General features: G+C 54.6%; 5 long non-coding RNA genes across 5 annotated transcripts; all 5 read right to left on the bottom strand.

Annotated features, from left to right (window-relative positions):
- Nucleotides 1-11,518: 11,518 nt before the first annotated feature.
- On the bottom strand, nt 11,519-12,383 carry LOC121062568. The gene is made up of 3 exons (XR_005815611.1): nt 12,341-12,383; nt 12,051-12,075; nt 11,519-11,745 (listed from the first exon to the last, which is right to left on the bottom strand). It is a non-coding gene; the product is annotated as an uncharacterized LOC121062568 (long non-coding RNA).
- Nucleotides 12,384-12,393: 10 nt separating this feature from the next.
- Nucleotides 12,394-13,158, bottom strand: LOC121062572. Its single transcript, XR_005815615.1, has 3 exons — nt 13,117-13,158; nt 12,547-12,591; nt 12,394-12,448 (listed from the first exon to the last, which is right to left on the bottom strand). It is a non-coding gene; the product is annotated as an uncharacterized LOC121062572 (long non-coding RNA).
- An 11,346-nt stretch (nt 13,159-24,504) lies between these two features.
- Nucleotides 24,505-39,882, bottom strand: LOC121062566. Its single transcript, XR_005815608.1, has 3 exons — nt 39,804-39,882; nt 24,692-24,730; nt 24,505-24,592 (listed from the first exon to the last, which is right to left on the bottom strand). It is a non-coding gene; the product is annotated as an uncharacterized LOC121062566 (long non-coding RNA).
- Nucleotides 39,883-49,341: 9,459 nt separating this feature from the next.
- On the bottom strand, nt 49,342-50,206 carry LOC121062567. The gene is made up of 3 exons (XR_005815609.1): nt 50,164-50,206; nt 49,874-49,898; nt 49,342-49,568 (listed from the first exon to the last, which is right to left on the bottom strand). It is a non-coding gene; the product is annotated as an uncharacterized LOC121062567 (long non-coding RNA).
- Nucleotides 50,207-50,216: 10 nt separating this feature from the next.
- Nucleotides 50,217-50,981, bottom strand: LOC121062573. Its single transcript, XR_005815617.1, has 3 exons — nt 50,940-50,981; nt 50,370-50,414; nt 50,217-50,271 (listed from the first exon to the last, which is right to left on the bottom strand). It is a non-coding gene; the product is annotated as an uncharacterized LOC121062573 (long non-coding RNA).
- Between the last annotated feature and the right edge of the window lie 18,795 nt (nt 50,982-69,776).

The following is a 69,776-nucleotide window of genomic DNA, read 5'->3' as shown; positions in this document are numbered from 1 at the left end:
AGGGCAGACCTTTGAGCATCCCTGGCTCAGCACAGAGTTCGTCAAAATCCCCCCTCCTGTGTTGGATCCACCCTAGAGCCATGCCCTGCCTGCTGCAGCACACAGCTCCAGAGCCAGCAGTGTCTCTGTCCCTTCTGTCCCCACTGCCCTGGGGCTGTGTCTCACCTGGAACAGACAGGGTCCGGGGAGCACTGAGAGCAGAGCTCCTCACCCAGTTTCTCTCATTCCTCTTCTGGTACCCACACGTGTACGTCCCGGCACTTCTCGAGGTGATGTTCAGGACCAGAGCGTAGATGAGCCTGCCATGCTGGGCTTTCAGGCTGAACTCCTCCAGCCCATTCTTGCAGAAGAACACACGTTGAGCAGGAAAGTGCTCATCAATGGTACATTTTATCCAAACAGTTTCCCCCTCTTGGGCACTGGAAGTGTTGAGGAACAGGACTGGAGCCTGGTAGTTACCTGGAGAGAAGGCACAGGGATTCCCCAGGAATTGTTAGTGATTGCCGGGTGGGAAAACCAACTGCATGCCAAGGCTGGAAGAGTCTGCTCTCCTGAGGTTTACTGTGGGAATTGTTAGGGAATAATCTCCTTCTCCCTTCCCATCTCCTTCCCCAGGTCATATACATTTTTTGGGACCCACCTCCATGCTCCTGCAATCCTGGAGAGCTACAGATGTCCTTGGTGGTCACGCCAGCACCTGCAGCATGGGGCAGAGAGCGCTTTGCTTAGAGGGGCAGTGACCTAGCTCACCCTCATGTCCCTGCCCACATCCCCATTGCTCGGTCCTGCCTGAAAAGGGGACTTCCCACCCTGTGTCCAATTGGGATTTGATTCATCTCCACACTTGGCACCATCGCAAGCTTGTTCTGGATGTGTTTTGTGTTCCTGTTGCAGTCCACAGGATCTCTAAGGCATCCAGCATCCTGAAAGTCTAACACTAAGGCTCCAGACAAACTTTTAGTGCTGGAGAAGTGTGTCCCTTGCTGAGATCAGTATCATAGCTGGAGGAAGCAATTGCTGTCTATCCTTCCCCAAACGCAACCGTGTCCTGCAGTGCTGCACGCCTGCCCCGCACACGCTGTCCCCATCATCCCGTGTGCCCAACATGGGCCTGTCCTGCACCCAGCAGCAGACCTCCAGCCCTCAGACCCCACGCCCAGCAATGCCCCAACTCACAGAGCACCAGCAGCAGGACGGCAGGGCCAGAAGGAGACAGCCTTGCCCATGGCGCCAGCCCCAGCATCTTTTGGGGCGCTGCTTTTGGGGAGCACCGTCTGCTTCAGGTGTCTGCTTTGCTCTGAGCTGGGGATGGTGGGACAGAGGCTTGCAGTGCAGCTGGGACCTGTGCTGTGGGCTTTCTGTGGCCGCCTGAGCCTGGCCCACAGCCAGAAGCTCTCATCAGCGGAGCCCTGCCTCAGCCCCTGCTACATCCGTTGCTTGTGTTGAGCCCCCGCTGTTATTTCTGTCCTCTCACACACCGCAGCTCGTGCTGTTTTTACCTGTATCTCAAGGATACTATTCTTCCTACAGAGGCCTCCTGTCCGTTCTCCCCTTGCCAGATTTGGCTCATAGTTTTGCATCTCTCCATCATGCTAGCAAGCATGTACAGCCTCTCCCAAATCCTTTTCTATCCCTTCCACACCCATGTGGGCACAGCACTGCTGCATCCCCTGCCGATGCTCAGCCCCTGTACTCTAGTTGCTTGTGCAAGGCTGTGCAGCCTGAGTCCCTCTGCCTGCCAGCGGCTCCATGGGGAGACCTGGTGCTGCAGCCTGTGTCCTGCTAAGACGGAGAGTCACTTAAGCACCATGTCTTGGGGGTGTCTGGCAAGGAGGCACTGGCTCCTTTCCCCAAATCTCTGCCTTTCCTGCCCTTTTTGAGTGTACCTGGAAACACGCTCCTTGCTGTTGAAAAAAGAGTACTTTGGGCACTACAATAAAAACAGGGAGCCATTCTGCAGGGGATGCCATTGCTGTGCCACTGGATGGTCATGAGCCAGCTAGTGGTGAGCAATTACATTTTGCCTCTCTCCTTTTTGGCCTTTTGTTTTTTTTTTTTTCCTCTTTCCTTACCTGATGGTTTTATTTTGCTGGGCTGCAGAATTCCACCACAACCGCTCTCTCACTTCCCCTCATCAGAAGACGGAGATAAGAAAGTGTGTTGGAAAGAACAAAACAGGCTCTGGCTATCTCAACAGGCTACCCCAACAGGGTTGAGATAAGGATAATTGAATTAAAGGGAACAAGAAGAGGGGAAAAACAGCCAGAGGCCATGCTGAGAATGGAGAGAGAAAAAGAAATCATTCTCTACTTCCCATCAACGAGCAATGTTGGACCATGTGTGGGGAAGCAAGGCCTCGATATGTGTAGCACTTGTTTGGGAGGACAGGCTTATTCATAACGAGAGACCCATATCTATCCGTGAATTTCCTAACTTTTGCCCTCTTCATTTTCTTGACCTGATCCCACTGGTGTTTGGCTGGGCAAGCAGCTTTGTTCTGCTTGCCTGCTCACTGGATTTAAACCTCAATTGCTCTGTTTGGCACACTACTTGGGGCTGCAAGGGTTGAGATAACCACAGATTTGGGCAGGAAATTTACAGAAGACTCCTCTTTGTTCTATTTGTTTAACAAGTACTTTTTGGGATGTTGATGTATTTGCCCTAGATGATCTTTCAAGGTCCCTAGCACACCCTAACATTCTGTGATTCTGTGATTCTGTTGATTCTGTGCTACCAGAGCACTGCCAGAGAAGCAAGGCCCACTCCCCTCCCCTCAGTAGTCTGTACCCAGGGTTCCACTGTGCCTTGGGACCACCAACCAGACAGCTTTGCCCACTCTTTGCCAGTTGGGATCATTTGAGCCTCCAGTGCAGACAACGGTTGGCATCCGCCTGTCCCTCCAGAAATACAGAGGGGTTCTGCCACCGATAACCTGATGGCAGTAGGGTCCTCTGTGTATCACTGCCTACCAGAGCCTCGCACTCCCATGGGTCTCATGTGCAAGGCCTTTGCATCCACACTGTCCAGTCAATGCTGGTGACCGTTTTCTCCACATGGCTGGTGAAAAGGCCCTTCCAGTCTTGCTCAGAGTGGCCATTATTTCGTTCCAACAAAAGCAAACCAGAGGGTGGCCTATCAATGACTTCTGCCAGCTCCCTCAGCACCCTTGGGTGCATCGCAACATGACCCATGAATTTATGGATGATCAGCTTGCTTAACAGTCCTCCACCTTCTCTTTATCTTCTGTCACCAGGGCACCCACCTCATTCATCAGTGTACCTCCATTGCCTCTAGTGTTACTTTTATCCGCAATGTATTTGTAGAAGCCCTTTCTGTTGTCCCTGACCCCTCTTGCAAGGTTTAATTCTAAGGAGGCCTTAGTTTTCCTAGTTGCCTCCCTACATCCTCTGACAACAGTCTTATGTTCCTCCTAAGTGGCCAGACCCTGTTTCCATGATCTGTAGTCTCTCCTCTTCCACTTGAGTTTGCCCAGCAGTTCCCTCTTTAACCGTGCAGGTCTCCTGGCTCTCGTTCCTGACTTCCTTCCTGTTAGGATGCTTGGATCTTGAGCTGGGAAGAAGCACTCCTTGAACACTAACCAACTGTCGTGGTCCCCTTACCTTTAAGTACCTTGTCCAACCAGCCCCTCCTTATTAGTGAGGACAAGATCCAGCAGTGCTCCTCTCCTAGTTGGCACGTCCATCATTTGCATCAGGAAGTTATCATCAGTGCACTGGAGGAACCTCCTGGACTGCAGATGGCTGGCTGAGTAGGCCTTCCAGCAAATGTCAGGGTAGTTGAAATCCCCCACAATAACCAGTGCTTGTGATCATGAGGCTGCTCTCAGCTGCTTGTAGAAGGTCTCCTCAGCTTCCTCATTCTGGTCTGGTGGCCTGTAACAGACACCCACAAAAGCATCCCCCATGCCAGCCTGCCCCTTAATTCTCACCTGCAGACTCTCAACTCGCTCCTCATCTGCACCTGGACAGTACTCAATACAAAGGAGTTGCTCTCTCACGTGAAGAGTAACTCTGCCACCTCGCCTTGCTGGCCTGTCTTCGTGAGCAGGACATAGCCATCCATGACCACATTCCAGCCATGTGAGCTGTCCCACCATGTCTCTGTAATTGCCACCAGATCACAGTCTCCTGACCAAACACGGATTTCTAAGTCCTCCTGTTTATTCCCCATGCTATGTGCAAGCCCAGCTGCAACTCCATCTGCCTTCAGATCTAGTTTAAAGCTCTCCAAATGAGCCCTGCTAATTGCTGCCTCAGCATCCTTTTGCCCCTGTGAGATAAACCTTTCCCAAGTATTACTGTCAGGCCTGGTGTCTTATAAACCCAGCCATTACCAAACAACCCAAAGCCAAGGCTGTAGCACCAGTCATGAAGCCAAGCATTTATGGACCGGATCCTTCTATTCCATCCCACGTCACCACCCCAGATTGGAAGGAGGGAAGACCAAGGTATTTGCGTCCCAGACTCTTTCACCAACAGTCCCAAGGCCTAGAAGTCTTTCTTCATTCCTCTCAGAATGCAGGACGCAGCTTCCTCCCCACCTGTCTGGAAGATCAGCAGCGGGCAGTAGTCTGTGGAGCGCACCAGGCTGAGGAATGTCCTGCTGCTATCCCTTATCCGGGCTCCAGGTTGAATGCAGACTTCTCTTCGATGAGGGTCAGCTCTGCATATCGGGCCCTCTGTTCCTCTCAGAATGGAATGTCCTGCTACAATTACCCTTCCTTCTTTCTTGTCAGAGGCAGTCTTGAGGTGTGGCGTCAACTGCCTCTTCTGACATGACCTCATGGGCGAGCCTTCCCCCACATCCTTGCCTACCTCTTCTTCAAGACCCAGGGCCGCAAACCTATTATGGAGGGGCACCTGGGGAAGCGGGGTAGGTAGGGAGGGGAGTTGCCCATGACACCAAACGGGGACTCACTTCCAACCGTCGTCATCTTGGTCCTTTGGTCCCCTACCTCTGTCTGACAGCGACAGGGCAGGGGCTCTACCACCCTCTGGGAGCATCCCCTGGGCGCCCTTCCCTCCGACACACCAGGGAGTTACTCCACCAGGCAATCTCCTGCTCACATGCCCTGGTACTGCTCAGTCTCTCCCCTTTGTCCTTGAGCTCAGCCACCATGGTGAGCAGACCGTCCACCTTTTTTTAGGCAGAGGGCCTGGGCACAGTCGCCGGTGCCCTGGCAAAGCCCACTGCCCGTCAGCCTCTCTTGTGAGAGCTGGTGGGAGCTGCCTGCTCACGCTGCTCTCCTGGGCCACCCCTGGTGAAGGAAGGGCCCGAAGTTCCCCTGTAACTGGTGATCGGGCGCTGAGGCTGCGCTGGCTCCGAAGGGGCTGGCCTTTACTACATAGAGCAGGAGGGCTTTTCAGGGAGGATGCTGACCCTGAGATACAGGTAAAAACAGCCTCCAAAAAACTGAGTCATACCATGGACTGTTAAAGACAGCATTGGGACCGTTGGGTGCAGGGGCACAGGAGCACTGGGCTGGACATTTTTCAGAAGCCACTTGGCCGCTTAACAGCAGAGCATCTTGCAAGCGGCCTGGTGCTGCCCAAAGAAAGGCCCTACCTCCTGTGGGATGAAAGTCCCTGCAGTGCCCGTTAGTAGTAGGCAATGAACTGCATTAATCTCCCCTATGCTGAGTCTCTTTTGTCTGTGCTGGTAACAGGTGAGTGATCTTCCTGCCCTTATCTCAGTGCACAAATCTTCTTTCCACCAGAGTTTCTCCCCTGTTCCTCCGAGGAAGGGGATTGAGAGAGCAGCGTGGGGGAGCTCAGGTGCCATCAGGGTGAAGCCTCTGCCTTTCCTGGTTGTTGTGTGGTCGCCTGAGGGTCAAAGTTGGGTGCAGATCGCTCCCAGAGTGCTGTACTGGCAGCGGTATGGCCCCAGCTGAGGCTCCTTTAGTGTTCTTCATAAGGTGATTCACCGATAGGATGAAGGAGAAACCTGTCCACAGCCTTGGCAACTGCCCCAGAGCTCTGAAGTCACTTTGGCCTTGGTTCAGGAGTCCCCTGACCCCATCATTTGTGCAGACATTGAAGAGAAGTGAAGTGTTCGGAAGCGGGCAAAGCTGAGTGGGGGGGTAAGGGGCAGGAGGGCTTTGCAGGGGCGATGCTGCCCCTGAGACATAGGTAAAAACAGAGCACGATGCGGTGTGTGAGAGCACAGAAATAATAGCAGGGGCTAACAAAAGCAGCGGATGTAGCAGGGGCTGAGGCAGGGCCCCGCTGATGAGAGCCTCTGGCTGTGGGCCAGGCTCAGGCGGCCACAGAAAGCCCACAGCACAGGTCCCAGCTGCACTGCAAGCCTCTGTCCCACCGTCCCCAGCTCAGAGCAAAGCAGACACCTGAAGCAGACGGTGCTCCCCAAAAGCAGCACCCCAAAAGATGCTGGGGCAGGCGCCATGGGCAAGGCTGTCTCCTTCTGGCCCTGCCGTCCTGCTGCTGGCGCTCTGTGAGTTGGGGCATTGCTGGGTGTGGGGTCTGAGGGCTGGAGGGCTGCTGCTGGGTGCAGGACAGGCCCGAGGTGGGCACAGGGGAGGATGGGGACAGCGTGTGTGGGGCAGGCGTGCAGCATTGTGGGGCAGAGTTGCTTTGGGGAATGCAGGATGGGGATTGCTTCCTCCAGCTATGATACAGATCTGAGCTAGGGGCACACTTCTCCAGTACTAAAAGTTTGTCTGGATCCTTTGTGTGATATTTTCAGGATGCGGAATGCCTTAGAGATTGTGGTGACTGGAATATAAATACATGCAAAAGAGTCTTGAGTGGTACGAGGGGTGGAGATGCAGCAAATCCAAATTGGATATTTGCAGCTGGGAAGTCCCCTGTTCAGGCAGGACTGAGCAATGGGGACGTGGGCAGGGAGATGAAAGTGAACCGAGTCACTGCCCCTCTAAGCAAAGCGCTCTCTGCCCTGTGCTGCAGGTGCTGGCGTGACGACCCAGGACATCTGCAGCTCCCCAGGATTGCAGGAGCATGGAGGTGAGTCCTGAAAATGAACGTGTCCTGGGGAAGGAGATGGGAAGAGAGAAGGGGATTATTCCTTCACAATTCCCCCTGTAAACCCCAGGAGAGCAGACTCTTCCAGCCTTGGCATGCAGTTGGTTTTGCCACCCGGCAATCACTAACGCTTCCTGGGGAATCCCTGTGCCTTCTCTCCAGGTAACGACCAGACTCCAGTCCTGTACCTCAATGCTTCCAGTGCCCAGGAGGGGGAAATTGTTTTCATTCAGTGTGCAATTGATGCTCAGTTTCCTGCTACACGAGTTGCCTTCTGCAAGAATGGGCTGGAGGAGTTCAGCCTGAAAGCCCAACAGGGGAGGGTCATCTACACTCTAGTCCTGAACATCACCTCGAGAAGTGCCGGGACGTACACGTGTGGATACCAGCAGAGGAATGAGAGTAACTGGGTGAGGAACTCTGCTCTCAGTGCTCCCTGGACTCTGTCTGTGCCAGGTGAGACACGGCCCCAGGGCAGTGGGGATCGAAAGGACGGGGACACTGCTGGCTCTGGAGCTGTGTCCTACAGCAGGCAGGGCATGGCTCTGGGGTGGTTCCCCCTTGGGAGTGTTCCCCCTCCTACATGGCAGCCCCTAGAGAGAGAGCTGCTCTCAGGGGGTGTGGGAAAGGAATTCGCAGGTGGCTTTGTGCTCTTTCACACGCCCCTGAATTAGAGATAATGAGGAAACAAGCGGTAGAACCAAAAACTTGAGCAAGGTCGAGATAAAGTGAGTTAGCTACAGTGTTAAAGATGAGCTTTGGGCAGTGGCCAATTGCTGGCTGGCTCGAGGAGCGTGTCTGAGGATCTCTAACCAATTGTATGGCAGATTCGGGCTCCTGCACAGTGCGTGGGGCTATAGGGAAAGTATATGTAGTAGTGAAAAAGGGCAATAAACGTTCAAGAGCCATCAGGAGTCCATGTCCTCCATCCCTTCAAAGGGGTCCCCCTGTCCCTGCAGCACCACCTCTGCAGCAGAGATGGGACTACACAACAAATATACATTGTGAGGCAGACGATGGCATGTGTCCTGAAATGCTTAGGACGCTCAGGAATAGTGTGGTTTTGGCACTTTTACACCTCCCCTGGGGATGGTGCAGGCTGTCGGTGGGGGGATGTGCCCATGGGGCTGAGGCTCATTCTGGGAAGGAGCGGAGTGCGCTGCAGATGCTCAGCCTGTCCCTTTCTCCTGCCAGGCAGTGTGGCCAGCTTCCCAGCAGGACCGTCAGCCCCAGGTGAGTGATTCCCTCCTACACCCCCAGGGACCACACTATGGGGCTCAGGGCTGCCAGGCTGCTGCCCCCAGGGCATGGGGCCATGCAGGAGCTTCACCAGGCAGGAGATGTGCTGACTGCATGAGCACATCCTGCTCCCTGCCTCTCCCCATCACCACCCGCTGCCCTCACACCATCTGTCCCCCAGCTCCCCAGGCCCGGCTCCCACACGCCCTCTCCACAGGCACGGCCCTGGCAGTGGCGGCCGTCATCCTCGTCCTCCTGGCTGCAGGCAGCTGGTTTGCCATCAGGAAAGGTGAGGGAGTGGGGGAAGGTGGGGGGAAAGGCTGAGGCCATGGGGGTCCTGCTGCGGGGCTGGTGCAGTGGGAAAGGCAGTGGGGGGGTCCTGGGGGTGCACAGCTGGGGCAGATGGTGTGTGGGGGTGCTGGCTGTGGGCAGCCCAGCTGGGGAGGCTGCTGAGGGAGCTGGGGAGCTTCAGCCTTCGTCCCCCAGCCCCGAGATGGGAGCCAGGGCTGGGCAGCAACTTGGCCTGCACACCTCAGCCACTGCTCTTCTTGCAGGTGCCTGCAGAGGGAGATGCCCAAGGTGAACACCAAGAGCTCCTGGCTGGGGGGTTTGCAGGAGGGAGTCGGGGGCACTCCAGAGCCCTGGGGTGCTCTCCTTCTCAGCACACACACAGCCCAGAACCAGGGGGTTTGTGGAAGTGTTGCTGAGGACCTTCAGCACCTTTTCTCTCTGCTCTCTCTATGCCTCTCCATGGTGCTGGCAGTGCTGAGGACCCTTCTGCTGACCCCAGCGATTACTGTAAGTGCCAGTCCCTTCTTCACCCTTCTCCTCTAGGCACTGTGTGAAGTGGTGATGCCTTTGCCATGGCAAGCTGTGGCCGTGGGGCAGTTGTGCTGGGGGATGGGGAAGCCCTACCTGCTGCGTGTGGCTGGACACTAACTCAGGTTCTCCCTCCAGATGCCAACGTGGATGAGATGGGCAGAGTGAAGGTGAGTTCAGCCCAAGCCCAGCCTTGCAGGCTGAGCGTGCACATGATGGCTGCAAGAGGGCAGGCTGTTGGAGAGCAAATGCAAGCCAAAAGTGCATCCGATGGCAGGCGCCTGGGAGCTTCCTGTGGCTGTGTACTGGCTGAATCCCCCTCCTTCCATGCTCCCAGCATTTCCGCATGTTTGGGCACCAGGAGAGCAAGGCTGGTTCTGGCTTGTGTTTTGCAGCTCTCTCAAGCCATCTGCTCTCAACACCCACTGGATGCCAAAAGCTGAGCAACTGAGAGGCGATGCAGCTGGTTCTTTGAGAGAGGCAGAGAACACTGCGGAAAGCCCGGCCGACCTGCCAGCTGTCAATAAAGGCACCCCAAACAGAAAGGAGCTGGTGTAGTTCTTCTCAGCAAGGTCTGTCTGCAAGGTGCTTCACATCCCTTCAGATCGACACCACCACCCCTTTGTGTCTCGGTGTCTGTCTGTCTGCTCCGTCCCATTCCCTATGTGGCTGCATGAGACGGAGGTGCCATCAGGAACACAAAGTTAGAGATGTTTATTTGTCATCTGAGCAAAACCACATCTGCAATGCACACACCGATTGGCACACACATGCGAGCACATCCCTGCAGTGCTATCTGTCCCTGTAGGTCCAAATGTGCATCTCTGTGGGTGGATAGAAGAGCACCCCTGTGTCTTTATCGTGTAGTTGAAGTATACACGTCTTCCACTGAGCACAGGGAGATGTTTTCACTCAGTGAAGAAACATCGATACACTCACAGTATCATTTTGTATAGCTGATGTATATTAGAGGTCTTAATGTATCGCAAAGAGAGAAATGAGTCCCACCTCCTCTTGGCTAGACACACACAGCATTTCCCTGTGAAAGCAAACCCCAAAGAAGCCCAAAGTGAACCCCCCAGCCCCACCTTACAGCTACAAGAGCCCTCTGCAAGAGAGCAAAGGGAGCCATGGGCAAGGCTCCTCTGCCCTTGCCCTGTGGCAGCACTATCGGGTCTGGGTGCGGGTCACCGTGGCATATGTCGTGGTGTTGCTCATCTGCTGCACGGGAGAAGGCTTTAGGGGGAAAAGAAAGCCCTGTTACTTCAGCTGCTGACTGTGAGCCCTGCACAACGAGCGGGCACCAGGCTGCAGGAGTGCAGAAAGGAGCTGTGCACAGCTGTGCCATGACTCACCCTGTCCCGTCGAACATGGGCAATGGTGGAGTCTGTGGGGGAAAAAGTACAAACCATGAGCCTTTGCTGCCTGTTGGTGGAGGGCTCAGACCCACCCTGGCTTTGGGCATCAGCTGCCTGGGGTCAGCACTCAATGCCTGGCCCCATTTCCCCTCCCTTCCCCCTGATCTTGGATGTGCATTAAGCAGCATTGGAACAGAGATGTTGAGGTTTTGGTGCATTTCCACCTTTCTGTGGCATCTTACATAAGTGTTACGAGGAGCGGCTGAGGGAGCTGGAATTGTTCAGCCTGGAGAAGAGGAGGCTCAGGGGCGACCTTATCGCTCTCTACAGGTACCTTAAAGGAGGCTGTAGCTAGGTAGGGGTTGGTCTATTCTCCCACATGCCCAAGGATAGGACGAGGGGGAATGGGCTAAAGCTGCGCCAGGGGAGGTTTAGGTTGGATATTAGGAAGAACTTTTTTACTGAAAGGGTTGTTAGGCATTGGAATGGGCTGCCCAGGAAAGTGGTTGAGTCACCATCCCTGGAGGTCTTTAAAAGACATTTAGATGTAGAGCTTAGTGATATGGTTTAGTGGAGGACTTGTTAGTGTTAGGTCAGAGGTTGGACTAGGTGATCTTGGAGGTCTCTTTCCACCTAGACAATTCTGTGATTCTGTGATCTCCTCTCTTTGCACAGTCAGCGCACCTTGCGAGCTGCTCTGTGCAGGTGTGGGAAAGCAAGGTCGTGCTGCAACTCGAGCGAGGTGCATGTAGGGTGGGGATATATCTATAGCCTGTCGCCCAGCCACAATATCCTCCCGTGGCTGCTGCCTGTGGTTTCAGAGCGAGCTATAAGATATTTTGCCCAGCAGTGCAAGTACACAGCCACAGCCTTCACTGCTACACTGTGCTTTGTGCAGCTCTTGAAGCAGAAATGCCTCTGAAGAGAACTGAAGAAAGGAGAAAAGCAGAGGCTGGAGTGGAGGAATTACAGCCTGGGACCGGAACGGGTGGGAAAGGACCACCCCCAAGCAAATGGGCTTTGTCCCTGGGAGCACTGGGATGCTGCCATGTCCCTTGTGCAGCCGCACGCACTCTGCATGCAAGGAAGAAGTGGGACGTGAGGTGCTGGAGAGAAACCTGGCCTTGAAGAACGGGCAGGGATTTTGCATGTCCCAGTGGGAAATGAAGTGGTGGGATTGCATGTAGAGGTGCACGGGATGCCTATGGGCAGAGGCAGCTTGTGGCTTCCCCCGAGGGAGGAGGTAGTACTCACACTGGACTTCTCCGGAGTCGGTGTTTTCCATCTGTGGGCTGTCAATGTGCTGCTGCCTGCAGAGGAATAGGAATGGTTCTGGGGTGTGCAAGTCCAGGAGTTGGACTTGATGATCCTTCTGGGTCCCTTCCAACTCAGGATATTCTATGATTCTATGATATGCGGAGGAGGGTACATGAGGCTTTTGCACTTTGGTGTTGCTTTCCTACATCTGACATTGAAGTGGAGTGCAACCCAGAGTAAGCCCCGTCCTTCGTGCCTTCAGCACAGGGAATGCCCCTGGCCAAGGAGCACCCCAGGGCCCCGCCATGCCCACGACTCCCTCCTGCAAACCCCCCAGCCAGGAGCCCTTGGTGCTCACCTTGGGCATCTCCCTCTGCAGGCACCTGCAAGAAGAACAGTGGCTGAGGTGCGCAGGCCAAGTTGCTGCCCAGCCCTGGCTCCCATCTCGGGGCTGGGGGATGAAGGCTGAAGCTCCCCAGCTCCCTCAGCAGCCTCCCCAGCTGGGCTGCCCACAGCCATCGCCCCCACGCACCGTCTGCCCCAGCTGCGCACCCCCAGGTCCCCCCCACTGCCTTTCCCACTGCACCAGCCCCACAGCAGGACCCCCATGGCCTCAGCCTTTCTCCCCGCCTTCCCCCACTCCCTCACCTTTCCTGATGGCAAACCAGCTGCCTGCAGCCAGGAGGACGAGGATGACAGCTGCCACTGCCAGCGCCGTGCCTGTGGGGAGGGCGTGCGGGAGCCGGGCATGGGGAGCTGTGGGAGAGAGGGTGTGAGGGCAGCGGGGTGTGATGGGGAGAGGCAGGGATCAGGACGTGCCCCTGCAGCCGGCACACCCGCATTCTCGTCCTCACCTGGGGAGCTGTGGATGTCCTGGGTTGTCTCACCAGCACTTGAACCTTGGAGCAAAGTGGGTTTTTGTTAGTGGGGCCAAGACGTGGCGCACCACCACACCCGAGCTCATTTTCTTACTGTTTGTTCTTGCTGAGCAGGCACCTTTCTGCCCCTGTGTCTCAAACCAGCACCACTGTGGTGTCCCTTCTGGAGCCATCCCACACTATCGCTGACGGACAGGCTATAGCCTATCTGATGACAATCACCCCACTTTCCCTGCATTAGGCTCATCAACGTACAGGGCAGACCTTGGAGCATCCCTGGCTCAACCCAGGGTCCATCAACATCGCCAGCTCTTGCTCTGTGTGCATGGGCCCTGCACAGCCCCATGTCTCAGCCGAGGCGCTGCTGCAGGGACAGGGGCAGCCCTTGAGAGCAGCTCTCTCTCTATAGGGGCTCCCTTGGAGGGGAGGGAACCCTCCTGAGGGGGCACCACCCCAGAGCCATGCCCTGCCTGCTGCAGCACACAGCTCCAGCCTCAGCAGTGTTTCTAACCCTTCTGCCCTCACCACCTTGGGGCCGTGTCTCACCTGGCACAGACAGGGTCCAGGGAGCACTGAGAGCAGAGTTCCTCACCCAGTTGCTCTTGTTCTTTTGCTGGTACCCACATGTGTACGTCCCAGCACTTCTCGAGGTGATGTTCAGGACTAGAGCATAGATGAGCCTTCCCTGCTGGGCTTTCAAGCTGAACTCCTCCAATCCATTCTTGCAGAAGACAACTCGCGTAGCAGGAAACTGAACATTAATGACACAATGAACCAAAACTGTTTCCCCCTCCTGGGCACTGGAAGCATTGAGGAACAGGACTGGAGCCTGGTCGTTACCTGGAGAGAAGGCACAGGGATTCCCCAGGGAAGCGTTAGTGATTGTAGGGTGGCAAAGCCAACTGCATGCCAAGGCTGGAAGTGACTGCTCTCCTGGGGTTTACAGGGGGAATTGTGAGGGAATAATCCCCTTCTCTCTTCCCATCTCCTTCCCCAGGACATATTCATTTTTGGGACCCACCTCCATGCTCCCGCAATCCTGTGGAGCTGCAGATGTCCTGGGTGTTCACGCCAGCACCTGCAGCATGGGGCAGAGAGGGCTTTGCTTGGAGGGGCAGTGACCTCCTGCCTTCCCCAAAACAGCGATGCCCCACAGTGTTGCACGCCTGCCCCACACACGCTGTCCCCATCCTCCCCTGTGCCCACCACAGGCCTGTCCTGCACCCAGCAGCAGCCCTCCAGCCCTCAGACCCACGCCCAGCAATGTCCCAACTCACAGAGCGCCAGCAGCAGGACGGCAGGGCCAGAAGGAGACAGCCTTGCCCATGGCGCCTGCCCCAGCATCTTTTGAGGCGCTGCTTTTGGGGAGCACCGTCTGCTTCAGGTGTCTGCTTTGCTCTGAGCTGGGGACGGTGGGACAGAGGCTTGCAGTGCAGCTGGGACCTGTGCTGTGGGCTTTCTGTGGCCGCCTGAGCCTGGCCCACAGGCAGAGACTCTTATGAGTGGGGCCCTGCCTCAGCCCCTGCTACATCCGCTGCTTTTGTTGAGCCCCCACTGTTATTTCTGTCCTCTCACACACCGCAACCCTCTGTTTTTACGTGTATCTCAAGGGCAGTATTCTTCCTACAGAGGCCTCCTGCCCCTTTTTCTCTTGCCAGTTTTGTCTCATAGTTTTGCATCTCTCCATCAGGCTAGCAAACATCTGCAGCGTCTCCCAAATCCTTTTCCATCCCTTCCACACCCATGTGGGCCCAGCACTGCTGCATCCCCTGCCGATGCTCAGCCCCTGTACTCTTGTTGCTTGTGCAAGGTTGTGCAGCCTGAGCCCCTCTGCCTGCCAGCGGCTCCATGGGGAGACCTGGTGCTGCAGCCTTATGCCATGTACAGAACTGAAGTCACTTAAACTCCATGTCTTGGGGGTGTCTGGCAAGGAGGCACTGGGTTCTTTCCCTGAATCTTCACCTTTTCTGCCATTTCTAAGTGTACCTGCAAACCCACTTCATGCTGTACAAAATAATCAGGGGGCCATTCAGCATGGTATGCCATGCTCAGGGACTGGATGGTCATGAGGCAGGTAGTGGTGAGCAATAACATTTTGCCTCTCTCCTTTTTGGCCTATGTTGTTTTTTTGTTGTTGTTCTTTTTTTTCCCTCTTTCCTTACCTGATGGTTTTATTTTGCTGGGCTGCTGAGCTCCGCCACAACCACTCTCCAGATTCCTTCATTGGAAAAAGAAGATAAGGAAGTGTGTTGGAAAGAACAAAACAGGCTCACGGGTCGAGAGAAGGATAATTTAATTAAAGGGAAAATTAAGAGGGGAAAAACAAGCAAAGGCCATGCAGAAGAACGGAGAGAGAAAAAGAAATCATCCTCTACTTCCCATCAACGAGCAATGTTGGACCATGTGTGGGGAAGCAAGGCCTCGATATGCGTAGCAGTTGTTTGGGAGGACAGACTTATTCATAATGACAGACCCCCCCTCTCCTTCCCCTTTCCCACCTACTATTGCTGAGTGTGACATCCTGTGCTATGGAAAACCCCTTTGGTTGGTTTAGGGCAGCTGCCCTGGTGATGTCCCCTTCCCACCTCCTGCCCACCCCCAGACCTACTGGCTCTGGTGGTGAGGTTGGAAATAGTCTTGATGCTGTGTCATGGCTGTTCAGCAATAGACAAATCCTTGGTGTGGTACCAGTGCTGTTCTAGCTACAGGTGCAGCGCACAGCACTGCATGGGCCGCTGCAGGGAAAGTTATCTCCATCCCAGCCAGACCCAGCACCCCTTAATATACCCTAGTTATATCTACCCATGAATTTCCTAACTTTTGTCCTCTTGATTCTCTTGCCCTGATCCCACTGGGGTTTGACTGGGCAAGCAGCTTTGTTCTGCTTGCCTGCCCACTGGATTTAAACCTCAATTGCTCTTTCTGGCACACTACTTGGGGCTGCAAGTGTGGAGATAACGACAGATTTGGGCAGGAAATTTACAGAAGACTCCTCTTTGTTCTATTTGTTTAACAAGTACTTTTTGGGATGTTGATGTATTTGCACTAGATGATCTTTCAGGGTCCCATCCAATCCCTAACATTCTGTGATTCTGGGATTCTGTGCTACCAGAGCACTGCCAGAGAAGCCCTCCTCCCCTCCCCTCAGTAGTCTCTTTTCAGACAGCTTTCCCCACTTATTGCCAATTGGGCTCATTTCAGACTCCAGTGCAGACAACAGTTGACATCCCCCTGTCCCTCCAGAAATACAGAGGGGTTCTGCCACCGATAACCTGATGGCAGTAGGGTCCTTTGTGTGCAAGTGTCTACCAGAGCCTCGCACTCCCATGGGTCTCATGTGTAAGGCCTTTGCATCCACACTGTCCAGTCAATGCTGTTGACCATTTTCTCCACATGGCTGGTGGCAAGGCCCTTCCAGTCCTGCTCAGAGTGGCCATTACTTCATCCTAGCAAATGCAAACAGGAGAGCGGCCTAGCAATGTCTCCCTCCAGCTCCCTCAGCATCCTTGAGTACATTCCGTTATGGGAGCATTGCCATGGGGGTCGACAAGCCGCATGGTTGGTGATAACATCAGGTGATAACGTGATAACGATGAGGCCATGAGGAAGGTGAAGAAGTTAGAAGAAACAAAGAAGGGTGATTCAGGAGACCCAGTGCTGTCTCAAACTACTTGTTCTCCAACCATTAAGACATGGAAGTTGCTAAGTGTTTGCCATTGCCAAGCAAAGATGTTAACCAATGAATAGTTAGTGGAAAAGTACTGCTGTAGAGCTAAAGGTATAAGAAGGGAGCCTGTCCTCAGTAGAGAAGTTGAAGTTATGTCCTCAATAAAGAGATGATGTTATGATCCTTAAAGAACCCTGGCCTCTGTGTGATCATTACGCCACATCCCATCAGGACCCATGAATTTATGGATGTCCAGCTTGTTTAAACAGTCCTTAACCCAGCCCTCATCAACCAAGGAAAACTCCTCCTTTTTCCCAACTTCCTCTGAGGCCTCAGGGGTATGGGACTCCTTCGGACAGCCTCCAGTATCATAGACAGAGACAAAGAAGGCATTCAGTAACTCCGCCTTTTCTTTATCTTCTGTCACCAGGGCACCCACCTCATTCATTAGTGTACCTCCATTGCCTCTAGTGTTACTTTTATCTGCAATGTATTTGTAGAAGCCCTTTCTGTTGTCCCTGACCCCTCTTGCAAAGTTTAATTCTAAGGAGGCCTTAGTTTTCCTAGTTGCCTCCCTACATCCTCTGACAACAGTCTTATATTCCTCCCAAGTAGCCAGACCCCCCTTCCTTGATCTGTAGACTCTCCTCTTCCACTTGAGTTTGCCCAGCAGTTCCCTCCTTAACCATGCAGGTCTTATGGCTCTCGTTCCTGACTTCCTATTTGTTGGGATGCTTGGATTTTGAGCTGGGAAGAAGCACTCCTTGAACACTAACCAACTGTCTTGGGACCCTTTTCCTTCAGGTACCTTGTCCCATGGGATTTCCCGTAGCAATTGCGTGAAAAGGCCAAAGTTGTCCCTACTGAAGTCCAGGGTTGCGATTCTGCTCGGTATTCTGTTCCTGCCCCATGAGATCCTGAACTGCACCACCTCATGGTCGCTGCAACCAAGGCTGCCCTCAACTTTCAGCCTTGAGAAGAGAAGACTGAGAGGAGATCTTATCAATGTATAAAAATACCTTAATTGTGGGAGAGAGTGGGATTTGGCCAACCTCTTTGCATTTGTTTGTGGGGATAGGACAACGGGCAATGGTCAAAAAATGGAGCACAGAAAGTTCCACACCAACATGCGGAAGAACTTCACAGTGAGGGTGACAGAGCACTGGAACAGGCTGCCCAGGGAGGTTGTGGAGTCTCCTTCTCTGGACATATTCAAGTCCCGTCAGGACACGTACCTGGGCAACCTGCTCTAGGGAAACTGCTTTGGCAGGGGGGTTGGACTCGATGATCTCTTGAGGTCCCTTTCAACCCCTACAATTCTGTGATTCTGTGATTCACCTCTTCAACCAGCCCCTCCTTGTTAGTGAGGACAAGATCCAGCAGCACTCCTCTCCTAGTTGGCCCGTCCACCTTTTGCATCAGGAAGTTATCATCAGTGCACTGGAGGAACCTCCTGGACTGCAGATGGCTGGCTGAGTAGGCCTTCCAGCAAATGTCAGGGTAGTTGAAATCCCCCACAACAACCGGTGCGTGTGATCATGAGGCTGCTCTCAGCTGCTTGTAGAAGGCCTCGTCAGCTTCCTCATTCTGGTCTGGTGGCCTGCAACAGACACTGTACTCAATACATAGGAGATGCTCTCTCATGTGAAGAGCAACTGCGCCACCTCACCTTGCTGGCCTGTCTTCCTGAGCAGGACATAGCCATCCATGACCACATTCCAGCCATGTGAGCTGTCCCACCATGTCTCTGTAACTGCCACCAGATCACAGTCTCCTGACCAAACACGGATTTCTAACTCCTCCTGTTTATTCCCCATGTTACATACACTGGTGTCCAGACACTTCAGGGAGCGAGCTGAGCGTGCCGATTTCACCCCATGGGGGTGGGAGGCCTCCTGGTCTTCATCGCTGCGAGGCCACTGCCCCACTTGTGCAAGCCCAGCTGCAACCCCATCTGCCTTCAGATCTAGTTTAAAGCTCTCCAAATGAGCCCTGCCAATTGCTGTCTCAGCATCCTTTTGCCCCTGTGAGATAAACCTTTCCCAAGTATTACTGTCAGGCCTGGTGTCTTATAAACCCAGCCATTACCAAACAACCCAAAGCCAAGGCTGTAGCACCGGTCACGAAGCCAAGCATTTATGGACCGGATCCTTCTATTCCATCCCATGTCATCACCCCAGAATGGAAGGAGGGAAGACAAAGGGACTTGTTCTCCAGACTCTTTCACCAACCATCCCAAGGCCTTGAAGTCTTTCTTCATTCCCTTCAGACTGCAGGATGCAGCTTCCTCCCCACCTGTCTGGAAGATCAGCAGCGGGCAGTAGTCTGTGGAGCGCACCAGGCTGAGGAGTGTTCTGGTGATATCCATTATCCAGGGTCCAGGTAGACCGCAGACTTCCCTTTGATAAAGGTCAGCTCTGCATATCGGGCCCTCTGTTCCTCTCAGAAGGGAGTCTCCTACTCCAATTACCTTTCTTTCTTTCTCTTCCTTCCTTCCTTCCTTCCTTCCTTCCTTCCTTCCTTCCTTCCTTCCTTCCTTCCTTCCTTCCTTCCTTCCTCCCTTCCTCCCTTCCTTCCTTCCTTCCTTCCTTCCTTCCTTCCTTCCATCCCCCAGGCACCCTTCTCTCTGGGACACCAGGGAGTTACACTACACCAGGTAGCATCCTGCTCACACCCCTTGGTGCTCCTTAGTCTCTCCAACTCCTCCTTGAGCTCAGCCACCACGGTGAGCAGACCTTCCACCTTTTTCTAGGCAGCGGGCTTGGGCGCAGTCGCCAGTGCCCTGGCGCAGCCCACATCCCATCAGCCTCTCCCGTGAGAGCTGCTGGGTGCTGCCTGCTCGCACTGCTCTCCTGGGCCACCCCTGGACAAGCAAGGGCTCGAAGTCCCCCTGTAACTGGTGATCGGGCACTGCAGCTGCACCAGCTCTGAAGGGGCTGACCACGACTACATGGAGCAGTAGGACTTTGCAAGGACGATGCTGCCCTTGAGATACAGGTAAAAACAGCGCATGCTGTGGTGTTTGAGAGGACAGAAATAACAGTGGGGGCTCAACAAAAGCAGCGGATGTAGCAGGGGCTGAGGCAGGGCCCTGCTGATGTGAGAGCTGCTTGGTGTGGGCCAGGCTCAGGCGGCCACAGAAAGCCCACAGCACAGGTCCCAGCTGCACTGCAAGCCTCTGTCCCACCGTCCCCAGCTCAGAGCAAAGCAGACACCTGAAGCACACGGTGCTCCCCAAATGCAGTGCCCCAAAAGATGCTGGGGCAGGCGCCATGGGCAAGGCTGTCTCCTTCTGGCCCTGCTGTCCTGCTGCTGGTGCTCTGTGAGTTGGGGCATTGCTGGGCGTGTGGGCTGAGGGCTGGAGGTCTGCTGCTGGGTGCAGGACAGGCCTGTGGTGGGCACAGGGGAGGATGGGGATAGAGCATGTGGGGCAGGTATGCAGCAGTGTGGGGCAGAGTTGCTTTGGGGAAGGCAGGAGGTCACTGCCCCTCTAAGCAAAGCCCTCTCTGCCCCATGCTGCAGGTGCTGGCGTGACCACCCAGGACATCTGCAGCTCCACAGGATTGCAGGAGCATGGAGGTGGGATCTGAAAATGAACGTGTCCTGGAGAAGATGGGAAGAGAGAAGGGGATTATTCCCTCACAATTCCCCCTGTAAACCCCAGGAGAGCAGACTCTTCTAGCGTTGGCATGCAGTTGGTTTTGCCACCCTGCAATCACTAACGCTTGCCTGGGGAATTCCTGTGCCTTCTCTCCAGGTAATGACCAGGCTCCAGTCCTGTTCCTCAATGCTTCCAGTGCCCTGGAGGGGGAAACAGTTTTGGTTCAGTGTGCAACTGATGCTCAGTTTCCTGCTACGCGAGTTGTCTTCTGCAAGAATGGATTGGAGGAGTTCAGCTTGAAAGCCCAGCATGGTAGGGTCATCTACCCTCTGCTCCTGAACATCACCTCGAGAAGTGCTGGGACGTACACGTGTGGGTAGCAGCAGAGGAACGAGAGCAACTGGGTGAGGAACTCTGCTCTCAGTGCTCCCTGGACCCTGTCTGTGCTAGGTGAGACAGGGTGGTGGGGACAGATGGGACGGGGACACCACTGAGGCTGGAGCTGTGTGCTGCAGCAGGCAGGGCATGGCTCTGGGGTGGTTCCCCCATGGGAGTGTTCCCTCTCCTCAGAGGCAGCCCCTAGAGATAAAGCTGCTCTCAAGGGTCCCCCTGTTCCTGGAGCACCACCTCTGCTGAGACATGGGGCTGTGCAGGGCCCACGCACAGGGAGCAAGGGCTAGGGATGTGGATGGATGTTGGGCTGAGCCAGGGATGCTCCAAGGTCTGCCCTGTACATTGATGAGCCTATGGCATGGAAAGTGCGGCGATTGTCATGAGCTGGGCAGTTACCTATGTGTGAAAAGAGGCTATATTTATGGCTCTAAAATGGGGTCTGGAGCCATAATTTGAGGACAGGGAGGTGTTGGAGTGTTTAAGGATCGAGGGCCCTCTAGGTGGAACAGCAATCCAACAAAAAGTGTCTTGGAATGGCCCCAGGGAGTAGACCACAGAGGTACTGGTTTGAAACATGGGGGTGGGAAGGTGCCTAGCCTAGCAAATACCAACAGAGGGGACACGGGCATGGGGGGTTCGCTAGGTCTCAACCCCTCTAAGCAAAACCCTCTGTACCCCAAGGTGCAGGTGGTGCCATTACCACCCAAGACATCCACAGCTCCCCAGGTGAGGACAAGCATGTGGGTGTGCCAGCTGCAGGGGCACGTCCTGCTCCCTGCCTCTCCCCATCACACCCCGCTGCCCTCACACCCTCTCTCCCACAGCTCCCCATGCCCGGCTCTCACACGCCCTCCCCACACGCACAGCACTGGCAGTGGCGGCCATCAGCCTCGTCCTCCTGGCTGCAGGCAGCTGGTTTGCCATCAGGAAAGGTGAGGGAGTGGGGGAAGGTGGGGGGAAAGGCTGAGGCCATGGGGGTCCTGCTGTGGGGCTGGTGCAGTGGGAAAGGTGTTGGGGGGGGCCTGGGGGTGCGCTGCTGGGGCAGACGGTGCGTGGGGGTGATGGCTGTGGGCAGCCCAGCTGGGGAGGCTGCTGAGGGAGCTGGGGAGCTTCAGCCTTCATCCCCCAGCCCCGAGATGGGAGCCAGGGCTGGGCAGCAACTTGGCCTGCGCACCTCAGCCACTGTTCTTCTTGCAGGTGCCTGCAGAGGGAGATGCCCAAGGTGAGCACCAAGGGCTCCTGGCTGGGGGGTTTGCAGGAGGGAGTCGGGGGCACTCCAGAGCCCTGGGGTGCTCTTCTTCTCAGCACACACACACCCCAGAACTAGGGGGGGTTGTGGAAGTGTTGCTGAGGACCTTCAGCACCTTTTCTCTCTGCTCTCCCTATGCCTCTCCATGGTGCTGGCAGTGCTGAGGACCCTTCTGCTGACCCCAGCGATTACTGTAAGTGCCAGTCCCTTCTTCACCCTTCTTCTGTACGCACTGTGTGAAGTGGTGATGCCTTTGCCATGGCAAGCCGTGGCTGTGGGGGCAACTATGGTGCGGGGTAGGGAAGCCCTACCTGCTGCGTGTGGCTGGACACTAACTCAGGTTCTCCCTCCAATGCAGCAGTGAATGATGTGGCTCTGTTTTCTTGCACTGCTGGGGAAAATATAGCTCGCTCTGAAACCACAGGCAGCAGCCAAGGGAGGATGTTGTGGTTGGGCGACCGGCTATAGATATATCCCCACCTGACGTGCACCTCGCTCGAGTTGCAGCACGACCTTGTTTTCCCACGCCTGCACAGAGCAGCTCACAAGGTGTGCTGGCTGTGCAAAGAGAGGAGATGCCACAGAATGGTGGAAATACACCAAAAAGCATCTCTGTTCCAATGCTGCTTGGTGCACATCCCAGATCACGGTGATGGGAGGGGAAATGTGGTCGGGCATTGAGTGCTGACCCCAGGCAGCTGATGCCAAAAGACAGGGTGGGTCTCAGTCCCCCTCTAACAGGCAGCAAGGGCTCATGGTGTGTTTTTTCCCCTACAGACTCCACCATTGCCCACGTTCGATGGGACAGGGTGAGTCGTGGCACAGCTGTGCACAGCTCTGTTCTGCACTCCTGCAGCCTGGTGTCTGCTCGTTGTGCAGGGCTCACAGTCAGCAGCTGAAGTAACAGGGCTTTCTTTTCCCCCTAAAGCCTCCTCCCGTGCAACAGATGAGCGACACCAAGACGTATGCCACGGTGACCCGCACCCAGACCCGATAGTGCTGCCACAGGGCAAGGGCACAGGAGTCTTGCCCATGGCTGCCTTTGCTCTCTTGCAGAGGGCTTGTGCAGCCCTAAGGTGGGGCTGGGGCTGGTGCACTTTAGGCTTCTTTGGGGTTTGCTGTCACAGGGAAGGGCTGTGTGTGTCTACCCAAGAGGAGGTAGGACTCACACCTCTATTTACAATACCTTAAGACCTCTAAAATAAATCAGGTATACCAAATCATACTTGAGTGTATCGATGTTTCTTTACCAAGTGAAAACATCTCCCTGTGCTCTGTGGAAGATGTGTATACCTAAACTGCACTTCGGGCTTCTTCGGGGTTTGCTGTCACAGGGAATGGCTGTGTGTGTCTAGCCAAGAGGAGGTAGGACTCATTTCTCTCTTTGGAATACATTAAGACCTCTAATGTATATCAGGTACATGAAATGATAGTGTGAGTGTATCGATGTTTCTTTACCGAGTGAAAACATCTCCCTGTGCTCAGTGGAAGACGTGTATACTTCAACTACACGATAAAGACACAGGGGTACTCTTCTATCCACCCACAGAGATGCACATTTGGACCTACAGGGACAGATAGCACTGCAGGGATGTGCTCGCATGTGTGTGCCAATCGGTGTGTGCATTGCAGATGTGGTTTTGCTCAGATGACAAATAAACATCTCTGACTTTGTGTTCTTGATGGTACCTCCATCTCATGCAGCCATATCAGGAATGGGACGGAGCAGACAGACAGACACTGAGACACAAAGGGGTGGTGGTGTCGATCTGAAGGGATGTGAAGCACCTTGCAGACAGACCTTGCTGAGAAGAACTACACCAGCTCCTTCCTGTTTGGGGTGCCTTTATTGACTGCTGGCAGCTTGGCCGGGCTTTTCCCAGTGTTCTCTGCCTCTCTCAAAGAACCAGCTGCATCGCCTCTCAGTTGCTCAGCTTTTGGCATCCAGTGGGTGTTGAGAGCAGTTGGATTGAGAAAGCTGCAAAACACAAGCCAGAACAAGGAGTAGCCTTGCTCTTCTGGTGCCCAACCATGGGGAAATGCTGTTAGAATGGAAGGAGGGGGATTCAGTCAGCACACAGCCACGGGAACCTCCCAGGTTCCTGCCATCGGATGCACTTTTGGCTTGCATTTGCTCTCCAACAGCCTGCCCTCTTGCAGCCATCATGTGCACGCTCAGCCTGCAAGGCTGCGCTTGGGCTGAACTCACCTTCACTCTGCCCATCTCATCCACATTGGTATCTGGAGGGAGAACCTGAGTTAGTGTCCAGCCACATGCAGCAGGTAGGGCTTCCCTACCCCGCACCATAGTTGCCCCCACAGCCACGGCTTGCCATGGCAAAGGCATCACCACTTCACACAGTGCGTACAGGAGAAGGGTGAAGAAGGGACTGGCACTTACAGTAATCGCTGGGGTCAGCAGAAGGGTCCTCAGCCCTGCCAGCACCATGGAGAGGCATAGGGAGAGCAGAGAGAAAAGGTGCTGAAGGTCCTCAGCAACACTTCCACAAACCCCCTGGTTCTGGGGTGTGTGTGCGCTGAGAAGAAGAGCACCCCAGGGCCCCGCCATGGCCCCTGACTCCCTCCTGCAAACCCCCCAGCCAGGAGCCCTTGGTGCTCACCTTAGGCATCTCCCTCTGCAGGCACCTGCAAGAAGAACAGTGGCTGAGGTGCGCAGGCCAAGTTGCTGCCCAGCCCTGGCTCCCATCTCGGGGCTGGGGGACGAAGGCTGAAGCTCCCCAGCTCCTTCAGCAGCCTCCCCAGCTGGGCTGCCCACAGCCAGCACCCCCACGCACCATCTGCCCCAGCTGCGCACCCCCAGGTCCCCCCGACCGCCTTTCCCACTGCACCAGCCCTGCAGCAGGACCCCCACGGCCTCAGCCTTTCCCCCCACCTTCCCCCACTCCCTCACCTTTCCTGATGGCATACCAGCTGCCTGCAGCCAGGAGGTCGAGGCCGACGGCCGCCACTGCCAGCGCCGTGCGTGTGGAGAGGGCGTGCAGGATCCGGGCATGGGGAGGTGACACCACACGGAGAAAACACTGGAGCACAGCTGTGGTACCTGGCTGAGCAGAAGTTGTGTTGAGTTGGAGAGCAGGAGCCAGGAGATCCCCTGGAGGAGACACAGCAGTGAAGGTCTGCCACAGGGCAGAGCTCACAGTGGTTGGGCTTCAAAGTGCCCTGGGTTTGGGAGGGAAGGTCTCACGAGTACCTGGGGAGCTGCAGATAGCCTGGGAGGTCAAGCGGGCAGCTGTGCCAAGGGGCAGAGAGGGACTTGCTGGAGAGGCAGTGTCCAGATTGATCCAGATGCCCCTGCCCACATCCTCACTGCTAAGCAGGCACCATCACACCTGCATGTTCTCATGCTGTCTCTCTTCAATATCCCCTCGAACAATGCCAATCCCAATGCCAGTCCCACTCCCAATCCCAATCCCAATCCCATTTTCTGTGGATTTCTTGTTCCAGGTATGTCCCAAAGCTCTGTAAAGAATCCAGCAGTCCTAGAGTCTCAGAGCAACACTCCAGACAATTTATGGTGCTGGAGAAGTGTGCCTATGCTCAGATCTGCATCATAGCTGGAGGAAGCAATTCCAATCCTGCCTTGCCCAAAACAACTCTGCCCCACACTGCGGCACGCCTGCCCCGCACACGCTGTCCCCATCCTTCCCTGTGCCCACCACAGGCCTGTCCTGCCCCCAGCAGCAGCCCTCCAGCCCTCAGACCCCACGCCCAGCAATGCCCCAACTCACAGAGCACCAGCAGCAGGACGGCAGGGCCAGAAGGAGACAGCCTTGCCCATGGCGCCTGCCCCAGCATCTTTTGGGGCGCTGCTTTTGGGGAGCACCATCTGCTTCAGGTGTCTGCTTTGCTCTGAGCTGGGGACGGTGGGACAGAGGCTTGCAGTGCAGCTGGGACCTGTGCTGTGGGCTTTCTGTGGCCGCCTGAGCCTTGCCCACAGACAGACACTCTGACCAGCCAGGCCATGCCTCATCACATGCTGCGTCTTTTTCATGTGCGGAGCCCCCACTTTAAGTTACAGATACTAAGACACTTCACCACACATTATTTTTACTTGTATTTCAGGGGCAGCATCCTCCCTGCAAAGCCCTACTGGACTTTGACTCCAGCCAGCTTTAGCCCCTTGACTGACAGCTCCCATGGCACCAGAAAACATCAGCAGCCTTTCTGAAAACTTTTTAGCTCATTCTCCTTGCACGTGCTTGCTAATTGTAAGCCAGCCTCTGTACTGTTGTTCCTTTTACACCGCTACACAGCCTGAGCCCCTCTGCCTGCCAGCGGCTCCATGGGGAGACCTGGTGCTGCAGCCCTGTGTCCTGTGCAGAAGAGGATCAGTCACAAGCCAGGACTTGGGGGTGTCTGGCAAGGAGGCAATGGCTCCTTCATCCAAATCAATGCCTTTTCTGCTCTTTCTGAGTGCACCTGGAAACCTGCTTTGTGCTGTACAACAAAAGTAGGGGTGCAGTTCTGTGGGGGCTGCAATAACTGTGGGACTTGATGGGCATGGGTCAGGTAGGGGTGAGCAATTTTGTTTTCATCACTTTTTTTTTTTTTTCCATTTTGCTTAATATACCGTATTTATGTCAACCCATGAATTTCCTAAATTTTGCCACCTTGATTCAATTGCCGTGATCCCACCTGGGGTTTGGAGACACTGGCTCCTTTCCTCAGTCTATGCCTTTTATGACCTTTCCTAGTGCATCTGCAACGACACTTCGTGCTATACAAAAAAGAGGGCCTGGGGTGGGAAGGACAGTTCTGCTGGGGTTGCCATTGCTCTGGGACTGGATGAGCATGGTTCAGATATTGGTGACCAGTTGCGTTTTCATCACCCTCCCCCCCTTTTTTTTTTTTTTCCCCTTTTGCTTACTATACTGTAGTTATTTCAACCCATGAATTTCCTAACTTTTGCCCTCTTGATTCTTTTGCCCTGATCCCACTGGGGTTTGGCTGAGTAAGTGGCTCTGTGCTGCTCCCCTGCCCACTGGATTTAAAGCACAACTGCCCTATTTGGCATCCCACATGGGGCTGCGAGGGTTGAGATAACAGCAGATTGGTCCAGTAAATTTATTTAAGACTACTCTGTTCTATTTCTATAGCAGGTACTTTTGGGGATGATGGTGCATTTGCTTTCGATGTAGTTTTATGTGATGTGTCCCATGCTCCTTCTTTTTCTCTAGATCAGATACAAGAGCTTGTGAAAGGCTGACTGGCTCTCTGGGTTTGTTGTGCTGTGCAGCACTTGGTTTCCTTCTAAGGTTAAATCTAAATTTCCCCTCTTTAAGTTTAAACCCATTCCCTTTTCCCTGTCATTGTCTGCCAAGCAAAAACTTGATCTCCATCTTTTTTCTAAGCCCGTGTTAGGCAACGAAAAGCTGTAATGAGGTCATTTATTGGCCTTATGTTTTAGGGTAATTTGTTTCCTTTTTTCCTTAATATACTCTAGTTATATCAACCGAAAAATTTCCTAACTTTTGCCGTCTTCATTCTCTTGCCCATATCCCACAGGGGTTTGGTTGAGTGCTGCTGGGGGCTGCTTGCCTGCTGACTGGATTTAATCAACTGCCCTTTTTGGAACCCTACTTGTGGCTTCAAGGGTTGAGATCATGACAGGTTTGACTTGAAGGCTGTAGAGAAATCTCATCTTTATTCAGCTTGTTTCCCATCCTGCTCAGGATGGTGATGCATTTCCTTTTGGCGTTTTTTTATGTGATGTGTCCCATGCTCCTTCTTTTGCGGTAGATCAGATGCAAGAGCGTGTGAAAGGCTGTTTGGCTTTCTGAGTTTGCTGTGCTATGCAGCCCTTGGTGATATCTTGCCTTAGACAATCTTGATAAAAGCAGTGGCCGTGAGTCTACTCTGGCAGATGGGCTCTGTGTTCCTCTCCTTCTTGCTTTTTGGGAACTTTCTGTTAGAGACAGTTAACATCTACAAATATACCTTGTCTCCTCCAAGGGGCAAGTGGAGGAGGAAACAAGGAGTGCCACCTTCCCCTTCTTCTCCTGCAGACCTGTTCCAATAGCTCTTGACTAGTCTGAACCTCCTTGGGGAACTAATGTACTCCTGGTACTATGTCTCCAGCACGTGTTCTGGGCTTTTCCAAAGGCTAAATGTCTATTTCTGAGTCTAAGTAAGGGACATGTGCCCAGGCGGTGTGGTTATGGATAGCAAGGTGAGTGGGAGAACAACGTTCACTTGCAGTGCTTTGGGACTTCACCCCTGAACAAGAGTGTGATACTGACGATCTGAGTGAATGTTGGAAAAAAGGATGTCGTTACCGTGGCAATCAAAAAGTGACCCATAATCACAGAATCACAGAATGTTAGGGGTTGGATGGGACCTTGAAGGTTCATCTAGTCCAATCCCCCTGCAGGAGCAGGAACACCTAGATAGGTCACACAGGAATGCGTCCAGGTGGGTTTTGAATGTCTCCAGAGAAGGAGACTCCACAACCCCCCTGGGCATCCTGTTCCAGTGTTCTGTCACCCTCACCATGAAAAAGTTTCTTCTCATATTTAGGTAGAACATCCTATGTTCCAGCTTGCACCCGTTGCCTCTTGTCCTATAATTACATGTCACCGAGAAGAGCCTGGCTCCATTCTCCTGACACTCACCCTTTACATATTTCTAAACATTGATAAGGTCACCCCTCAGTGTGCTCTTCTCCAAGCTAAAGAGACCCGGCTCCCTCAGTCTTTCCTCATAAGGGAGATGCTCCACTCCCTTCATCACCTTCGTGGCTCAGCGCTGGACTCTCTCAAGCAGTTCCCTGTCCTTTTGAACTGTGGGGCCCAGAACTGGATGCAATATTTCAGATGCGGTCTCACCAGGGCAGAGTAGAGCGGGAGGAGAACCTCTCTTGACCTACTAGCCACATCCCTTCTGATACACCCCAGGAGGCCATTGGCCTTCTTGGCCACAAAGGCACGGTTCTGGCTCATGGTCATCCCGCTGTCCACCAGGAACCCTAGGTCCCCTTCCCCTGTACTGCTCTCCAACTGCTCAGTCCCCAACTTGTACCGGTGTCTGGGGTTGTTCTTGCTCAGATGCAGGACTTTACACTTGCCCTTGTTACATTTCATTACGTTTCTCCCCACCCAATTCTTCATCCTGTCTAGGTCTCGCTGGATGGCAGCACAGCCTTCCGGCATGTCAGCCACTCCTCCCAGTTTAGTGTCATCAGCAAACTTGCTGACAGTGCGCTCCATTCCCTCATCCAAGACATTGATGAATATATTGACTAGTACTGGTCCCAGTACCGACCCTTGAGGGACTCCACTAGATACAGGCCTCCAACTCGACTCCATCCCATTGACCACAACGCTCTGGCTCCTTCCCTTCAGCCAGATGACAGTCCACCTCCCTACCCGATCGTCCAGACCACACTTCTCCAGTTTAGCTGCGACGATGCTGTGGGAGACGGTGTCAAAGGCTTTACTGAAATCAAGATAGACCACATCCAGTGCTTTACCATCATCTATCCACCCGGCTATATCCTCATAAAAGTCTCTCAGTTCGGTCAAGCACGACTTCCCCTTGGTGAAGCCGTGTTGACTGCCCCTAATGACCCTTTTGTCCTTGATATGACTAGAGACAACACCAAGGATAAGTTGTTCCATCACCTTTGCAGGGATGGAGGTGAGGCTGACCGGTCTATAGTTACATGGGTCATCCTTCTTTCCCTTTTTGAAGACTGGAGTGACATTTGCTTTCCTCCAGTCCTCAGGCACTGGTCCTGATGCCCATGACTTCCCAAAGATGATGGAGAGTGGCCTAGCAATGACTTCCGCCAGCTCCCACAGCACCCACGGGAGCATCCTATCATGACCCATGGATTTATGTATGTCTGGAGTTATTTTTCTTCTAAACAAAACCACATCTGCAGTGCACACACCTATTGGCACACACATGCAAGCACATCCCTGCAGTGCTATCTGTCCCTATATGTCCAAAAGTGCCTCTGTGTGGGTGCACGGAAGAGCAGCCCTGTGACTTTATCATGCAGTTTAGGTATACATATTTTCCACTGAGCACAGGGAGATGGTTTCACATGAGGAAAAACCACTGACACACTCACAATATTACTTGGTATACCTGATATATTTTAAGAGGCATTAATTTATTACAAACAGAGATATGAGTCCTTCACCCTCTTGGCTAGACACACACAGCCATTCCCTGTGACAGCAAACCCCAAAGAAGCCCAAAGTGCACCCCCCAGCCCCACCTTACAGCTGTAGGAGCCCTCTGCAAGAGAGCAAAGGGAGCCATGGGCAAGGCTCCTGTGCCCTTGCCCTGTGGCAGCGCTATCAGGTCTGGGGGCGGGTCACCGTGGCATATGTCGTGGTGTCACTCATCCGTTGCACGGGAGGAGGCTTTGGGGGGAAAAGAAAGCCCTGTTACTTCAGCTGCTGACTGTGAGCCCTGCACAACGAGCAGGCACCAGGCTGCAGGAGTGCAGAAAGGAGCTGTGCACAGCTGTGCCACGATTCACCCTGTCCCGTCGAACGTGGGCGATGGTGGAGTCTGTAGGGGAAAAAATACAAACCATGAGCCCTTGCTGTCTGTTGGAGGGGGACTGAGACCCATGCTGTCTTTTGGCATCAGCTGCCTGGGGTCAGCACACAGTGCCCGGCCACATTTCCCCTCCCATCACCCTGATCTGGGACATGCATTAAGCAGCATTGGAGCAGAGATGTTGAGGTTTTGGTGTATTTCCACCATTCTGTGGCATCTCCTCTCTTTGCACAGCCAGCACACCTTGCGAGCTACTCTGTGCAGGTGTGGGAAAACAAGGTCGTGCTGCAACAAGCTAGGTGCACGTCAGGTGGGGATATATCTATAGCCTGTCGCCCAACCACAACATTCTCCCTTGGCTGCTGCCTGTGGTTTCAGAGCGAGCTATTTTTTCCCCAGCAGTGCAAGTACACAGGCACAGCCTTCACTGCTACACTGTGCTTTGTGCAGCTCTTGAAGCAGAAATGCCTCTGAAGAGAACTGAAGAAAGGACAAAAGCAGAGGCTGGAGTGGGGGAATTACAGCCTGGGACAGGAACGGGTGGGAAAGGACCACCCCCAAGCAAATGGGCTTTGTCCCTGGGAGCACTGGGATGCTGCCATGTACTTTGTGCAGTCGCACGCGCTCTGCATGCAAGGAAGAAGCAGGATGTGAGGAACTGGAGAGAAACGTGCCCTTGATGAATGGGCAGGGATTTTCTATGTCCCAGTGGGAAATGAAGTGGTGGGATTCCACGTGAGATTGTACGGGCAGGGATGCCCATGGTCAGAGTGGTGTATGGCTTCCCCGAGGGAGTAGGTAGTACTCACATGTGACTTCGCCCTGGTCTGTGTTTTCCATCTGTGGACTGTCAACGTGCTGCTGCCTGGAGAGGAATGGAATGGTTCTGGGGTGTGCTTTTGTGGTGAGGGGTCACATGAGAAACGCACTTGGGTGGTGCTTTCCTACATCATGTGGTGAGCTGGAGTGCAGCAAATAGCAAGCCCCATCCTCCCTGCCTCCAGCACAGGGAATGCAGTCACACACACCAACAACACTGCCCCTGGCCAAGGAGCACCCCAGGGCCCCGCCATGCCCACGACTCCCTCCTGCAAACCCCCCAGCCAGGAGCCCTTGGTGCTCACCTTGGGCATCTCCCTCTGCAGGCACCTGCAAGAAGAACAGTGGCTGAGGTGCGCAGGCCAAGTTGCTGCCCAGCCCTGGCTCCCATCTTGGGACTGGGGGACGAAGGCTGAAGCTCCCCAGCTCCCTCAGCAGCCTCCCCAGCTGGGCTGCCCACAGCCATCGCCCCCACGCACCGTCTGCACCAGCTACGCACACCCAGGTCCCCCCCACCGCCTTTCCCACTGCACCAACCCCGCAGCAGGACCCCCATGGCCTCAGCCTTTCCCCCCACCTTCCCCCACTCCCTCACCTTTCCTGATGGTAAACCAGCTGCCTGCAGCCAGGAGGACGAGGCCGACGGCCGCCACTGCCAGTGCTGTGCCTGTGGGGAGGGCGTGCGGGAGCCGGGCATGGGGAGCTGTGGGAGAGAGGGTGTGAGGGCAGTGGGGTGTGATATGGAGAGGCAGGGAGCAGGACGTGCCCCTGCAGCCGGCACACCTCCTTCCTGATGAAGCTCCTGCATGGCCCCATGCCCTGGAGACAGCAGCCTGGCGGGTCTGAGCCCCATGGTGGGGGCTGTGGGGCTGTAGGAGGGAATCACCTGGGGATATTGTCCCTGCTGGGGATGTGGAGGCATTGCCTGGCAAGAGAAAGGGACAGGATGAGTGTCTGCAGGGTAATGACAGCCAGCTTCATCCCCAGGGGAGGCATGCAAGTGCCTGAGACTGCTCTGCTAACATGGGTCCCCAAGGATCCGGTGTGTAAATGCGCTCTTGATTTATTTAGAACCGAATGGCAGAGGTGTGGCTCTGGACCCTCCGGGGCACAGAGGGTTTTGCTTAGAGGGAGTGAGACCTGGCACACTCCCACACCACTGCCCGTGCCCCTGCTGCTGGGTCCTTGCTGGCAAGGCACCTTCCAACCCCTGTATCTCAACCAGCCCCTCTGTGATTTCCTCCCTGTGGCCATCCCAAGCCCCTTTCTGCTGGTTTGGTGTTTCAGGTAGAGATCCCTGGATCCCAAAGCATTCTAACATTTTTCTGTTGTCACAATATGACTCCAGCCCCCATTTTAGAGCCATAAATGTAGTCTCCTTCTTCACACATAGGTAACTGCCCAGCTCATGACAATCATCCCACTTGGCCTGCCATAAGCTCATCGATGTACAGAGCAGACCTTGGGGCATCCCTGGCTCAGCCCAGGATCCATCGACATCCCCAGCCAGCCCTTGTTCTCTGTCCCTGGGCCCTGAAGAGTGCCAGTATCTGCAATAAATGTGATGGAGCAGGAACAGGGGGACCCCTTGAGAGCAGCTCTCTCTCTAGGGGCTGCCTCTGAGGCGAGGGAACACTCCCATGGGGGAATCACCCCAGAGCCATGCCCTGCCTGCTGCAGCACACAGTTCTAGCCTCAGCGCAGCCATGTGGTGGCAAGTGCCTCCGTCCCTTCTGACCCCTCCAGCCCAGGGCCGTGTCTCACCGAGGACATCCAGGATGCGGCCAGCACTGAGGGCTGAGCTCCTCACTTGGTTCCTGCCATTGTTGACTTGGTACCCACACGTGTATGTCCCCTTGCTCCCCCGGGTGATGTCTAAAATGACGGTGTAGCTCAGCTGCCATGGTTGCCATTTCAGGCTGTGTGCCTCCATCCTGTCCTTGCAGAATACAATTTGGGAAGGCACGGAAGAGCCATCAATGGTGCAGCGAAGTGAAACCAATTCCCCCTCCTGTGCGCTGGAGGTGTTCAGGAAGAGGGCTGGAGCCGGGAGGTCACCTGGAAGAGACAGCGCAGGGATTCCCTGGGCAGCGTTAGTGATGCAAAGATGCAGAGATGTAAAGCAAATGGTGAAAAGTCTCCTGTCAAGGGATTAACACGTGGAGAACAAACCCCCTCTGCCTTCCCATATCAATCACCACACCCACACACACCTCCCCTCTGCCACCCATCCCCACGCTCCGCTCCCCCTCACCTGGGGAGCTGCAGACGTCCTGGGTGGTCAAGACAGCACCTGCAGCACGGGGCACAGAGAGCTTTGCTTAGAGGAGCAGTGTCCCAGCTCATCCATGTTTCCCTACCCACATCCTCAGTTCTGCACCCTTGACACCTCGAAGATTACATCCTTCACATTCTTGGTCTCTCTTCCTTCATAAAATATTAAGATCATTTCGTCTCAATGGTTTTCATACTCAGGGTGGAGTTCCCAGGTTCCCTACACCATTCAGCATCTGGCAGGTCTCTCTATAGGTTCCCAGTTACATTGAAGAACTTTGATAAACACACTTTATGCTCAAATCTGCAACATAGCTGGAGGAAGCAATCGCCATCCTGCCTTCACCAAAGCAACTCTGCACCACAATGCTGCATGCCTGCCCCGCACCAATCCTCCCTTGTGCCCAACACGGGCCTGTCCTGCCCCCATCAGCAGCCCTCCAGCCCTCAGACCCCACGCCCAGCAATGCCCCAACTCACAGAGTGCCAGCAGCAGGATGGCAGGGCCAGAAGGAGACAGCCTTGCCCATGGCGCCTGCCCCAGCATCTTTTGGGGCGCTGCTTTTGGGGAGCACCGTCTGCTTCAGGTGTCTGCTTTGCTCTGAGCTGGGGGCGGTGGGACAGAGGCTTGCAGTGCAGCTGGGACCTGTGCTGTGGGCTTTCTGTGGCCACCTGAGCCTGGCCCACACTAAGCGGCTCTCACATTTGAGAGGGCCCTGCCACAGACACTGCTACATCCGCTGTTTTTGTTGAGCCCCTGTTTTATTTCTGTTCTCTCAGACAACACAGTGTCTTGTTTTAACAAGTGAAAACAGAATTTACAGAATATGAAGAACTCTCAGGGAGTCTCAGCTGGGGCTATACTGCTGGCAGTACAGCACTGTGGGACCGTTCTGTACCCACTGGTCTTCAACTCTCTTGGGCATGACCACCCATCACTCTTCTGTTTTCACTTGGAGCATCGTGGGCTTCTGATCCTCAATAGCCCTGCTCCAGAAGTCCAGAGGACGACATCGGCTTTCTCCTGGTCTTTCCTGCCAGAGGCTCCCGGCCAGGCCTTGTTCCCCGCCTGCAGTGTGAAACACCAGTGGCACAGCTGGGCCTGTATGCAGGGGTCCAAGGGCTCTCACCACAGCCTTTTGGACACACACTTTGATCTCTTCCAAGGGGTTTTGTTGCTCAGGACCCCACTTCAAAGTGCTCTTCTTTCAGGTTACTCAATAGGGAGGGCTCAGAAGCTCACTACAACCTGCAATATGCCTTCTCCAGAATCCCACAAGGCCTAGGAAAACTTGCGTTTCTTTCTTGACAGCTGGTGGGCACACAGTTGTTACCTCATTGACCTCACCCATTGGGATGTAGCAACATCCATCCTGCCTTTTTACACCCAAGAACCACATTTCCTGGGAAACTCCCTTGACTTTACCCTGGTCAAGGGCAAAACCAGCCTTCAGGAGAATTTGGATGATTTTCTTCCCTTTCTCAAAGACTTCCTCTGCTTTGCTGCCCCACATGAGGGTGCCATCAATGCACTGCAGGTGCTCAGGAGCTTCCCCTTGTTCCACAGCCATCTGCATTACTCCATGGTAAATGGCAGGGCTGTGTTTCCAACCCTGGCACCATCCATTCCAGGTGTACTGGACGCCCGTCCAAGGGAAAGCAAACTGTGGCCTGCACTCTGCAGCTGTATTGGGTTTACGTGGCCAGGGTTTGGTAGCGGGGGGCTGCAGAGGTGGCGTCGGTGAGAAGTCCAGAAGCTGCCCCCTATTTGAAAAGGGCCAGTGTCAGACTGCTCCAAAGGGACCTGCTGCAGGCCAAAGACGAGCCAAAAGCGATGTTGAGATATGCTCTCTCCTCTGTGAGAGCAGATTTAAGAAAGGGAAAAATCTGCTGCACAACAACAGCTGACAGAGGGAGAAGCGAGAACCAGCCCTGCAGCCCTCAAGGTCAGTGCAGCAGGAGGGCAGGAGGTGCTCCAGGCACGCAGCACAAGTTCCCCTGCGGCCTGTGGAGAGGCCCCTGGTGGAGCAGGCTGTCCCCCTGCACCCATGGGTCCCACATGGAGCAGATCTCCACACTGCAGCCCGTGGAGGAGCCCTCGGTGGAGCAGGTGGCTGTGGTCTGGAGAAGGCTGTGGCTGGAGAAGGCGTCCAAGGGAAAGCAAACTGTGGCCTGCACTCTGCAGCTGTATTGGGCGTATGTGGCAAGGGTTTGGTAGGGGGAGGCTGCAGAGGTGGACTCAGAGCAGAAGCTGCCCCCTATTTGAAAAGGGCCAGTTTCAGACTGCTCCAAAGGGACCTGCTGCAGGCCAAAGCTGAGCCAATAAGGCACATTTTTTGTACCTCTGCGAGAGCATATTTTAGAAAGGGAAAAATCTGCTGCACAACAACAGGTGGCAGAGGGAGGAGTGAGAACCAGCCCTGCAGCCCTCAAGGTCAGTGCAGCAGGAGGGCAGGAGATGCTCCAGGCACACAGCACAAGTTCCCCTGCGGCCTGTGGAGAGCCCCCAGTGGAGCAGGTGGCTGTGGCCTGGAGGAGGCTGCAGCCCATGGAGAGCCCCCGCAGGAGTAGGCCCTGGGCCGGAGCTGCAGCCTGTGGAGAGAAGCCCACGCAGGAGCAGGGGGTCTGCGGGGAGCTGCCACCTGTGCGAGACCCATGATGGAGCAGATCTTGAAGAGCTGCTGCCTGTGGGAAGCCCACCCAGGGTCAGGTTGGAAGGACGGCATCCTGGGGGAGGTACCCCCCGTTGGAGCAGGGGCAGAGAGTGACTGTGGAGGAGCAGAGGAGACGAAGTGTTACGGACTGACCGCAGCCCCCATTCCTCGTTCCCCTGCACCACTCGGAGGGAGGAGGTGGAAGAAGGTGGATGTTGGGAAGGTATTTTTATTTGCTTTTTCTTCTTTTCTTTGTTTCTCACTGCTCTAGCTTGCTAATAATAAGAGGTAATGAATTTTATTAATCTCCCTATGGTGAGTTTGTTTTGCCTGGTACAATAAACCTGGAGTGATCTCCCTGTTCTTATTTGGACCCTTGATCCCTTTTCATTGTATTTTCACCCCCTTTCCGTTATAGGAGGGGGAGTGAGAGATCAGTTATAGTGGAGCTTCCTGTCCAGGTGAGTGAAACCAGAAGGCAGGGACAGGGGCTGCAGCAAGGAAGGTGTCCCCTTGATGAAGGAGGGTCAGGAGGGGCAATGCTTCAGCCAAATAAGCAAAGAGAAGGCCGTGGACCCTGCTAGGAGGCACCCCCAAGTGCTGAAGGAGCTGGCAGATGTCATTGTGAGGCCACTCTCCATCATCGTTGATGGGCCAAGGCGAGTGGGATAAGGGCCTGAAGACTGGAGGGAAGCAAACATCACTGCTTCTTCCTGAATGGCAAGAAGGAGACCTGGGGAAGTAGAGGCCAGTCAGATCACCTCCATCCCTGGAAGGTGAGGGAACAGTTCATTGGGTAAAACATTTCCCGGCACTTGGAGGACAGGCAAATCATCAGGAGTAGCCAGCAGGAATTCAGCAAGAGGAGGCTATGCTTGGCCAACCCAACAACCTTCTATGATGAAACGACTGTCCTGGTAGATGAGGGAAGAGCATGGATCTTGGAATGGAAGGACTCTGACACTGTCTACCCTAACATCCTCATAGAGAAGTTACTGATATCTGGCCTGAATGAGCAGACACTGGGGTGGACTGAAAACTGACAGAATGGCAGAACCTGAAGCAAGGTGATCAGTGCTGCAAAGTCTGGTTGAAGGCTGCTGACTAGTGGTGTACTCCAGGGACCCAAATTACGTCCAATTCCATTCCACATCTGCATTACTCTCAGGATGCTGGGGCAGAGGTTACCTTCGGCAAATTTGCAGCTGACACCAAAATGGGGATTCACTCACCAAGGAGGGTTGGTGGATGTATGGGAATGGGGGAGTAGGTTCCTGCACCCAGCTCTGTATATTCCCTTCCAGGAAATGTATTGTGGAGGCTTGTGCTGTGAAACATGCATGCATGGGCCTGAAGGAAGCTGAGGGACAAGTGCTTTGATGAGGGCATGGGAGGTGAGGGACTGTCCTTGCAGGAAGGAGCCTGAAACCCACCTCCCCTCCAGCTCTGCATCCAAGCAGCTCTTGCTGAGTTTTGACCCCGTGTTCCTTTCCCCTATTCCCTCCATGCAGTCATGCAGCCTCGTGCCTCCCAGCTGAGCAGCTCCTCTTCTGCCTGCACCCATCTTGCCCTGGAGTCCCCCACTGCACACCAAGGCCCCAGATGCCAGCACTGGGAGCTGCACTGTGGGGACACCTTGGCTCTTTTCAGGTATTGGTGTGGGATGGCTAAAACCCCATTGTGCAAGGCTGGGGATGGGCTGTGGGTGTGGGGGCCAGCCATGCTGAGACCCCATCCCCACCTGCCCCACAGCTGGATGCCCCCGTGCACAACGTCCCTGCTCAGGGCTGTCTCCTGGGGATGGCGCGTTGACAGCCAGAAGCCCTGGCACAGGGATGGGTGGGTGTGGGGTGCAGAGGGCCAGGCGTGGCCACCCCCTGGACCTCTGCATGGCCTCAGCCATCCTCACATCGGCACTTTTCCATGCCACATCTGCCAGGGCAATGCCAGCAGGTAGGGGAACACTTGGGTGGCAGGGCACAGGGAACAGCAGCTCCCTCGCAAGACATATGGCCCCACACAGCAGTCATACAGGAGCTCTCCCAGCTCTGCTCACTGGCTTCCCTCTCAAATACAGAGCAGCAACATCAGCTGGTGCATTCTGAACCAAGCCTTTATAACTCGCCTCCCACAGGACCAGTACCCACCAAGGTGCTTCCACACAGGGCACCGTAACCACCTGGAGATGTGCCCATTGCGACCGGCACCACCTTGGGCATAGGGAGGTGCTGAAGTGATGCAGGAGCTGCAGAGCATGGCTGCCTGGGGGTGCAGCCGTTACTCCATCCCCTCGTGTTCTCCTGATATGCAGAGGTGGATCCCACGATGGAGATGTGATTCTGTGAGCAGGGGGTGAAGCCACATGAGTGCTGGGGTTGAACGCAGCTGGGAGGGTGCGCGATCCGATGGCAATCCTTGATGTGAGCAGAGAGCAGGGGCTGAGCCAAGGGAAGCAGAGCAGTGGCAGCACATCCCTTGGGCATGCTGCCCCAGCTGCCTTGAGCCCAACGGCAGCGGGAGCCTGGCCACAGTGGGGGTCATGCGCTGAGCATGGGGGAGCAGGCTGGGGTCAGCATGGAGCCCAGGAGGACATCAGAGCACCATGGGGCCAGGGACGTCTCCAGGCTGCCTGGCCCCGCTGGCACCGTGGCTCCATCTCTCCAGGAGGAGGGTGATGATGGGGGCAGACAGCAGCAGGAGCAGGCTGAGGGCAGAGCGCAGGATCCAGACCTCCAGGGGCATGGCTGGCCCTGCAAGAGACGAGGGTCACAGTGTGGCCAAGGCAAGCCGTGGAGGACGGCTGTGCTGGGAATGGCTGATGAGCAACGTCTCACCTCTGGAAGGGAGCTCGGCCTTGTGAGAGGGGCTGCTGCCTGTGGAAGACATGATCATGCTGTGAGTTTATCAAGCCCTGTGTTGGGACAATCCCAGATGCTGAGCAGACCCTAAGCTCATGTCTTGATTCCTTTAGCAAACGGGAACGTAAGCAAGCCTTTGCATATAAGTTCCCAGACAGAGGTTTTTAAAAGTTAGATGGACAGCTTGTAGTGGTAATGGCACAGCCCAGGGTCCATTGACATCCCCGGCACTTGTTCTCACTGCACAGCCCCATCTCTGCTGCAGAGGTGGTGCTGCAGGGACAGGGATACCCTTGACAGCAGCTTTATCTCTAGGGGCTGCCTTGGAGGAGAGGGAACACTCCCGACGGGGAACCACTCCAGAGCCATGCCCTGCCTGCTGCAGCACACAGCTCCAAACTCAGTGGTGTCCCAGTCCCTTCGGTCCCCACTGCCCTGGGCTGTGTCTCACCTGGCACAGACAGGGTCCAGGGAGCACTGAGAGCAGAGCTCCTCACCCAGTTTCTCTTGTTCTTTTGCTGGTATCCACATGTGTATGTCCCAGCACTTCTCGAGGTGATGTTCAGGACCAGAGCGTAGATGAACCTTCCCTGCTGGGCTTTCAAGCTGAACTCCTCCAGCCCATTCTTGCAGAAGACAACTCGTGTAGCAGGAAACTGAGCATCAATTGCACACTGAATGAAAACAATTTCCCCCTCCTGGGCACCGGAAGCGTTGAGGAACAGGACTGGAGTCTGGTCGTTACCTGGAGAGAAGGCACAGGGATTCCTTAGGGAAGTGTTAGTGATTGCCGGGTGGCAAAGCCAACTGCATGCCAAGGCTGGAAGAGTCTGCTCTCCTGGGGTTTACAGGGGGAGTTGTGAGGGAATAATCCCCTTCTCTCTTTCCATCTCCTTCCCCAGGACACGTTCATTTTCGGGACCCACCTCCATGCTCCCGCAATCCTGTGGAGCTGCAGATGTCCTGGGTGTTCACGCCAGCACCTGCAGCATGGGGCAGAGAGGGCTTTGCTTAGAGGGGCAGTGATCTTCTGCCTTCCCCAAAACAACGATGCCCCACACTGCTGCACGCCTGCCCCGCACACCCTATCCCCATCCTCCCCTGTGCCCACCACAGGCCTGTCCTGCACCCAGCAGCAGACCTCCAGCCCTCAGCCCACACGCCCAGCAATGCCCCAACTCACAGAGCACCAGCAGCAGGACGGCAGGGCCAGAAGGAGACAGCCTTGCCCATGGCGCCTGCCCCAGCATCTTTTGGGGTGCTGCTTTTGGGGAGCACCATCTGCTTCAGGTGTCTGCTTTGCTCTGAGCTGGGGACGGTGGGACAGAGGCTTGCAGTGCAGCTGGGACCTGTGCTGTGGGCTTTCTGTGGCCGCCTGAGCCTGGCCCACAGCCAGAGGCTCTCATCAGCAAGGGCCCTGCCTCAGCCCCTGCTGTATCCGCTGTATTTTGAGAGCCCCCGCTGTTATTTCTGTCCTCTCACATACCGCAACTCATGCTGTTTTTACGTGTATCTCAAGGGCACTATTCTTCCTACAGAGGCTTCATGCCTGTTTTCCCCTTGCCATAATTGACTCATAGTTTTGCAGCTCTCCATCAGGCTAGCAAACATCTACAGCGTCTCCCAAATCTTTTTCCATCCCTTCCACACCCATGTGGGCCCAGCACTGCTGCATCCCCTGCCGATGCTCAGCCCCTCTACTCTAGTTGCTTGTTCAAGGCTGTGCAGCCTGAGCCCCTCTGTCTGCCAGCAGCTCCATGGGGAGACCTGGTGCTGCAGCCTGTGTCCCGTGCAGGAAGGGGGTTACTTAAGCACCATGTCTTGGGGGTGTCTGGCAAGGAGGCACTGGCTCCTTTCCCCAAATCTCTGCCTTTCCTGCCCTTTTTGAGTGTACCTGGAAACACGCTCCTTGCTGTTGAAAAAAGTGTACTTTGGGCACTACAATAAAAACAGGGAGCCATTCTGCAGGGGATGCCATTGCTGTGCCACTGGGTGGTCATGAGCCAGCTAGTGGTGAGCAATTACATTTTACCTCTCTCCTTTTTGGCCTTTTGTTGTTTTTTTTTTCCTCTTTCCTTACCTGATGGTTTTATTTTGCTGGGCTGCAGAATTCCACCACAACCGCTCTCTCACTTCCCCTCATCAGAAGACAGAGATAAGAAAGTGTGTTGGAAAGAACAAAACAGGCTCTGGCTATCTCAACAGGCTATTTCAACAGGGTTGAGATAAGGATGATTGAATTAAAGGGAACAAGAAGAGGGGAAAAACAGCCAGAGGCCATGCTGAGAATGGAGAGAGAAAAAGAAATCATTCTCTACTTCCCATCAATGAGCAATGTTGGACCATGTGTGGGGAAGCAAGGCCTCGATATGTGTAGCACTTGTTTGGGAGGACAGGCTTATTCATAACGAGAGACCCATATCTACCCATGAATTTCCTAACTTTTGCCCTCTTCATTTTCTTGACCTGATCCCACTGGTGTTTGGCTGGGCAAGCAGCTTTGTTCTGCTTGCCTGCCCACTGGATTTAAACCTCAATTGCTCTGTTTGGCACACTACTTGGGGCTGCAAGGGTTGAGATAACCACAGATTTGGGCAGGAAATTTACAGAAGACTCCTCTTTGTTCTATTTGTTTAACAAGTACTTTTTGGGATGTTGATGTATTTGCACTAGATGATCTTTCAAGGTCCCTAGCACACCCTAACATTCTGTGATTCTGTGATTCTGTTGATTCTGTGCTACCAGAGCACTGCCAGAGAAGCAAGGCCCACTCCCCTCCCCTCAGTAGTCTGTACCCAGGGTTCCACTGTGCCTTGAGACCACCAACCAGACAACTTTGCCCACTCTTTGCCAGTTGGGATCATTTGAGCCTCCAGTGCAGACAACGGTTAGCATCCGCCTGTCCCTCCAGAAATACAGAGGGGTTCTGCCACCGATAACCTGATGGCAGTAGGGTCCTCTGTGTATCACTGCCTACCAGAGCCTCGCACTCCCATGGGTCTCATGTGCAAGGCCTTTGCATCCACACTGTCCAGTCAATGCTGGTGACCGTTTTCTCCACATGGCTGGTGGCAAGGCCCTTCCAGTCTTGCTCAGAGTGGCCATTATTTCGTTCCAACAAAAGCAAACCAGAGGGTGGCCTATCAATGACTTCTGCCAGCTCCCTCAGCACCCTTGGGTGCATCGCAACATGACCCATGAATTTATGGATGATCAGCTTGCTTAACAGTCCTCCACCTTCTCTTTATCTTCTGTCACCAGGGCACCCACCTCATTCATCAGTGTACCTCCATTGCCTCTAGTGTTACTTTTATCTGCAATGTATTTGAAGAAGATCTTTCTGTTGTCCTTGAACCCTCTTGCAAGGTTTAATTCTAAGGAGGCCTTAGTTTTCCTAGTTGCCTCCCTACATCCTCTGAGAACAGTCTTATGTTCCTCCTAAGTGGCCAGACCCTGTTTCCATGATCTGTAGTCTCTCCTCTTCCACTTGAGTTTGCCCAGCAGTTCCCTCTTTAACCGTGCAGGTCTCCTGGCTCTCGTTCCTGACTTCCTTCCTGTTAGGATGCTTGGATCTTGAGCTGGGAAGAAGCACTCCTTGAACACTAACCAACTGTCGTGGTCCCCTTACCTTTAAGTACCTTGTCCAACCAGCCCCTCCTTGTTAGTGAGGACAAGATCCAGCAGTGCTCCTCTCTTAGTTGGCACATCCATCATTTGCATCAGGAAGTTATCATCAGTGCACTGGAGGAACCTCCTGGACTGCAGATGGCTGGCTGAGTAGGCCTTCCAGCAAATGTCAGGGTAGTTGAAATCCCCCACAATAACCAGTGCTTGTGATCATGAGGCTGCTCTCAGCTGCTTGTAGAAGGCCTCGTCAGCTTCCTCATTCTGGTCTGGTGGCCTGTAACAGACACCCACAACAGCATCCCCCATGCCAGCCTGCCCCTTAATTCTCACCCCCAGACTCTCAACTCGCTCCTCATCTGCCCTTGGACTGTACTCAATACAAAGGAGTTGCTCTCTCACATGAAGAGTAACTCTGCCACCTCGCCTTGCTGGCCTGTCTTCCTGAGCAGGACATAGCCATCCATGACCACATTCCAGCCATGTGAGCTGTCCCACCATGTCTCTGTAATTGCCACCAGATCACAGTCTCCTGACCAAACACGGATTTCTAACTCCTCCTGTTTATTCCCCATGCTATGTGCATTGGTGTCCAGGCACTTCAGGGAGCGAGCTGAGCATGCCAACTTCACCCCATGGGGGTGGGAGGCCTCCTGGTCTTCATCGCTGTGAGGCCACTGCCCCACTTGTGCAAGCCCAGCTGCAACCCCATCTCCCTTCAGATCTAGTTTAAAGCTCTCCAAATGAGCCCTGCTGATTGCTGTCTCAGCATCCTTTTGCCTCTGTGAGATAAACCTTTCCCAAGTATTACTGTCAGGCCTGGTGTCTTATAAACCCAGCCATTACCAAACAACCCAAAGCCAAGGCTGTAGCACCAGTCATGAAGCCAAGCATTTATGGACCGGATCCTTCTATTCCATCCCACGTCACCACCCCAGATTGGAAGGAGGGAAGAGAAAGGGAGGATGCTGACCCTGAGATACAGGTAAAAACAGCCTCCAAAAAACTGAGTCATACCATGGACTGTTAAAGACAGCATTGGGACCATTGAGTGCAGGGGCACAGAAGCACTGGGCTGGACGTTTTTCAGAAGCCACTTGGCCGCTTAACAGCAGAGCATCTTGCAAGCGGCCTGGTGCTGCCCAAAGAAAGGCCCTACCTCCTGTGGGATGGAAGTCCCTGCAGTGCCCGTTAGTAGTAGGCAATGAACTGCATTAATCTCTCTTATGCTGAGTCTCTTTTTTCTGTGCTGGTAACAGGTGAGTGATCTTCCTGCCCTTATCTCAGTGCACAAATCTTCTTTCCACCAGAGTTTCTCCCCTGTTCCTCCGAGGAAGGGGATTGAGAGAGCAGCGTGGGGGAGCTCAGGTGCCATCAGGGTGAAGCCTCTGCCTTTCCTGGTTGTTGTGTGGTCGCCTGAGGGTCAAAGTTGGGTGCAGATCGCTCCCAGAGTGCTGTACTGGCAGCGGTATGGCCCCAGCTGAGGCTCCTTTAGTGTTCTTCATAAGGTGATTCACTGACAGGATGAAGGAGAAACCTGCCCACAGCCTTGGCAACTGCCCCAGAGCTCTGAAGTCACTTTGGCCTTGGTTCAGGAGTCCCCTGACCCCATCATTTGTGCAGTCATTGAAGAGAAGTGGAGTGAAGTGTTCGGAAGCGGGCAAAGCTGAGTGGGGGGGTAAGGGGCAGGAGGGCTTTGCAGGGGCGATGCTGCCCCTGAGACATAGGTAAAAACAGAGCACGATGCGGTGTGTGAGAGCACAGAAATAATAGCAGGGGCTCAACAAAAGCAGCGGATGTAGCAGGGGCTGAGGCAGGGCCCCACTCATAAGAGTCTCTGGCTGTGGGCCAGGCTCAGGCGGCCACAGAAAGCCCACAGCACAGGTCCCAGCTGCACTGCAAGCCTCTGTCCCACCGTCCCCAGCTCAGAGCAAAGCAGACACCTGAAGCAGACGGTGCTCCCCAAAAGCAGCACCCCAAAAGATGCTGGGGCAGGCGCCATGGGCAAGGCTGTCTCCTTCTGGCCCTGCCGTCCTGCTGCTGGCGCTCTGTGAGTTGGGGCATTGCTGGGTGTGGGGTCTGAGGGCTGGAGGGCTGCTGCTGGGTGCAGGACAGGCCCGAGGTGGGCACAGGGGAGGATGGGGACAGCGTGTGTGGGGCAGGCGTGCAGCATTGTGGGGCAGAGTTGCTTTGGGGAATGCAGGATGGGGATTGCTTCCTCCAGCTATGATACAGATCTGAGCTAGGGGCACACTTCTCCAGTACTAAAAGTTTGTCTGGATCCTTTGTGTGATATTTTCAGGATGCGGAATGCCTTAGAGATTGTGGTGACTGGAATATAAATACATGCAAAAGAGTCTTGAGTGGTACGAGGGGTGGAGATGCAGCAAATCCAAATTGGATATTTGCAGCTGGGAAGTCCCCTGTTCAGGCAGGACTGAGCAATGGGGACGTGGGCAGGGAGATGAAAGTGAACCGAGTCACTGCCCCTCTAAGCAAAGCGCTCTCTGCCCTGTGCTGCAGGTGCTGGCGTGACGACCCAGGACATCTGCAGCTCCCCAGGATTGCAGGAGCATGGAGGTGAGTCCTGAAAATGAACGTGTCCTGGGGAAGGAGATGGGAAGAGAGAAGGGGATTATTCCTTCACAATTCCCCCTGTAAACCCCAGGAGAGCAGACTCTTCCAGCCTTGGCATGCAGTTGGTTTTGCCACCCGGCAATCACTAACGCTTCCTGGGGAATCCCTGTGCCTTCTCTCCAGGTAACGACCAGACTCCAGTCCTGTACCTCAATGCTTCCAGTGCCCAGGAGGGGGAAATTGTTTTCATTCAGTGTGCAATTGATGCTCAGTTTCCTGCTACACGAGTTGCCTTCTGCAAGAATGGGCTGGAGGAGTTCAGCCTGAAAGCCCAACAGGGGAGGGTCATCTACACTCTAGTCCTGAACATCACCTCGAGAAGTGCCGGGACGTACACGTGTGGATACCAGCAGAGGAATGAGAGTAACTGGGTGAGGAACTCTGCTCTCAGTGCTCCCTGGACTCTGTCTGTGCCAGGTGAGACACGGCCCCAGGGCAGTGGGGATCGAAAGGACGGGGACACTGCTGGCTCTGGAGCTGTGTCCTACAGCAGGCAGGGCATGGCTCTGGGGTGGTTCCCCCTTGGGAGTGTTCCCCCTCCTACATGGCAGCCCCTAGAGAGAGAGCTGCTCTCAAGGGGTGTGGGAAAGGAATTCGCAGGTGGCTTTGTGCTCTTTCACACGCCCCTGAATTAGAGATAATGAGGAAACAAGCGGTAGAACCAAAAACTTGAGCAAGGTCGAGATAAAGTGAGTTAGCTACAGTGTTAAAGATGAGCTTTGGGCAGTGGCCAATTGCTGGCTGGCTCGAGGAGCGTGTCTGAGGATCTCTAACCAATTGTATGGCAGATTCGGGCTCCTGCACAGTGCGTGGGGCTATAGGGAAAGTATATGTAGTAGTGAAAAAGGGCAATAAACGTTCAAGAGCCATCAGGAGTCCATGTCCTCCATCCCTTCAAAGGGGTCCCCCTGTCCCTGCAGCACCACCTCTGCAGCAGAGATGGGACTACACAACAAATATACATTGTGAGGCAGACGATGGCATGTGTCCTGAAATGCTTAGGACGCTCAGGAATAGTGTGGTTTTGGCACTTTTACACCTCCCCTGGGGATGGTGCAGGCTGTCGGTGGGGGGATGTGCCCATGGGGCTGAGGCTCATTCTGGGAAGGAGCGGAGTGCGCTGCAGATGCTCAGCCTGTCCCTTTCTCCTGCCAGGCAGTGTGGCCAGCTTCCCAGCAGGACCGTCAGCCCCAGGTGAGTGATTCCCTCCTACACCCCCAGGGACCACACTATGGGGCTCAGGGCTGCCAGGCTGCTGCCCCCAGGGCATGGGGCCATGCAGGAGCTTCACCAGGCAGGAGATGTGCTGACTGCATGAGCACATCCTGCTCCCTGCCTCTCCCCATCACCACCCGCTGCCCTCACACCATCTGTCCCCCAGCTCCCCAGGCCCGGCTCCCACACGCCCTCTCCACAGGCACGGCCCTGGCAGTGGCGGCCGTCATCCTCGTCCTCCTGGCTGCAGGCAGCTGGTTTGCCATCAGGAAAGGTGAGGGAGTGGGGGAAGGTGGGGGGAAAGGCTGAGGCCATGGGGGTCCTGCTGCGGGGCTGGTGCAGTGGGAAAGGCAGTGGGGGGGTCCTGGGGGTGCACAGCTGGGGCAGATGGTGTGTGGGGGTGCTGGCTGTGGGCAGCCCAGCTGGGGAGGCTGCTGAGGGAGCTGGGGAGCTTCAGCCTTCGTCCCCCAGCCCCGAGATGGGAGCCAGGGCTGGGCAGCAACTTGGCCTGCACACCTCAGCCACTGCTCTTCTTGCAGGTGCCTGCAGAGGGAGATGCCCAAGGTGAACACCAAGAGCTCCTGGCTGGGGGGTTTGCAGGAGGGAGTCGGGGGCACTCCAGAGCCCTGGGGTGCTCTCCTTCTCAGCACACACACAGCCCAGAACCAGGGGGTTTGTGGAAGTGTTGCTGAGGACCTTCAGCACCTTTTCTCTCTGCTCTCTCTATGCCTCTCCATGGTGCTGGCAGTGCTGAGGACCCTTCTGCTGACCCCAGCGATTACTGTAAGTGCCAGTCCCTTCTTCACCCTTCTCCTCTAGGCACTGTGTGAAGTGGTGATGCCTTTGCCATGGCAAGCTGTGGCCGTGGGGCAGTTGTGCTGGGGGATGGGGAAGCCCTACCTGCTGCGTGTGGCTGGACACTAACTCAGGTTCTCCCTCCAGATGCCAACGTGGATGAGATGGGCAGAGTGAAGGTGAGTTCAGCCCAAGCCCAGCCTTGCAGGCTGAGCGTGCACATGATGGCTGCAAGAGGGCAGGCTGTTGGAGAGCAAATGCAAGCCAAAAGTGCATCCGATGGCAGGCGCCTGGGAGCTTCCTGTGGCTGTGTACTGGCTGAATCCCCCTCCTTCCATGCTCCCAGCATTTCCGCATGTTTGGGCACCAGGAGAGCAAGGCTGGTTCTGGCTTGTGTTTTGCAGCTCTCTCAAGCCATCTGCTCTCAACACCCACTGGATGCCAAAAGCTGAGCAACTGAGAGGCGATGCAGCTGGTTCTTTGAGAGAGGCAGAGAACACTGCGGAAAGCCCGGCCGACCTGCCAGCTGTCAATAAAGGCACCCCAAACAGAAAGGAGCTGGTGTAGTTCTTCTCAGCAAGGTCTGTCTGCAAGGTGCTTCACATCCCTTCAGATCGACACCACCACCCCTTTGTGTCTCGGTGTCTGTCTGTCTGCTCCGTCCCATTCCCTATGTGGCTGCATGAGACGGAGGTGCCATCAGGAACACAAAGTTAGAGATGTTTATTTGTCATCTGAGCAAAACCACATCTGCAATGCACACACCGATTGGCACACACATGCGAGCACATCCCTGCAGTGCTATCTGTCCCTGTAGGTCCAAATGTGCATCTCTGTGGGTGGATAGAAGAGCACCCCTGTGTCTTTATCGTGTAGTTGAAGTATACACGTCTTCCACTGAGCACAGGGAGATGTTTTCACTCAGTGAAGAAACGTCGATACACTCACAGTATCATTTTGTATAGCTGATGTATATTAGAGGTCTTAATGTATCGCAAAGAGAGAAATGAGTCCCACCTCCTCTTGGCTAGACACACACAGCATTTCCCTGTGAAAGCAAACCCCAAAGAAGCCCAAAGTGAACCCCCCAGCCCCACCTTACAGCTACAAGAGCCCTCTGCAAGAGAGCAAAGGGAGCCATGGGCAAGGCTCCTCTGCCCTTGCCCTGTGGCAGCACTATCGGGTCTGGGTGCGGGTCACCGTGGCATATGTCGTGGTGTTGCTCATCTGCTGCACGGGAGAAGGCTTTAGGGGGAAAAGAAAGCCCTGTTACTTCAGCTGCTGACTGTGAGCCCTGCACAACGAGCGGGCACCAGGCTGCAGGAGTGCAGAAAGGAGCTGTGCACAGCTGTGCCATGACTCACCCTGTCCCGTCGAACATGGGCAATGGTGGAGTCTGTGGGGGAAAAAGTACAAACCATGAGCCTTTGCTGCCTGTTGGTGGAGGGCTCAGACCCACCCTGGCTTTGGGCATCAGCTGCCTGGGGTCAGCACTCAATGCCTGGCCCCATTTCCCCTCCCTTCCCCCTGATCTTGGATGTGCATTAAGCAGCATTGGAACAGAGATGTTGAGGTTTTGGTGCATTTCCACCTTTCTGTGGCATCTTACATAAGTGTTACGAGGAGCGGCTGAGGGAGCTGGAATTGTTCAGCCTGGAGAAGAGGAGGCTCAGGGGCGACCTTATCGCTCTCTACAGGTACCTTAAAGGAGGCTGTAGCTAGGTAGGGGTTGGTCTATTCTCCCACATGCCCAAGGATAGGACGAGGGGGAATGGGCTAAAGCTGCGCCAGGGGAGGTTTAGGTTGGATATTAGGAAGAACTTTTTTACTGAAAGGGTTGTTAGGCATTGGAATGGGCTGCCCAGGAAAGTGGTTGAGTCACCATCCCTGGAGGTCTTTAAAAGACATTTAGATGTAGAGCTTAGTGATATGGTTTAGTGGAGGACTTGTTAGTGTTAGGTCAGAGGTTGGACTAGGTGATCTTGGAGGTCTCTTTCCACCTAGACAATTCTGTGATTCTGTGATCTCCTCTCTTTGCACAGTCAGCGCACCTTGCGAGCTGCTCTGTGCAGGTGTGGGAAGGCAAGGTCGTGCTGCAACTCGAGCGAGGTGCATGTAGGGTGGGGATATATCTATAGCCTGTCGCCCAGCCACAATATCCTCCCGTGGCTGCTGCCTGTGGTTTCAGAGCGAGCTATAAGATATTTTGCCCAGCAGTGCAAGTACACAGCCACAGCCTTCACTGCTACACTGTGCTTTGTGCAGCTCTTGAAGCAGAAATGCCTCTGAAGAGAACTGAAGAAAGGAGAAAAGCAGAGGCTGGAGTGGAGGAATTACAGCCTGGGACCGGAACGGGTGGGAAAGGACCACCCCCAAGCAAATGGGCTTTGTCCCTGGGAGCACTGGGATGCTGCCATGTCCCTTGTGCAGCCGCACGCACTCTGCATGCAAGGAAGAAGTGGGACGTGAGGTGCTGGAGAGAAACCTGGCCTTGAAGAACGGGCAGGGATTTTGCATGTCCCAGTGGGAAATGAAGTGGTGGGATTGCATGTAGAGGTGCACGGGATGCCTATGGGCAGAGGCAGCTTGTGGCTTCCCCCGAGGGAGGAGGTAGTACTCACACTGGACTTCTCCGGAGTCGGTGTTTTCCATCTGTGGGCTGTCAATGTGCTGCTGCCTGCAGAGGAATAGGAATGGTTCTGGGGTGTGCAAGTCCAGGAGTTGGACTTGATGATCCTTCTGGGTCCCTTCCAACTCAGGATATTCTATGATTCTATGATATGCGGAGGAGGGTACATGAGGCTTTTGCACTTTGGTGTTGCTTTCCTACATCTGACATTGAAGTGGAGTGCAACCCAGAGTAAGCCCCGTCCTTCGTGCCTTCAGCACAGGGAATGCCCCTGGCCAAGGAGCACCCCAGGGCCCCGCCATGCCCACGACTCCCTCCTGCAAACCCCCCAGCCAGGAGCCCTTGGTGCTCACCTTGGGCATCTCCCTCTGCAGGCACCTGCAAGAAGAACAGTGGCTGAGGTGCGCAGGCCAAGTTGCTGCCCAGCCCTGGCTCCCATCTCGGGGCTGGGGGATGAAGGCTGAAGCTCCCCAGCTCCCTCAGCAGCCTCCCCAGCTGGGCTGCCCACAGCCAACGCCCCCACGCACCGTCTGCCCCAGCTGCGCACCCCCAGGTCCCCCCCACTGCCTTTCCCACTGCACCAGCCCCACAGCAGGACCCCCATGGCCTCAGCCTTTCTCCCCGCCTTCCCCCACTCCCTCACCTTTCCTGATGGCAAACCAGCTGCCTGCAGCCAGGAGGACGAGGATGACAGCTGCCACTGCCAGCGCCGTGCCTGTGGGGAGGGCGTGCGGGAGCCGGGCATGGGGAGCTGTGGGAGAGAGGGTGTGAGGGCAGCGGGGTGTGATGGGGAGAGGCAGGGATCAGGACGTGCCCATGCAGCCGGCACACCCGCATTCTCGTCCTCACCTGGGGAGCTGTGGATGTCCTGGGTTGTCTCACCAGCACTTGAACCTTGGAGCAAAGTGGGTTTTTGTTAGTGGGGCCAAGACGTGGCGCACCACCACACCCGAGCTCATTTTCTTACTGTTTGTTCTTGCTGAGCAGGCACCTTTCTGCCCCTGTGTCTCAAACCAGCACCACTGTGGTGTCCCTTCTGGAGCCATCCCACACTATCGCTGACGGACAGGCTATAGCCTATCTGATGACAATCACCCCACTTTCCCTGCATTAGGCTCATCAACGTACAGGGCAGACCTTGGAGCATCCCTGGCTCAACCCAGGGTCCATCAACATCGCCAGCTCTTGCTCTGTGTGCATGGGCCCTGCACAGCCCCATGTCTCAGCCGAGGCGCTGCTGCAGGGACAGGGGCAGCCCTTGAGAGCAGCTCTCTCTCTATAGGGGCTCCCTTGGAGGGGAGGGAACCCTCCTGAGGGGGCACCACCCCAGAGCCATGCCCTGCCTGCTGCAGCACACAGCTCCAGCCTCAGCAGTGTTTCTAACCCTTCTGCCCTCACCACCTTGGGGCCGTGTCTCACCTGGCACAGACAGGGTCCAGGGAGCACTGAGAGCAGAGTTCCTCACCCAGTTGCTCTTGTTCTTTTGCTGGTACCCACATGTGTACGTCCCAGCACTTCTCGAGGTGATGTTCAGGACTAGAGCATAGATGAGCCTTCCCTGCTGGGCTTTCAAGCTGAACTCCTCCAATCCATTCTTGCAGAAGACAACTCGCGTAGCAGGAAACTGAACATTAATGACACAATGAACCAAAACTGTTTCCCCCTCCTGGGCACTGGAAGCATTGAGGAACAGGACTGGAGCCTGGTTGTTACCTGGAGAGAAGGCACAGGGATTCCTCAGGGAAGCGTTAGTGATTGTAGGGTGGCAAAGCCAACTGCATGCCAAGGCTGGAAGTGACTGCTCTCCTGGGGTTTACAGGGGGAATTGTGAGGGAATAATCCCCTTCTCTCTTCCCATCTCCTTCCCCAGGACATATTCATTTTTGGGACCCACCTCCATGCTCCCGCAATCCTGTGGAGCTGCAGATGTCCTGGGTGTTCACGCCAGCACCTGCAGCATGGGGCAGAGAGGGCTTTGCTTGGAGGGGCAGTGACCTCCTGCCTTCCCCAAAACAGCGATGCCCCACAGTGTTGCACGCCTGCCCCACACACGCTGTCCCCATCCTCCCCTGTGCCCACCACAGGCCTGTCCTGCACCCAGCAGCAGCCCTCCAGCCCTCAGACCCACGCCCAGCAATGTCCCAACTCACAGAGCGCCAGCAGCAGGACGGCAGGGCCAGAAGGAGACAGCCTTGCCCATGGCGCCTGCCCCAGCATCTTTTGAGGCGCTGCTTTTGGGGAGCACCGTCTGCTTCAGGTGTCTGCTTTGCTCTGAGCTGGGGACGGTGGGACAGAGGCTTGCAGTGCAGCTGGGACCTGTGCTGTGGGCTTTCTGTGGCCGCCTGAGCCTGGCCCACAGGCAGAGACTCTTATGAGTGGGGCCCTGCCTCAGCCCCTGCTACATCCGCTGCTTTTGTTGAGCCCCCACTGTTATTTCTGTCCTCTCACACACCGCAACCCTCTGTTTTTACGTGTATCTCAAGGGCAGTATTCTTCCTACAGAGGCCTCCTGCCCCTTTTTCTCTTGCCAGTTTTGTCTCATAGTTTTGCATCTCTCCATCAGGCTAGCAAACATCTGCAGCGTCTCCCAAATCCTTTTCCATCCCTTCCACACCCATGTGGGCCCAGCACTGCTGCATCCCCTGCCGATGCTCAGCCCCTGTACTCTTGTTGCTTGTGCAAGGTTGTGCAGCCTGAGCCCCTCTGCCTGCCAGCGGCTCCATGGGGAGACCTGGTGCTGCAGCCTTATGCCATGTACAGAACTGAAGTCACTTAAACTCCATGTCTTGGGGGTGTCTGGCAAGGAGGCACTGGGTTCTTTCCCTGAATCTTCACCTTTTCTGCCATTTCTAAGTGTACCTGCAAACCCACTTCATGCTGTACAAAATAATCAGGGGGCCATTCAGCATGGTATGCCATGCTCAGGGACTGGATGGTCATGAGGCAGGTAGTGGTGAGCAATAACATTTTGCCTCTCTCCTTTTTGGCCTATGTTGTTTTTTTGTTGTTGTTCTTTTTTTTCCCTCTTTCCTTACCTGATGGTTTTATTTTGCTGGGCTGCTGAGCTCCGCCACAACCACTCTCCAGATTCCTTCATTGGAAAAAGAAGATAAGGAAGTGTGTTGGAAAGAACAAAACAGGCTCACGGGTCGAGAGAAGGATAATTTAATTAAAGGGAAAATTAAGAGGGGAAAAACAAGCAAAGGCCATGCAGAAGAACGGAGAGAGAAAAAGAAATCATCCTCTACTTCCCATCAACGAGCAATGTTGGACCATGTGTGGGGAAGCAAGGCCTCGATATGCGTAGCAGTTGTTTGGGAGGACAGACTTATTCATAATGACAGACCCCCCCTCTCCTTCCCCTTTCCCACCTACTATTGCTGAGTGTGACATCCTGTGCTATGGAAAACCCCTTTGGTTGGTTTAGGGCAGCTGCCCTGGTGATGTCCCCTTCCCACCTCCTGCCCACCCCCAGACCTACTGGCTCTGGTGGTGAGGTTGGAAATAGTCTTGATGCTGTGTCATGGCTGTTCAGCAATAGACAAATCCTTGGTGTGGTACCAGTGCTGTTCTAGCTACAGGTGCAGCGCACAGCACTGCATGGGCCGCTGCAGGGAAAGTTATCTCCATCCCAGCCAGACCCAGCACCCCTTAATATACCCTAGTTATATCTACCCATGAATTTCCTAACTTTTGTCCTCTTGATTCTCTTGCCCTGATCCCACTGGGGTTTGACTGGGCAAGCAGCTTTGTTCTGCTTGCCTGCCCACTGGATTTAAACCTCAATTGCTCTTTCTGGCACACTACTTGGGGCTGCAAGTGTGGAGATAACGACAGATTTGGGCAGGAAATTTACAGAAGACTCCTCTTTGTTCTATTTGTTTAACAAGTACTTTTTGGGATGTTGATGTATTTGCACTAGATGATCTTTCAGGGTCCCATCCAATCCCTAACATTCTGTGATTCTGGGATTCTGTGCTACCAGAGCACTGCCAGAGAAGCCCTCCTCCCCTCCCCTCAGTAGTCTCTTTTCAGACAGCTTTCCCCACTTATTGCCAATTGGGCTCATTTCAGACTCCAGTGCAGACAACAGTTGACATCCCCCTGTCCCTCCAGAAATACAGAGGGGTTCTGCCACCGATAACCTGATGGCAGTAGGGTCCTTTGTGTGCAAGTGTCTACCAGAGCCTCGCACTCCCATGGGTCTCATGTGTAAGGCCTTTGCATCCACACTGTCCAGTCAATGCTGTTGACCATTTTCTCCACATGGCTGGTGGCAAGGCCCTTCCAGTCCTGCTCAGAGTGGCCATTACTTCATCCTAGCAAATGCAAACAGGAGAGCGGCCTAGCAATGTCTCCCTCCAGCTCCCTCAGCATCCTTGAGTACATTCCGTTATGGGAGCATTGCCATGGGGGTCGACAAGCCGCATGGTTGGTGATAACATCAGGTGATAACGTGATAACGATGAGGCCATGAGGAAGGTGAAGAAGTTAGAAGAAACAAAGAAGGGTGATTCAGGAGACCCAGTGCTGTCTCAAACTACTTGTTCTCCAACCATTAAGACATGGAAGTTGCTAAGTGTTTGCCATTGCCAAGCAAAGATGTTAACCAATGAATAGTTAGTGGAAAAGTACTGCTGTAGAGCTAAAGGTATAAGAAGGGAGCCTGTCCTCAGTAGAGAAGTTGAAGTTATGTCCTCAATAAAGAGATGATGTTATGATCCTTAAAGAACCCTGGCCTCTGTGTGATCATTACGCCACATCCCATCAGGACCCATGAATTTATGGATGTCCAGCTTGTTTAAACAGTCCTTAACCCAGCCCTCATCAACCAAGGAAAACTCCTCCTTTTTCCCAACTTCCTCTGAGGCCTCAGGGGTATGGGACTCCTTCGGACAGCCTCCAGTATCATAGACAGAGACAAAGAAGGCATTCAGTAACTCCGCCTTTTCTTTATCTTCTGTCACCAGGGCACCCACCTCATTCATTAGTGTACCTCCATTGCCTCTAGTGTTACTTTTATCTGCAATGTATTTGTAGAAGCCCTTTCTGTTGTCCCTGACCCCTCTTGCAAAGTTTAATTCTAAGGAGGCCTTAGTTTTCCTAGTTGCCTCCCTACATCCTCTGACAACAGTCTTATATTCCTCCCAAGTAGCCAGACCCCCCTTCCTTGATCTGTAGACTCTCCTCTTCCACTTGAGTTTGCCCAGCAGTTCCCTCCTTAACCATGCAGGTCTTATGGCTCTCGTTCCTGACTTCCTATTTGTTGGGATGCTTGGATTTTGAGCTGGGAAGAAGCACTCCTTGAACACTAACCAACTGTCTTGGGACCCTTTTCCTTCAGGTACCTTGTCCCATGGGATTTCCCGTAGCAATTGCGTGAAAAGGCCAAAGTTGTCCCTACTGAAGTCCAGGGTTGCGATTCTGCTCGGTATTCTGTTCCTGCCCCATGAGATCCTGAACTGCACCACCTCATGGTCGCTGCAACCAAGGCTGCCCTCAACTTTCAGCCTTGAGAAGAGAAGACTGAGAGGAGATCTTATCAATGTATAAAAATACCTTAATTGTGGGAGAGAGTGGGATTTGGCCAACCTCTTTGCATTTGTTTGTGGGGATAGGACAACGGGCAATGGTCAAAAAATGGAGCACAGAAAGTTCCACACCAACATGCGGAAGAACTTCACAGTGAGGGTGACAGAGCACTGGAACAGGCTGCCCAGGGAGGTTGTGGAGTCTCCTTCTCTGGACATATTCAAGTCCCGTCAGGACACGTACCTGGGCAACCTGCTCTAGGGAAACTGCTTTGGCAGAGGGGTTGGACTCGATGATCTCTTGAGGTCCCTTTCAACCCCTACAATTCTGTGATTCTGTGATTCACCTCTTCAACCAGCCCCTCCTTGTTAGTGAGGACAAGATCCAGCAGCACTCCTCTCCTAGTTGGCCCGTCCACCTTTTGCATCAGGAAGTTATCATCAGTGCACTGGAGGAACCTCCTGGACTGCAGATGGCTGGCTGAGTAGGCCTTCCAGCAAATGTCAGGGTAGTTGAAATCCCCCACAACAACCGGTGCGTGTGATCATGAGGCTGCTCTCAGCTGCTTGTAGAAGGCCTCGTCAGCTTCCTCATTCTGGTCTGGTGGCCTGCAACAGACACTGTACTCAATACATAGGAGATGCTCTCTCATGTGAAGAGCAACTGCGCCACCTCACCTTGCTGGCCTGTCTTCCTGAGCAGGACATAGCCATCCATGACCACATTCCAGCCATGTGAGCTGTCCCACTATGTCTCTGTAACTGCCACCAGATCACAGTCTCCTGACCAAACACGGATTTCTAACTCCTCCTGTTTATTCCCCATGTTACATACACTGGTGTCCAGACACTTCAGGGAGCGAGCTGAGCGTGCCGATTTCACCCCATGGGGGTGGGAGGCCTCCTGGTCTTCATCGCTGCGAGGCCACTGCCCCACTTGTGCAAGCCCAGCTGCAACCCCATCTGCCTTCAGATCTAGTTTAAAGCTCTCCAAATGAGCCCTGCCAATTGCTGTCTCAGCATCCTTTTGCCCCTGTGAGATAAACCTTTCCCAAGTATTACTGTCAGGCCTGGTGTCTTATAAACCCAGCCATTACCAAACAACCCAAAGCCAAGGCTGTAGCACCGGTCACGAAGCCAAGCATTTATGGACCGGATCCTTCTATTCCATCCCATGTCATCACCCCAGAATGGAAGGAGGGAAGACAAAGGGACTTGTTCTCCAGACTCTTTCACCAACCATCCCAAGGCCTTGAAGTCTTTCTTCATTCCTCTCAGACTGCAGGATGCAGCTTCCTCCCCACCTGTCTGGAAGATCAGCAGCGGGCAGTAGTCTGTGGAGCGCACCAGGCTGAGGAGTGTTCTGGTGATATCCATTATCCAGGGTCCAGGTAGACCGCAGACTTCCCTTTGATAAAGGTCAGCTCTGCATATCGGGCCCTCTGTTCCTCTCAGAAGGGAGTCTCCTACTCCAATTACCTTTCTTTCTTTCTCTTCCTTCCTTCCTTCCTTCCTTCCTTCCTTCCTTCCTTCCTTCCTTCCTTCCTTCCTTCCTTCCTTCCTTCCTCCCTTCCTCCCTTCCTCCCTTCCTTCCTTCCTTCCTTCCTTCCTTCCTTCCTTCCATCCCCCAGGCACCCTTCTCTCTGGGACACCAGGGAGTTACACTACACCAGGTAGCATCCTGCTCACACCCCTTGGTGCTCCTTAGTCTCTCCAACTCCTCCTTGAGCTCAGCCACCACGGTGAGCAGACCTTCCACCTTTTTCTAGGCAGCGGGCTTGGGCGCAGTCGCCAGTGCCCTGGCGCAGCCCACATCCCATCAGCCTCTCCCGTGAGAGCTGCTGGGTGCTGCCTGCTCGCACTGCTCTCCTGGGCCACCCCTGGACAAGCAAGGGCTCGAAGTCCCCCTGTAACTGGTGATCGGGCACTGCAGCTGCACCAGCTCTGAAGGGGCTGACCACGACTACATGGAGCAGTAGGACTTTGCAAGGACGATGCTGCCCTTGAGATACAGGTAAAAACAGCGCATGCTGTGGTGTTTGAGAGGACAGAAATAACAGTGGGGGCTCAACAAAAGCAGCGGATGTAGCAGGGGCTGAGGCAGGGCCCTGCTGATGTGAGAGCTGCTTGGTGTGGGCCAGGCTCAGGCGGCCACAGAAAGCCCACAGCACAGGTCCCAGCTGCACTGCAAGCCTCTGTCCCACCGTCCCCAGCTCAGAGCAAAGCAGACACCTGAAGCACACGGTGCTCCCCAAATGCAGTGCCCCAAAAGATGCTGGGGCAGGCGCCATGGGCAAGGCTGTCTCCTTCTGGCCCTGCTGTCCTGCTGCTGGTGCTCTGTGAGTTGGGGCATTGCTGGGCGTGTGGGCTGAGGGCTGGAGGTCTGCTGCTGGGTGCAGGACAGGCCTGTGGTGGGCACAGGGGAGGATGGGGATAGAGCATGTGGGGCAGGTATGCAGCAGTGTGGGGCAGAGTTGCTTTGGGGAAGGCAGGAGGTCACTGCCCCTCTAAGCAAAGCCCTCTCTGCCCCATGCTGCAGGTGCTGGCGTGACCACCCAGGACATCTGCAGCTCCACAGGATTGCAGGAGCATGGAGGTGGGATCTGAAAATGAACGTGTCCTGGAGAAGATGGGAAGAGAGAAGGGGATTATTCCCTCACAATTCCCCCTGTAAACCCCAGGAGAGCAGACTCTTCTAGCGTTGGCATGCAGTTGGTTTTGCCACCCTGCAATCACTAACGCTTGCCTGGGGAATTCCTGTGCCTTCTCTCCAGGTAATGACCAGGCTCCAGTCCTGTTCCTCAATGCTTCCAGTGCCCTGGAGGGGGAAACAGTTTTGGTTCAGTGTGCAACTGATGCTCAGTTTCCTGCTACGCGAGTTGTCTTCTGCAAGAATGGATTGGAGGAGTTCAGCTTGAAAGCCCAGCATGGTAGGGTCATCTACCCTCTGCTCCTGAACATCACCTCGAGAAGTGCTGGGACGTACACGTGTGGGTAGCAGCAGAGGAACGAGAGCAACTGGGTGAGGAACTCTGCTCTCAGTGCTCCCTGGACCCTGTCTGTGCTAGGTGAGACAGGGTGGTGGGGACAGATGGGACGGGGACACCACTGAGGCTGGAGCTGTGTGCTGCAGCAGGCAGGGCATGGCTCTGGGGTGGTTCCCCCATGGGAGTGTTCCCTCTCCTCAGAGGCAGCCCCTAGAGATAAAGCTGCTCTCAAGGGTCCCCCTGTTCCTGGAGCACCACCTCTGCTGAGACATGGGGCTGTGCAGGGCCCACGCACAGGGAGCAAGGGCTAGGGATGTGGATGGATGTTGGGCTGAGCCAGGGATGCTCCAAGGTCTGCCCTGTACATTGATGAGCCTATGGCATGGAAAGTGCGGCGATTGTCATGAGCTGGGCAGTTACCTATGTGTGAAAAGAGGCTATATTTATGGCTCTAAAATGGGGTCTGGAGCCATAATTTGAGGACAGGGAGGTGTTGGAGTGTTTAAGGATCGAGGGCCCTCTAGGTGGAACAGCAATCCAACAAAAAGTGTCTTGGAATGGCCCCAGGGAGTAGACCACAGAGGTACTGGTTTGAAACATGGGGGTGGGAAGGTGCCTAGCCTAGCAAATACCAACAGAGGGGACACGGGCATGGGGGGTTCGCTAGGTCTCAACCCCTCTAAGCAAAACCCTCTGTACCCCAAGGTGCAGGTGGTGCCATTACCACCCAAGACATCCACAGCTCCCCAGGTGAGGACAAGCATGTGGGTGTGCCAGCTGCAGGGGCACGTCCTGCTCCCTGCCTCTCCCCATCACACCCCGCTGCCCTCACACCCTCTCTCCCACAGCTCCCCATGCCCGGCTCCCGCACGCCCTCCCCACACGCACAGCACTGGCAGTGGCGGCCATCAGCCTCGTCCTCCTGGCTGCAGGCAGCTGGTTTGCCATCAGGAAAGGTGAGGGAGTGGGGGAAGGTGGGGGGAAAGGCTGAGGCCATGGGGGTCCTGCTGTGGGGCTGGTGCAGTGGGAAAGGTGTTGGGGGGGGCCTGGGGGTGCGCTGCTGGGGCAGACGGTGCGTGGGGGTGATGGCTGTGGGCAGCCCAGCTGGGGAGGCTGCTGAGGGAGCTGGGGAGCTTCAGCCTTCATCCCCCAGCCCCGAGATGGGAGCCAGGGCTGGGCAGCAACTTGGCCTGCGCACCTCAGCCACTGTTCTTCTTGCAGGTGCCTGCAGAGGGAGATGCCCAAGGTGAGCACCAAGGGCTCCTGGCTGGGGGGTTTGCAGGAGGGAGTCGGGGGCACTCCAGAGCCCTGGGGTGCTCTTCTTCTCAGCACACACACACCCCAGAACTAGGGGGGTTGTGGAAGTGTTGCTGAGGACCTTCAGCACCTTTTCTCTCTGCTCTCCCTATGCCTCTCCATGGTGCTGGCAGTGCTGAGGACCCTTCTGCTGACCCCAGCGATTACTGTAAGTGCCAGTCCCTTCTTCACCCTTCTTCTGTACGCACTGTGTGAAGTGGTGATGCCTTTGCCATGGCAAGCCGTGGCTGTGGGGGCAACTATGGTGCGGGGTAGGGAAGCCCTACCTGCTGCGTGTGGCTGGACACTAACTCAGGTTCTCCCTCCAATGCAGCAGTGAATGATGTGGCTCTGTTTTCTTGCACTGCTGGGGAAAATATAGCTCGCTCTGAAACCACAGGCAGCAGCCAAGGGAGGATGTTGTGGTTGGGCGACCGGCTATAGATATATCCCCACCTGACGTGCACCTCGCTCGAGTTGCAGCACGACCTTGTTTTCCCACGCCTGCACAGAGCAGCTCACAAGGTGTGCTGGCTGTGCAAAGAGAGGAGATGCCACAGAATGGTGGAAATACACCAAAAAGCATCTCTGTTCCAATGCTGCTTGGTGCACATCCCAGATCACGGTGATGGGAGGGGAAATGTGGTCGGGCATTGAGTGCTGACCCCAGGCAGCTGATGCCAAAAGACAGGGTGGGTCTCAGTCCCCCTCTAACAGGCAGCAAGGGCTCATGGTGTGTTTTTTCCCCTACAGACTCCACCATTGCCCACGTTCGATGGGACAGGGTGAGTCGTGGCACAGCTGTGCACAGCTCTGTTCTGCACTCCTGCAGCCTGGTGTCTGCTCGTTGTGCAGGGCTCACAGTCAGCAGCTGAAGTAACAGGGCTTTCTTTTCCCCCTAAAGCCTCCTCCCGTGCAACAGATGAGCGACACCAAGACGTATGCCACGGTGACCCGCACCCAGACCCGATAGTGCTGCCACAGGGCAAGGGCACAGGAGTCTTGCCCATGGCTGCCTTTGCTCTCTTGCAGAGGGCTTGTGCAGCCCTAAGGTGGGGCTGGGGCTGGTGCACTTTAGGCTTCTTTGGGGTTTGCTGTCACAGGGAAGGGCTGTGTGTGTCTACCCAAGAGGAGGTAGGACTCACACCTCTATTTACAATACCTTAAGACCTCTAAAATAAATCAGGTATACCAAATCATACTTGAGTGTATCGATGTTTCTTTACCAAGTGAAAACATCTCCCTGTGCTCTGTGGAAGATGTGTATACCTAAACTGCACTTCGGGCTTCTTCGGGGTTTGCTGTCACAGGGAATGGCTGTGTGTGTCTAGCCAAGAGGAGGTAGGACTCATTTCTCTCTTTGGAATACATTAAGACCTCTAATGTATATCAGGTACATGAAATGATAGTGTGAGTGTATCGATGTTTCTTTACCGAGTGAAAACATCTCCCTGTGCTCAGTGGAAGACGTGTATACTTCAACTACACGATAAAGACACAGGGGTACTCTTCTATCCACCCACAGAGATGCACATTTGGACCTACAGGGACAGATAGCACTGCAGGGATGTGCTCGCATGTGTGTGCCAATCGGTGTGTGCATTGCAGATGTGGTTTTGCTCAGATGACAAATAAACATCTCTGACTTTGCGTTCTTGATGGTACCTCCATCTCATGCAGCCATATCAGGAATGGGACGGAGCAGACAGACAGACACTGAGACACAAAGGGGTGGTGGTGTCTATCTGAAGGGATGTGAAGCACCTTGCAGACAGACCTTGCTGAGAAGAACTACACCAGCTCCTTTCTGTTTGGGGTGGCTTTATTGACTGCTGGCAGCTTGGCCGGGCTTTTCCCAGTGTTCTCTGCCTCTCTCAAAGAACCAGCTGCATCGCCTCTCAGTTGCTCAGCTTTTGGCATCCAGTGGGTGTTGAGAGCAGTTGGATTGAGAGAGCTGCAAAACACAAGCCAGAACAAGGAGTAGCCTTGCTCTCCTGGTGCCCACCATGGGGAAATGCTGTTAGAATGAAAGGAGGGGGATTCAGCCAGCACACAGCCACGGGAACCTCCCAGGTTCCTGCCATTGGATGCACTTTTGGCTTGCATTTGCTCTCCAACAGCCTGCCCTCTTGCAGCCATCATGTGCATGCTCAGCCTGCAAGGCTGCGCTTGGGCTGAACTCACCTTCACTCTGCCCATCTCATCCACGTTGGCATCTGGAGGGAGAACCCGAGTTAGTGTCCAGCCACACGCAGCAGGTAGGGCTTCCCTACCCCGCACCATAGTTGCCCCCACAGCCACGGCTTGCCATGGCAAAGGCATCACCACTTCACACAGTGCGTACAGGAGAAGGGTGAAGAAGGGACTGGCACTTACAGTAACGGTTGGGGTCAGCAGAAGGGTCCTCAGCCCTGCCAGCACCATGGAGAGGCATAGGGAGAGCAGAGAGAAAAGGTGCTGAAGGTCCTCAGCAACACTTCCACAAACCCTCTGGTTCTGGGGTGTGTGTGTGCTGAGAAGAAGAGCACCCCAGGGCCCCGCCATGGCCCCTGACTCCCTCCTGCAAACCCCCCAGCCAGGAGCCCTTGGTGCTCACCTTAGGCATCTCCCTCTGCAGGCACCTGCAAGAAGAGCAGTGGCTGAGGTGTGCAGGCCAAGTTGCTGCCCAGCCCTGGCTCCCATCTTGGGACTGGGGGATGAAGGCTGAAGCTCCCCAGCTCCCTCAGCAGCCTCCCCAGCTGGGCTGCCCACAGCCAGCACCCCCACGCACCGTCTGCCCCAGCTGCGCACCCCCAGGTCCCCCCGACCGCCTTTCCCACTGCACCAGCCCTGCAGCAGGACCCCCACGGCCTCAGCCTTTCTCCCAGTCTTCCCCCACTCCCTCACCTTTCCTGATGGCAAACCAGCTGCCTGCAGCCAGGAGGACGAGTCTGACGGCCGCCACTGCCAGCGCCGTGCCTGTGGGGAGGGCGTGTGGGAGCTGGGCATGGGGAGCTGTGGGAGAGAGGGTGTGAGGGCAGTGGGGTGTGATGGGGAGAGGCAGGGAGCAGGAAGTGCCCATGCAGCCGGCACACCCACATGCTCGTCCTCACCTGGGGAGCTGTGGATGTCCTGGGTGGTCTCACCAGCACTTGTACCTTGGAGCAAAGGGGGTTTTTCTTAGTGGTGCCAAGACCTTGTGCACCACCACACCCGAGCCCATTTTCTTACTGTTTGTTCTTGCTGAGCAGGCGCCTTTCTGCCCCTGTGTCTCAAACCAGCACCACTGTGGTCTCCCTTCTGGAGCCATCCCACGCTATCGCTGACGTACAGGCTATAGCCTATCTCATGACAATCACTCCACTTCCCCTGCATTAGGCTCATCAATGTACAGGGCAGACCTTGGAGCATCCCTGGCTCAACCCAGGGTCCATCAACATCGCCAGCTCTTGCTCTCTATGCATGGGCCCTGCACAGCCCCATGTCTCAGCCGAGGTGCTGCTGCAGGGACAGGGGCAGCCCTTGAGAGCAGCTCTCTCTCTATAGGGGCTCCCTTGGAGGGGAGGGAACCCTCCTGAGGGGGCACCACACCAGAGCCATGCCCTGCTTGCTGCAGCACACAGCTCCAGCCTCAGCAGTGTTTCTAACCGTTCCGCCCTCACCACCTTGGGGACCGTGTCTCACCTGGCACAGACAGGGTCCAGGGAGCACTGAGAGCAGAGCTCCTCACCCAGTTTCTCTTGTTCTTTTGCTGGTATCCACACGTGTATGTCCCAGCACTTCTCGAGGTGATGTTCAGGACCAGAGCATAGATGAGCCTTCCCTGCTGGGCTTTCAAGCTGAACTCCTCCAGCCCATTCTTGCAGAAGACAACTCGTGTAGCAGGAAACTGAGCATCAATTGCACACTGAATGAAAACAATTTCCCCCTCCTGGGCACTGGAAGCGTTCAGGAACAGGACTGGAGTCTGGTCGTTACCTGGAGAGAAGGCACAGGGATTCCCCAGGCAAGCGTTAGGGATTGCCGGGTGGCAAAACCAACTGCATGCCAAGGCTGGAAGTGACTGCTCTCCTGGGGTTTACAGGGGGAATTGTGAGGGAATAATCCCCTTCTATCTTCCCATCTCCTTCCCCAGGACACATTCATTTTCGGGACCCACCTCCATGCTCCTGCAATCCTGGAGAGCTGCAGATGTCCTGTGTGGTCATGCCAGCACCTGCAGCATGGGGCAGAGAGGGCTTTGCTTAGAGGGGCAGTGACCTTCTGCCTTCCCCATAACAATGATGCCCCGCAGTGCTGCACGCCTGCCCCACACACGCTGTCCCCATCCTCCCCTGTGCCCAACACGGGCCTGTCCTGTACCCAGCAGCAGACCTCCAGCCCTCAGCCCCCACGCCCAGCAATGCCCCAACTCACAGAGTGCCAGCAGCAGGACGGCAGGGCCAGAAGGAGACAGCCTTGCCCATGGCGCCAGCCCCAGCATCTTTTGGGGTGCTGCTTTTGGGGAGCACCGTCTGCTTCAGGTGTCTGCTTTGCTCTGAGCTGGGGACGGTGGGACAGAGGCTTGCAGTGCAGCTGGGACCTGTGCTGTGGGCTTTCTGTGGCCGCCTGAGCCTGGCCCACACTAAGCGTCTCTCACATTTGCGAGGGCCCTGCCTCAGCCCCTGCTACATCCGCTGCTTTTGTTGAGCCCCCACTGTTATTTCTGTCCTCTCACATACCGCAACTCATGCTGTTTTTACCTGTATCTCAAGGGCACTATTCTTCCTACAGAGGCCTCATGCCTGTTTTACCCTTGCCAGATTTGGCTCATAGTTTTGCAGCTCTCCATCAGGCTAGCAAACATCTGCAGCGTCTCCCAAATCCTTTTCTATCCCTTCCACACCCATGTGGGCACAGCACTGCTGCATCCACTGCCAATGCTCAGTCCCTGTACTCTAGTTGCTTGTGCAAGGCTGTGCATCCTGAGTCCCTCTGCCTGCCAGCGGCTCCATGGGGAGACCTGGTGCTGCAGCCTGTGTCCTGCTAAGACGGAGAGTCACTTAAACACCATATCTTGGGGGTGTCTGGCAAGGAGGCACTGGCTCCTTTCCCCAAGTCTCTGCCTTTCCTACCCTTTCTGAGTGCACCTGGAAACACGCTCCTTGCTGTTGAAAAAAGAGCACTTTGTGCCACTGGATGGTCATGAGCCAGCTAGTGGTGAGCAATTACATTTTACCTCTCTCCGTTTTGGCCTATTGTTGTTTTTTTTCCTCTTTTCCTTACCTGATGGTGGTTTTATTTTGCTGGGCTGCTGAACTCCACCACAACCACTCTCCAACTTCCCCTCGTCAGAAGAGGAAGATAAGAAAGTGTGTTGGAAAGGACAAAACAGGCTAATGGGTCGAGAGAAAGATAATTTAATTAAAGGGAAAATTAAGAGGGGAAAAACAAGCAAAGGCCATGCAGAAGAACGGAGAGAGAAAAAGAAATCACCCTCTACTTCCCATCAACGAGCAATGTTGGACCATGTGTGGGGAAGCAAGGCCTCGATATGCGTAGCAGTTGTTTGGGAGGACAGACATATTTATTATGACAGACCCCCCCTCTCCTTCCCCTTTCCCACCTACTATTGCTGAGTGTGACATCCTGTGCTATGGAAAACCCTTTGGTCGGTTTAGGGCAGCTGCCCTGGTGATGTCCCCTCCTCACCTCCTGCCCACCCCCAGACCTACTGGCTCTGGTGGTGGGGTTGGAAATAGTCTTGATGCTGTGTCATGGCTGTTCAGCAATAGACAAATCCTTGGTGCGGTACCAGTGCTGTTCTAGCCACAGGTGAAGCGCACAGCACTGCATGGGCCGCTGCAGGGAAAGTTATCTCCATCCCAGCCAGACCCAGCACCCCTCAATATACCCTAGTTATATCAACCCATCTATTTCCCAATTTTTGTCCTCTTGATTCTCTTGCCCTGATCCCATTGGGGTTTGACTGGGCAAGCAGCTTTGTTCTGCTTGCCTGCCCACTGGATTTAAACCTCAATTGCTCTTTCTGGCACACTACATGGGGCTGCAAGTGTGGAGATAACCACAGATTTGGGCAGGAAATTTACAGAAGACTCCTCTTTGTTCTATTTGTTTAACAATTACTTTTTGGGATGTTGATGTATTTGCACTAGATGATCTTTCAGGGTCCCATCCAATCCCTAACATTCTGTGATTCTGTTGATTCTGTGCTACCAGAGCATTTCCAGAGAAGGCCCCCTTTCCTCCCCTCGATAGCCTCTTTCCAGGGCCACCAACCAGGCAGCTTTGCTCACTCATTGCCAGTTGGGATCATTTCAGACTCCAGTGCAGACAACAGTTGACATCCGCCTGTCCCTCCAGAAATACAGAGGGGTTCTGCCACCGATAACCTGATGGCAGTAGGGTCCTTTGTGTGCAAGTGTCTACCAGAGCCTCGCACTCCCATGGGTCTCATGTGCAAGGCCTTTGCATCCACACTGTCCAGTCAATGCCATTGACCATTTTCTCCACATGGCTGGTGGCAAGGCCCTTCCAGTCCTGCTCAGAGTGGCCATTACTTAATCCTAGCAAATGCAAACAGGAGAGTGGCCTAGCAATGTCTCCCTCCAGCTCCCTCAGCATCGTGGGGTGCATTCCATTGTGGGAATATTGCCATTGGTGTCGACAAGCCCCGTGGTTGGTGATAACATCGGACTCTTAACAATGAGGCCATGAGGAAGGTGAAGAAGTTAGAAAAACCAAAGAAGGGTGATTCAGGAAACTCAGTGCTGTCTCAAACTACTTGTTCTCCAACCATTAAGACATGGAAGTTGCTAAGTGTTTGCCATTGCCAAGCAAAGATGTTAACCAATGAATAGTTAGTGGAAAAGCACTGCTGTAGAGCTAAAGGTATAAGAAGGGAGCCTGTCCTCAGTAAAGAAGTTGAAGTTATGTCCTCAATAAAGAGATGATGTTATGATCCTTAAAGAACCCTGGCCTCCGTGTGGTCAGTACGCCACATCCCATCAGGACCCATGAATTTATGGATGTCCAGCTTGCTTAATCGGTCCTTAACCCAGCCCTCATCAACCAAGGAAAACTCCTCCTTTTTCCCAACTTCCTCTGGGGCCTCAGGGGTATGGGACTCCTTCAGACAGCCTCCAGTATCATAGACAGAGACAAAGAAGGCATTCAGTAACTCCGCCTTCTCTTTATCTTCTGTCACCAGGGCACCCACCTCATTCATCAGTGTACCTCCATTGCCTCTAGTGCTACTTTTATCTGCAATGTATTTGTAGAAGCCCTTTCTGTTGTCCCTGACCCCTCTTGCAAGGTTTAATTCTAAGGAGGCCTTAGTTTTCCTAGTTGCTTCCCTACATCCTCTGAGAAGAGTCTTATATTCCACCCAAGTGGCCGGACCCTCCTTCCATGATCTGTAGACTCTCCTCTTCCACTTGAGTTTGCCCAGCAGTTCCCTCTTTAACCACGCAGGTCTCCCGGCTCTCTTTCCTGACTTCTTACCTGTTGGGATGCTCGGATCTTGAGCTGGGAAGAAGCACTCCTTGAACACTAACCAACTGTCTTGGGACCCTTTTCCTTCAGGTACCTTGTCCCATGGGATTTCCCCTAGCAATTGCATGAAAAGGCCAAAGTTGTCCCTACTGAAGTCCAGGGTTGCGATTCTGCTCGGTATTCTGTTCCTGCCCCATGAGATCCTGAACTGCACTATCTCCTGGTCGCTGCAACCAAGGCTGCCCTCAACCTTCAGCCTTGAGAAGAGAAGACTGAGAGGAGATCTTATCAATGTATATAAATACCTTAATTGTGGGAGAGAGTGGGATTTGGCCAACCACTTTTCATTTGTTTGTGGGGATAGGACAAGGGGAATGGTCAAAAAATGGAGCACAGAAAGTTCCACACCAACATGCGAAAGAACTTCAAAGTGAGGGTGACAGAGCATTGGAACAGGCTGCCCAGGGAGGTTGTGGAGTCTCCTTCTCTGGACATATTCAAGTCCCGTCTGGACATGTACCTGGGCAACCTGCTCTAGGGAAACTGCTTTGGCAGGGGGGTTGGACTCGATGATCTCTTGAGGTCCCTTTCAACCCCTACAATTCTGTGATTCTGTGATTCTGTGATTCACCACTTCAACCAGCCCCTCCTTGTTAGTGAGGACAAGATCTAGCAGCACTCCTCTCCTAGTTGGCACATCCACCATTTGCATCAGGAAGTTATCATCAATGTACTGGAGGAACCTCCTGGACTGCAGATGGCTGGCTGAGTAGGCCTTCCAGCAAATGTCAGGGTAGTTGAAATCCCCCATGATAACCAGTGCATGTGATCATGAGGCTGCTCTCAGCTGCCTGTAGAAGGCCTCGTCAGCTTCCTCATTCTGGTCTGGTGGCCTGTAACAGACACTGTACTCAATACAAAGGAGATGCTCTCTCACATGAAGAGCAACTGCGCACCTCACCTTGCTTGCCTGTCTTCGTGAGCAGGACATAGCCATCCATGACCATATTCCAGCCATGTGAGCTGTCCCACCATGTCTCTGTAACTGCCACCAGATCACAGTCTCCTGACCAAACACAGATTTCTAATTCCTCCTGTTTATTCCCGATGCTACGTGCATTGGTGTCCAGGCACTTCAGGGAGCGAGCTGAGCATGCTGATTTCACCCCATGGGGGTGGGAGGCCTCCTGGTTTTAATCGCTGTGAGGCCACTGCCCCACTTGTGCAAGCCCAGCTGCAACCCCATCTCCCTTCAGATCTAGTTTAAAGCTCTCCAAATGAGCCCTGCTGATTGCTGTCTCAGCATCCTTTTGCCTCTGTGAGATAAACCTTTCCCAAGTATTACTGTCAGGCCTGGTGTCTTATAAACCCAGCCATTACCAAACAACCCAAAGCCAAGGCTGTAGCACCAGTCACGAAGCCAAGCATTTATGGACCGGATCCTTCTATTCCATCCCATGTCATCACCCCAGAATGGAAGGAAGGAAGAGAAAGGGACTTGTTCTCCAGACTCTTTCACCAACCGTCCCAAGGCCTTGAAGTCTTTCTTCATTCCTCTCAGACTGCAGGATGCAGCTTCCTCCCCACCTGTCTGGAAGATCAGCAGCGGGCAGTGGTCTGTGGAGCGCACCAGGCTGAGGAGTGTCCTGGTGATATCCATTATCCAGGGTCCAGGTAGACCGCAGACTTCCCTTTGATAAGGGTCAGCTCTGCATATCGGGCCCTCTGTTCCTCTCAGAAGGGAATCTGCTACTCCAATTACCTTTCTTTCTTTCTCTTCCTTCCTTCCTTCCTTCCTTCCTTCCTTCCTTCCTTCCTTCCTTCCTTCCTTCCTTCCTTCCTTCCTTCCTTCCTTCCTTCCTTCCTCCCTTGTTCCCTTCCTCCCTCCCTCCCTCCCTCCCTTCTTTCCTTCCTCCCTCCCTCCCTCCCTCCCTCCCTCCCTCCCATCCTCCCTTCTTTCCTTCCTCCCTCCCATCCTCCCTTCTTTCTTTCCTTCCTTCATTCATTCCTTTCCTTCTTTCTTTTTGAGGCAGTCTTGAGGTGTAGTGTTGACTGCCTCTTCTGATGTGACCTCATGGGCGAGCCTTCCCCCACATCCTCACCTACCTCTCCTTCAAGATCCAGGGCCTCAGACCTATCATGGGGTGGTACCTGAGGATGTGGGGTAGGTAGGGAGGGGGGTTGCCTGTGACACCCAACTGGGACTCGCTTTCAACCGTCCTCATCTTTTTGGTGCCCTCCCTCTGCTCGACAGCGACAGGGCAGGGGCTCCACCACCCTTTGGAGGGCATCCCCCAGGCACCCTTCTCTCTGGGACACCAGGGAGTTACACTACATCAGGTAGTGTCCTGCTCACACCCCTTGGTGCTCCTTAGTCTCTCCAACTCCTCCTTGAGCTCAGCCACCACGGTGAGCAGACCTTCCACCTTTTTCTAGGCAGCGGGCTTGGGCGCAGTCGCCAGTGCCCTGGCACAGCCCACATCCCATCAGCCTCTCCCGTGAGAGCTGCTGGGTGCTGCCTGCTCACACTGCTCTCCCGGGCCACCCCTGGACAAGCAAGGGCTCGAAGTCCCCCTGTAACTGGTGATCGGGCACTGCAGCTGCACCAGCTCTGAAGGGGCAGACCACGACTACATGGAGCAGTAGGACTTTGCAGGGACAATGCTGCCCTTGACATACACGTAAAAACAGCGTGTTCTGTGGTGTGTGAGAGGACAGAAATAACAGTGGGGGCTCAACAAAAGCAGCGGATGTAGCAGGGGCTGAGGCAGGGCCCTCGCAAATGTGAGAGCTGCTTAGTGTGGGCCAGGCTCAGGCGGCCACAGAAAGCCCACAGCACAGGTCCCAGCTGCACTGCAAGCCTCTGTCCCACCGTCCCCAGCTCAGAGCAAAGCAGACACCTGAAGCAGACGGTGCTCCCCAAAAGCAGCACCCCAAAAGATGCTGGGGCTGGCGCCATGGGCAAGGCT

Source organism: Cygnus olor, chromosome 32 (genome assembly GCF_009769625.2).
Source record: "Cygnus olor isolate bCygOlo1 chromosome 32, bCygOlo1.pri.v2, whole genome shotgun sequence".
In the NCBI taxonomy this organism is placed as follows: domain Eukaryota; kingdom Metazoa; phylum Chordata; class Aves; order Anseriformes; family Anatidae; genus Cygnus; species Cygnus olor.
The sequence above is the reverse complement of the archived record's forward strand: the minus strand, read 5'-3'. Positions and strand labels throughout refer to the sequence as shown.